The sequence below is a fragment of the Bactrocera dorsalis genome, chromosome 3, assembly GCF_023373825.1.
Source record: "Bactrocera dorsalis isolate Fly_Bdor chromosome 3, ASM2337382v1, whole genome shotgun sequence".
In the NCBI taxonomy this organism is placed as follows: Eukaryota; Metazoa; Arthropoda; class Insecta; order Diptera; family Tephritidae; genus Bactrocera; species Bactrocera dorsalis.
The window spans coordinates 32454774-32526862 of record NC_064305.1 but is presented as its reverse complement, the minus strand read 5'-3'; the positions used below and the strand labels follow the sequence as shown (position 1 = coordinate 32526862).

The 72089-nt window shown below is 38.3% G+C and overlaps 3 pseudogenes; all 3 read right to left on the bottom strand.

Annotated features, from left to right (window-relative positions):
* Positions 1-51660: 51660 nt before the first annotated feature.
* LOC125777951 (small nucleolar RNA U3) lies at positions 51661-51811 on the bottom strand (annotated as a pseudogene).
* Positions 51812-69271: 17460 nt separating this feature from the next.
* LOC125777945 (small nucleolar RNA U3) lies at positions 69272-69429 on the bottom strand (annotated as a pseudogene).
* Positions 69430-69441: 12 nt separating this feature from the next.
* On the bottom strand, positions 69442-69571 carry LOC125777991 (small nucleolar RNA U3; annotated as a pseudogene).
* Positions 69572-72089: the final 2518 nt, after the last annotated feature.

The following is a 72089-nucleotide window of genomic DNA, read 5'->3' as shown; positions in this document are numbered from 1 at the left end:
GACAAGCCTCCTCAGCATCACACATAAGGTTCTTTCGAGCGTATTGTGTGCAAGAATAAAGTCCACCGCGAACAAACTGATTGGATCTTATCAGTATAGCTTTAGACCTGGCAAATCAACAACTGACCAGATATTTACCATGTGCCAAATCATGGAAAAGACCCGTGAAAAGAGGATCGACACACATAACCTATTCGTCGATTTCAAAACAGCTTCTGACATCACGAAAAGGAGCTGCCTTTACGCCGTGATGTCTGAATTTGGTATTCCCGCGAAACTAATACGGCTGTGAACTGACGTTGAGCGAAAAGCTCCGTCAGAATCGGGAAGGACCTCTCCGAGCCGTTCGATACCAAACGAGGTTTCAGACAAGGCGATTCCCTATCGTGCGACTTTTTCAACCTGCTTCTGGAGAAAATAGTTGGAGCTGCAGAACTTAATCGAGCACTTACAATCTTTTATAAGAGTGTACAGCTGCTGGCGTATGCCGATGATATTGATATCATCGGTTTCAACACCCGCGCCGTTAGTTCTGCTTTAGGCAGACGGAATAAGGAAGCAAAACAAATGGGTCTGGCAGTGAACGAGGGCAAGACGAAATATCTCCTGCCATCAAACAAACAGTTGTCGCACTCGTGACTTGGCACTCACGTCACTGTTGACAGTCATAACTTTGAAGTTGTAGATAATTTCGTCTATCTTGGAACCAGCGTAAACACCACCAACCATGTCAGCTTAGAAATCCAACGCAGGATAACTCTAGCCAACAGGTGCTACTTCGGACTGAGTAGGCAATTGAGAAGCAAAATCCTCTCTCGACGAACAAAAACCAAACTCTATAAGTCACTCATAATACCCGTACTGCTGTATGGTGCAGAGGCTTGGACGATGACAACATCTGATGAGTCGACGTTGCGAGTTTTCGAGAGAAAAGTTCTGTGAAAGATTTATGGTCCTTTGCGCGTTGGCCACGGCGAATATCGCATTCGATGGAACGATGAGCTGTACGAGATATACGACGACATTGACTTAGTTCAGCGAATTAAAAGACAGCGGCTACGCTGGCTAGGTCATGTTGTCCGGATGGACGAAAACACTCCAGCTCTAAAAGTATTCGACGCAGTACCCGCCGGGGGAAGCAGAGGAAGAGAGACCTCTACTCCGTTGGAAGGACCAAGTGGAGAAGGACCTAGCTTCGCTTGGAATATCGAATTAGCGCCACGTAGCGAAGAGAAGAAACGACTGGCGCGCTGTTGTTGACTCGGCTATAATTGCGTAAGCGGTGTCTACGCCAGTAAAGCAGAAGAAGAAGGTTTTTTTTACTTACGTCTCTTAATCTTATATATAAAAATATAGTTTAAAGAAACTAAAAAACACGCTTTTAAAGCATATCAAAATAAAAAGTGAAAAATAATTTTTTGTATAAACTAACAATAATAATGAAGGAAAAATTCCTGCATTATTGTGGGAAAAGCGTGGGGTGCTTTGTGACATATTTTTCATATATCGAACATGCCACGCTTTTCTCACAATAATGCAGGAATTTTGCTTTCATTATTATTGTTAGTTTATACAAAGTATTATTTTTCACTTTCTAACGGGTGATTTTTTTGAGGTTAGGATTTTCATGCATTAGTATTTGACAGATCACGTGGGATTTCAGACATGGTGTCAAAGAGAAAGATGCTCAGTATGCTTTGACATTTCATCATGAATAGACTTACTAACGAGCAACGCTTGCAAATCATTGAATTTTATTACCAAAATCAGTGTTCGGTTCGAAATGTGTTTCGCGCTTTATTTTGTTCAGCGATGAGGCTCATTTCTGGTTGAATGGCTACGTAAATAAGCAAAATTGCCGCATTTGGGGTGAAGAGCAACCAGAAGCCGTTCAAGAACTGCCCATGCATCCCGAAAAATGCACTGTTTGGTGTGGTTTGTACGCTGGTGGAATCATTGGACCGTATTTTTTCAAAGATGCTGTTGGACGCAACGTTACGGTGAATGGCGATCGCTATCGTTCGATGCTAACAAACTTTTTGTTGCCAAAAATGGAAGAACTGAACTTGGTTGACATGTGGTTTCAACAAGATGGCGCTACATGCCACACAGCTCGCGATTCTATGGCCATTTTGAGGGAAAACTTCGGACAACAATTCATCTCAAGAAATGGACCCGTAAGTTGGCCACCAAGATCATGCGATTTAACGCCTTTAGACTATTTTTTGTAGGGCTACGTCAAGTCTAAAGTCTACAGAAATAAGCCAGCAACTATTCCAGCTTTGGAAGACAACATTTCCGAAGAAATTCGGGATATTCCGGCCGAAATGCTCGAAAAAGTTGCCCAAAATTGGACTTTCCGAATGGACCACCTAAGACGCAGCCGCGGTCAACATTTAAATGAAATTATCTTCAAAAAGTAAATGTCATGAACCAATCTAACGTTTCAAATAAAGAACCGATGAGATTTTGCAAATTTTATGCGTTTTTTTTTTTAAAAAAGTTATCAAGCTCTTAAAAAATCACCCTTTAGTTTGATATGCTTTAAAAGCGTGTTTTTTAGTTTTTTTAAACTATATTTATTTTTAATTTTTTAGTTTGATGCGAGAAACCCCAAATTTGTTAAAATATGAACTATGGCATGTATAGGGTGGGCCATATAAAATTTTAAATTTAAAAAGTCAATAAAACAAAAACGGCTTGATATTTTTCAAAGGTCTAACATTTATTTAAAAGGTTGTTTTATGAAATTTATTTGTGGAAAACAATTCTGGACAAATGGCCACCACGGCTAAGTTTACAGTAGCTTATCCCATCCACCCAATTTTGGAGTACTTTCTCGATGGTTTCAGGACTTATGGCAGCTACAGCAGCTTGAATCTCGTACTTTAGATCTTGAATTGTTTTTGGATGGTTGGCGTAACATTTATCTTTAACAGCTCCCTACAGAAAATAGTCCAACGGAGTTAAATCGCAGCTTCTGGGAGGCCAATTCACATCACCTCTTTTGCTGATTATGCGATTTTCGAAGATAGGGCGTAAGAGATCGAGTGTAGCGTTTGCTGTATGGCACGTATGTGCCTCAAATGCGAAAATTCTGCTAGTTAACGTTACCATCGAGGTGGAAATGAGCCTCGTCCGAAAAGATGATTTTTCGGTAAAATTGACCAACCTCGGTTTTTTTTCAATATTTCCCAGTTTTCTTCTAGTGAATAGCGACACATTCGTAAATTTTAGACTTTTTACTGAATATCTGTCACTTCCCGAATGGTATTTGGCGTTTTCAATGTCGAAATATAATATAATTCAAATTTAAAACTTTAGATGGCCCACCTTTAGTATTGGTTAAGTAAATCATTTAATATCTACTCGTAACCTTTCATTGACTAATTGTTACATTATTTGCGACCACGTTCTATTGACGACTTTACGAATTATTACTTCTTAATTGAATAATTTCTTCTAAAGCTTTACTGTGACATGGAGTTTTACCTGTCAACTTTGAACAGTCTAGTTCTTCAATTCGAATACCGTCCAAATATCTACAACGACTGACTGCTACATAAGCTTGTCCAGCAGCAAACAGTCGAGAGCCCAGATAAATTACTGCATGCTCTACTGTACAACCTTGCATCTTATGAACGGTCGACGGCCAAATCAGTATGCTATTTAAATGTCACTAAAACTAGTTTTATATATATGTTGCATACTTTTAAGCGCAACTTTTTGGTGAGTGCTTAAACTTACTATCGCCTTCCTACAGTGTCGCTCAAATAATCTAGGTTTCAGTACCACTTAAAAAAGTTACATACATACATACATATAAGTGAAGCTAATAAAAGCGTATTAAAAACGGTAAACTCGCGAGTAAAGAAAACGTCATACGGATCATTCTGAACAACTATGGGTCTAAAACCGGTTACAAGGCGGCGATTTCTAAGCTGAGGTTTTTTAGGGATCCGAATGAAATTCATTACGTAAGTCTATTTTGATTTTCTAGTATTGATCCTTTGTCTGAATTTGTCAGATTGAACAACTACATACATCACATATCTCCCATACAAGGGATTATTTAGATTTTTTAAGATTCACCTTAAAAATTTCCTCGCTCCAAACCGATTTCAGGCTGACAGTCTCTTAGGCAAAATTGTTCATAATTTAACATAGAACATTCCCGTAAATGCGATATTTTAGAAAACGTAATGGTCGGCGTATATGTTATCTATGAAAGTTATTCGTAAGGTATACACATACAATTTGTACGCTAACTATACAAACGGCTTAACTATCTTAAAAACTGAGGGACTAGTTCGCATATATAGAGACAGACGGACAGACCGATAGACAGACAGACAGATGGGCATGGCTAAATCGATTCAGTTCAACATACTGATAATTTATACATATACTGAAAAATTTCAAGCTTTTTTGGGAAAAGTTAGTTACTAGGGAATGCGTGAAAAATAAATTGCCTGCACCGAAAAAATAACGACCGATCGCAATTGCTCTTCTTACTCAATTGAATCCTTTATTTCAGGAATTTTATGACTTAGCCTAAACCTTAACCGAACGGCTTAAACTAACGGGAAGCGTAAGTATGTATTTAAAAATTTCATTACATTATGGAAGAAAATTATGGTGAGTATATAAAACAACATTATTAGGGTGAGTACTTTATATAAAATAAACTTTAATCAAATATTTAAAATAAAACTAATTCATATACATTAGTTTAGTATTATATTAAAAAAAAATTTGACGCAACGTAGACTTCATAAGTTCTCCGACGGTTGTATACATATATGTTGTGACACTCAACACTCAAATTGTAATTAAATTCCTGGGGTAAATGATTTCAAAATCATCTGTTTTGGTAAGTTTGTAGGTCTGCCCTCAATTGCTACGCCAAATATGGGCGCGATCTGTCAAACAAGCCCTCGCCTCAACCTCGCACAGAACCACCATCATCACTACACAAGAGAGACACTCAGACACTGGTTGTCAACTTACACATTCAAACGATTTATAGTTTAAATTCTGATATTGAGATAAAAAATTAAATTTTAAAATTTTTACTAATAAACTAAAAAATAAAGTTTTTGATTTTAAATTTTTACTCCAAACATTTGGATTTAAAAACTTAAAATCTACTTTTAAAAATTAAAAACTTAAAATGTATGTTTTAACTCAAACATCGATATTAAAAAATGAAATTTTAACTTTTAATCGAACGTTTTATCGAAGAATGAATGAAAATCGGTTATGCAATCCAAAATGTTTAAATTAGAAAATTCACAACCCTTATGACAAGCTTTTTTTTCTTTCGCCTATATATATACATTAAGGTGGGCCAAAAATAATTTTTATTTTTATTCTTCTTAGTTACCATGAAAATCTCATCCGACATGACTAAAAACAAATTCTGGTAAGACCTGAGCTCTTAATATTAATATTAAGAGGTGCCTCATCGACATTTTTGATTTCCCATATAAATAACACAGGAAATTTTGTTTATTTTGTTTGGATTTTTAATGTACACAAACAAATAATTGGTAAGCGAGAATCAACACTTATTCTTATAGGAAATTTACCGATCTACAAAAAAGGTCCAGAACATTTTTTGGCTGAGTCAACTCATTCAAAGTTATTCGTTGTTAAAGTCCAACAAAAAATTATAAAAAATGATTTCCACAATTTTTCATCTTATATTACAAATTGATGGCTAATAAACATAACAAATCATATTTTTCGTAAAACTTATCGAGTGTTTAGCGATGTAACCATAGAATTTTCACAAAATATCGATAATCGTTTAATAAAATCAATTTTTTAAGTACTTAATTTAAACAAAAACTTTGAACTCTACTCTGTGTGAGCGATGACTTAGAAACATTAATCGTAATTATTATCTTGGTATTCACCTATATAAGAAGGCTCACTTGGAGAAAACATATATCTAGTAAAATAACATGTATGAAGATTAGAGCTGCAAATTTAAATTGGCTTTTAAATAAAAACTCAAAACTTAACCTAGACAAAAAGTGCTTTTATATAATGCGGTCATAAAGCCGATTTGGATGTATGGCATTCAACTGTGGGGTACGACCTGTGCAACTAATATTGATATACTCGTATCACAAAGGTTTCAATCGAAAATGCTTAGAACAATCACGTGTTCACCATGGTACATGCGTAACGAAAATATCCATAACGACTTTGGTATCCCTATGGTAAAGAAAGAAGTAGAAGACAGCAGAATAAAACAAATATCTAAGCTCTGAGATCACGCAAACTCTTTGGCTAATGCTTTGGTACATTCCGGTGATCAAACACGACTTAAAGCAGAGCCGCTCAAAATAATGCGCAATTTATTTACCAACGCATACAATCACACATTTGATATCTGCTAGCGTGTGATTGTGTGCGCGCGCTTGCTTAGTACACTGAGTGAAATCGTGCTATTTGGTTATTTTGTTATTAAAAATTTAGAAAAAAATAAAAAAATATGGTTTTTGATTAAAAAAGCAATTAAGAACAACAATAAATTTAAGTTAATTTTTTTTAACTTTCCAAAATTTTTTCCATATCGACTTCACGATCGTAAGTTTTGATTCTCATTAAGTCCTCCATATGCTTATTCGAAACTGAATTCCTGTATTTCGAGTGTATTTTTGACGCTGGCAGAATTAGCGTCATAGCGTACATGCTTCGACTGCATTTGCTTGCCTATACTCCGAGTATAGGCATGAAAAATTTTGAGCGGCTCTGACTTAAAAGAAGAGATATGCCCGCGTATTAAAGAGCGACGCATCACCAAAACAGCTCAATCACCTGCTTGAGCCTGACTACTTTTTAAATAGATTCAAGATTTTATAACTTACGAGTATTGTTAGGCTTTAAGAAAAAGCAGATCCAATACATAAAATAATTAAAAACAAGTAAGGAAGGGCTAAGTTCGGGTGTCACCAAACATTTTATACTCTCACATGATAAAGTGATAACCGAGATTCTGAGAGATTTACCGATATTTTCGGTGAAAAATTAGGTTAGGTTAGATTAGGCACTGAGTTCTTCGTGTTTGATATCAGAGACCTTGAAAAGTTATAGTCCGATCACGACAATTTTTCCACACCGTATTTGTGTAAAGTTTTATTCCGCTATCATCATTGGTTCCTAATGTATATATTATACCCAGAAGGCATCAGATGGAATTCAAAATAGCGTTATATTGGAAGAAGGCGTGGTTGTGACCCGATTTCACCCATATTTCGTACATGTCATTAGGGTGTTAAGAAAGTATTATATACCAAATTTCATTGAAATCGGTCTAGTAGTTTCTGAGATATGGTTTTTGGTCCATAAGTGGGCGACGCCACGCCCATTTTCAATTTAAAAAAAAAACTCAGGATGCAGCTTCCTTTTGCCATTTCTTCCGTAAAATTTAGTGTTTCTGACGTTTATTATTAGTCGGTTAACGAATTTTTTTTTATTTTCAACATAACCTTTGTTTGGGTGGTGGGGGTGTTTTTTATCCGATTTCCTCCATATTTGAACTGTATATGGAAATGCCTGAAGGAAACGACTCTATAGAGTTTGGTTGACATAGCTATAGTAGTTTCCGAGATATGTACAAAAAACTTGATAGGGGGCGGGGCCACGCCCACTTTTCCAAAAAATTACTTCCAAATATGCTCCTTTCTATTGCGATCCTTTGTGCCAAATTTCACTTTAATATCTTTATTTATGGCTTAGTTATGACACTTTATAGGTTTACCGTTTCCGCCATTTTGTTGGCGTGGCAGTTGGCCGATTTTGCCCATCTTCGAAATTAACCTTCTTATGGAGCCAAGAAATACGTGTACCAAGTTTCATCATGATATCTCAATTTTTACTCAAGTTACAGCTTGCACGGAGGGACGGACGGACAGACAGACATCCGGGTTTCAACTCTACTCGTCACCCTGATCCCTTTGGTATATATAACCCTATATCTGACTCTTTTAGTTTTAGTTATGTGAACAAAACTATAATACTCTCTTTTTAGCAACTTTGTTTCGAGAGTATAAAAAAAAATATAGGTGTCGCTAAGATCGATAGTTACAATGACATAAGCGGTAAAATACAAAAATAGTAATGAAAATTAACAATTAAGTTCAGCATGACAAGATTGCATTTCTTTTATGAATTAATTGTGATTTGTTATGTTTATTAGCCATCAATTTGCAATATAAGATGAAAAATTGTGGAAATCATCTTATATATAAAAATGAAACCGTTTTCATTGTCACGGCATCACGCGTGAATGGCTGAACCGATTTGGCTGATTTTTTTTTGCTGTATTTGTTATTATTAGGAGAAGGTTCTTATGTAAGAAAAAATTACAAAAGTTTCCGGAAAACCCCTGAAAACAGCCCTTTTCTTTTTCCCATACAAACGTTTTATTTTGTATATACATACATATAATAAGTGGTGATAACTACAAGAATTCTTTGTTGTTTTATAATATGTAGTGATAACTACAAGAATTGTTTTTCTGTAAATAACAAAATTTTTATTATTTTATACAAAATTAATTATACTTAGACTAAAATAACAATATAGAACTTATCCTACCTGTAAATAACAAAAAAACAACATTCAATGTTAATTATCCACTATTGTTTTTTTGTCCCTGTTTTTTTAACAAATTAATTGTGATGTGTCCTGAAAGACTCGCAACGTTACACTGAATTCGCATATGTGGCTCGTGGCTCACATCGGCCAGCGCGCAATGCTTCGTAAGCATTCCGATCCGGACACCGACTTAGTTGCTAATAATTTCTTACATCTCCCCCCTTAAAATAGAAATTTTGGTACAAAATTTCAGTAGTAAATTACATATAAGATCAGGTTAGACGTTGTTTGTATTTGGGATGTTCGGAGTCGGAATAAGTTTAGAGATATGAAATAAGTTTGATTCTGATTTCCTATGTCGATATTTTCTATAAAATTTTGTATGGTCCAATTCTTAATTCATCTAATTTTCTTCGGTTTAATCGGTTTCCATTTTCAACATACACCAAGTCCCCAACATCAAAATTATAATCTTTCCTATTTTTATCATATAAACTTTTATTATAATTGTGGTTCCTTATGCTACTTTCAAGAGCCTTTATTCTATCGTTTTCTAGGGCATTACCGTCTTCTCTAATTCTCAATTCTTTTGGTAATATCGCAGTATTTTCCCCTTGTAATAAATATTTTGGACTGAACTTAGTGACTGTGTGTTCTGTTTCATTATATTTATCTACACAGTTGTGCGCAACAGTTGTCCATGCTAATTTATTATTTTCATCATTGATTGTGCATCTGATTTTATTGACTAAAGTTTGATTAAGTCTTTCATTTAGGCCATTAGAAAACGGTGCATTTACTGCTGTGAAAATCATTGTAATATTATTTTTTTCTAGATAGTTTTTAAATTCTCTAGAATTGATACCTGGGTATTGATCTGTTAGAATCATTTGTATTTCGTGTTCTTTTAGCACGTTTCCTGTCAATTTTATAAAATCATTGGCATTTTGTGTTTTTGACGTTAATATGTAAGCGAATCTTGTAAAATGATCAACAAGAAGATATAGATATTTTTTTGTCGATCGTGAACCACCGAATCCACCTATGGTGTCTATGGAAACTATTTCGAGTGGTTTTTTTGCGGGACCAAGATGAGACATTAATCCAACTTTATCTTGTCCTCTTGACTTGTTTTTTATACAAATTTCGCACTCTTTACATATTTCTTTTATATGTTTTAAAATATTTTTCGCTGTATAATATGGTAAGACTTTGTTTTGCATTTGATTTACACCAATGTGACAGAAAGTTTTATGAATGTCTCTAATAAAGTTTTTACAAAATTCCTCTGACAGTAAAATTTTCTCTTTCTTTCGAGTTTTTTTATAATACACATTATTTCTTATAAGTAATCTATCTTTTTTAGAGATTATATCATGATTTTTCTTTTGATCATCAAGAATGTCTTCTATTCTTATCAAATTCACAATTTTTAATTGTTCATAATCGTTTTCTTGCGGTTCTAACACTGGATTTCTACTCAAACAGTCTGCTTCTAAATTATCTTTGCCTGGGCGGTATATTATTTGAAAATCATATTGTGATAAGTAATAAGTGAGGTCACCTAACTCTTCATCTGTTCTAGCTTTGATATTAATTTTTTCGAGTGGTTTGTGGTCAGAAAATACTTTGAATGATCTGTTTATAAGCCAGTGTTGCCAGTATTTTACTGATTCTTTAATTGCTAAGCATTCTAGATAAATAGCTTTCTTTGTTTTAATACATCTCCTATGCCTTGCAAACTTGCGTCTGTATATATATGTATTGGCAGGTCTGGATCAAAAATAGCTAACACAGGTTGTGTACAAAGGAAATTTTTCATGTAATCAAAAGCTTTTTGACAGTCGTCAGACCAATTGAATTTTTGTCCTTTTCGTAATAAATTAAAGGTTTAAAGGTTCTAGTGTTATTGAGATTTTCGGCACATATTCATTATAAAAATTGATTTTTCCTAGGGATTGCCTAATATTCTTTTGATTTTTCGGAATTGGAAAATTTCGAATTGAAATCAGATTATCTTTTAATGGTGAAATTGAGTTATATTTGATAATATGACCTAAATATTGAACAGAGTCTAATGCAAAAGTACATTTTGAAAGTTTTAATCTAAATCCTTCTTCTAGTATTGCTTCCAATAGTTGTGACAAATGATCTATATGTTCTTTGAATGATTTTGAAAAAATTAATATGTCACCAATGTAGTTTACTGTGAAATTTGATAGATTGTGTTTTCTTATTATATTGCTCAATATTCTTTGAAATATCGCTGGCGAAGTTTCCAACCCGAACGGTAAGCAAGTCCATTGAAATTGCCCCTCTTGGGTTACAAATGCGGTTTTTCTTCTATCTTCGATTCTTAATGGAATAGACCAAAACGCTGAATTTATGTCAAGTTTTGAAAAATATTTGCAGTTTCTTGTTTTTATAACCAAATCATCAATCAATGGGAATGGTTGTGATTGAGGAACTACTATTTTATTCAAATCTCTAAAATCTATGCATAATCTTGATCTTTTATTTTCATCTCTTTTATATGCTAACGTAACTGGAGCAGCAAAAGGAGTATATGATTCTTCTATTAGATTTCTTTTAAGTAAAATGTGATATTTGTTCTTCTATTTCTTTTTTATCTTCAATTGTGCATCGATAAGGCCGTTTGCTACAATATTTATCAATTACCAGATCTATTCTGGCTTCATAATCTTTCACAACGCCTATATCGTACTTATCTTTTGCAAATATATTCTTATATTTATCTGTAAGATTCTATATTATTTTCTCTTCATAATAATTCAAGTGATTTGTTAAAACATTAAAACTGTCCAAATCTATATGTTCATTGAAGTTTATTGGAACGAAGTTCCTTACGGCAGGCTTGCAGAAGGGAGATTTTGCTGCGGGAGCTAACTGAAAAATAAATAAAAACCGTAAGAAATAACCCGTAAGAAATATCCGTAAGAAATAACCCGTAAGAAATAACCTGTAAGATCGCTAGTTATAGCCTACTTTTAGGTTTTGCAAAATAATTAGGCATGAAAATCTGTAACATTATTGTGTATGCAAATTTGTAATAACAATTGATAACTTAAAACAAAAACAAATTTACCAATTTTTACTTATTTTTTGCATAAAAAAAATTTCATTTTGAACAAAATATTAAAATTTCATTGAAGTGAAAGGTATTAGTATGGATGGCCACAACGATATTGTGTACATGCAAAATGGACAGCTGTGTTGTCTTGGTACATGCCGGCCATGCTGCATGTGCTTGCACTAAATACGTTTATGGGGAGTTGAATTGTTGCATATTTTTTGGCGCAGGCTTTGAGGAAATAACCCGTAAGATCGCTAGTTATAGCCTACTTTTAGGTCTTGCAAAATAATTAGGCATGAAAATCTGTAACATTATTGTGTATGCAAATTAGTTTTGAGTGAAGTGCGGAACACATAGAGTGCAACAGACTGCAAACTACATCTGCCAAATATTAAAATACAGACGTTCTTAGGACACTGTTATTTTGACAGCTGCACGAATACACGACTGTAGGCCGACAGTTGTCATTCTCGCTAATTCCTATTTGCCAACGACAGTAGAACGACAGTAGAATGGAAGAAGAGATATGAGGAGAGTGGTGATGCCACTAATATGTAAAATTATTCACAGGTCTAACAAACTTGACGTTATTTTACAAATAAAAGCATAAAATAGCTCTATTATAGCTCTATTATATCCTTTGTAATAACAATAGATATATTAAAACAAAAAAAATATATACCTATTTACTTATTTTTTGCATAAAAAATTTCACTTTGAACAAAATATTAAAATTTCATTGAACTGAAAGGTATTAGTATGGCAACAACGATATTGTGTACATGCAAAATGGACGGCTGTATTGTCTTGTGTACATGCCGGCCATTGTTATGTTGCTGCCTTCTTACGAATGTTCATGTAGTAAGATGCACAAAGCCATTTTTAGTTCACTGTCGTGAGCTTCAGAGCTTTGAATGTGTCATTGTGTTGTCATATTCTTTCAATTCGTTTTCCTTAAAAAACGAGTAGTGCATAATACCTTTTGGAACGAACTTCCTTACGGCAGGCTTGCAGAAAATAGGATTTTGCTGCGGGAGCTAACTGAAAAATAAATAAAAACCGTAAGAAATAACCCGTAAGAAATAACCCGTAAGAAATATCCGTAAGAAATAACCCGTAAGAAATAACCTGTAAGATCGCTAGTTATAGCCTACTTTTAGGTCTTGCAAAATAATTAGGCATGAAAATCTGTAACATTATTGTGTATGCAAATTTGTAATAACAATTGATAACTTAAAACAAAAACAAATTTACCAATTTTTACTTATTTTTTGCATAAAAAAAATTTCACTTTGAACAAAATATTAAAATTTCATTGAAGTGAAAGGTATTAGTATGGATGGCCACAACGATATTGTGTACATGCAAAATGGACAGCTGTGTTGTCTTGGTACATGCCGGCCATGCTGCATGTGCTTGCACTAAATACGTTTATGAGGAGTTGAGTTGTTGCATATTTTTTGGCGCAGGGTTTGAAATAACCCGTAAGAAAAATATTGTAAGATCGCTAGTTATGGCCTACCTTTAGGTTTTGCAAAATAATTAGGCATGAAAATCTGTAACATTATTGTGTATGCAAATTAGTTTTGAGTGAAGTGCGGAACACATAGAGCGGAACAGACTGCAAACTACATCTGCCAAATATTAAAATACAGACGTTCTTATGGACACTGTTATTTTGACAGCTGCACGACTACACGACTGCAGGCCGACAGTTGTCGTTCCCGCTAACTAGAATATTTCCTATATTTGCCAACGGCAGTAGGACGACAGTAGAGTTGACAGTAGAATGGAAGATAGAAAGAGGAGGTAGAGTGGTGATGTCACTAATATGTAAAATGCAAAATGTAAAATTATTCACAGGTCTAACAAACTTGACGTTATTTTACAAATAAAAGCATAAAATAAGTCTATTATAGCTCTATTATATCATTTGTAATAACAATTGATAACTTAAAACAAAAAAAAAATTTACCAATTTTTACTTATTTCTTGCATAAAAAAAAATTCACTTTGAACAAAATATTTAGGGTATTCCATCAAACTCATAAATGCCTCATAAAATTCATAAACTCGTAAAATTCTGTGCCTTATAAATGAGCTGTCAAAATTTGTATGAAAAAGAGTTTACGCGTTTCGTATAAAACTATGAGGCAAAATCGACGCGTATTTGCTTCATAAACTGATATTTTACCTATTACGCGGCTTTTATACGTATGAAAAAAAAGAGCGTTCCAAAAAACTAAAGCGTAAATTTTTAAACTTATAAGTTTCTACAGGGATCCCTACAAAAAGCTGTATATCGAAATTCTTTTCGTACAAAATTCTGTAAACTAACGTCGCGAAATTCTGTAGTGACAAAATTCTGTATTCAAAAAATTCTGTATTGACAAAATTCTGTAAAAGCGAAATTCCGCACTGACAAAATTCTGTATTAAAAAAATTCTGTATTGACAAAATTCTGTATTGAAAAAATGGTGTATTGACTAAAGTCTGTTTTTTATTTGATAATTTCATGTGCCAAGTGATATTTATACAAAGAAAGATAAATGAGAATTTTAAGTCCAAAATAATAATTCAACAAACAAAAGACTTCAATATTAATTCAAACGTTAAGTACATATGTATGCAAAAAATTAGAAATGAGTATTTCAAGTACGGAAAAGTAGTACATATATAATTAGATTAAAAACGGGATACACTTAAAATATCGAAATTCAAAATGCCGACATATTAAAATACCGACAAAATTTAAATATGCAGCTAAATCAAAATATCGACAAATCAAAACACCGACCAATCAGAACACCGAAAAATCAAAATACCGACAAACCAAAATGCCGACATGTGAAAAATATTTTATCTTGCCTGCCCTTATTTCTATCGAAGCACAGAAAGAGAATTCTGCGGACTAAGGGTTATGATCCTGAGCGAACAACGCCACCTTTTCTTGATTTGTCGGTATTGTGATTTGTCGGTGTTTTAATTTGTGGGTCTTTTGATTTGTCTGTGTTGATTTGTCGGTGTTTTGATTTGTCGATATTTTGACTTTCGGGATTCTAAATTTCGAGATTTTGATTGTCGGCATTACGTTATACACCCATTAAAAACAAATATTTTTTGCTATTCTTTTCAAAAAAGATACTTTTATTTACAAAATTACGTAAATACAGAATTTTGTCAATACAGAATTTCGTCAGTACAGAATATTTTTTACAGAATTTTGAAATACATAATTTTAGATACAGAATTTTTAAATACAGAATTTCGCATACAGGATTTTGTAAACAGAATATTGTATAGTACAGCATTTCGTACCCAACCCGTTTCTACATTTACGAGTTTGGTGGAATACCCTAATTAAAATTTCATTGAAGTGAAAGGTATTAGTATGGATGGCCACAACGATATTGTGTACATGCAAAATGGACAGCTGTGTTGCCTTGGTACATGCCGGCCATGCTGCATGTGCTTGCACTAAATACGTTTATGGGGAGTTGAATTGTTGCATATTTTTTGGCGCAGGCTTTGAGGAAATAACCCGTAAGAAATAACCCGTAAGATCGCTAGTTATAGCCTACTTTTAGGTCTTGCAAAATAATTAGGCATGAAAATCTGTAACATTATTGTGTATGCAAATTAGTTTTGAGTGAAGTGCGGAACACATAGAGTGCAACAGACTGCAAACTACATCTGCCAAATATTAAAATACAGACGTTCTTAGGACACTGTTATTTTGACAGCTGCACGAATACACGACTGTAGGCCGACAGTTGTCATTCTCGCTAATTCCTATTTGCCAACGACAGTAGAACGACAGTAGAATGGAAGAAGAGATATGAGGAGAGTGGTGATGCCACTAATATGTAAAATTATTCACAGGTCTAACAAACTTGACGTTATTTTACAAATAAAAGCATAAAATAGCTCTATTATAGCTCTATTATATCCTTTGTAATAACAATAGATATATTAAAACAAAAAAAATATATACCTATTTACTTATTTTTTGCATAAAAAATTTCACTTTGAACAAAATATTAAAATTTCATTGAACTGAAAGGTATTAGTATGGCAACAACGATATTGTGTACATGCAAAATGGACGGCTGTATTGTCTTGTGTACATGCCGGCCATTGTTATGTTGCTGCCTTCTTACGAATGTTCATGTAGTAAGATGCACAAAGCCAATTTTAGTTCACTGTCGTGAGCTTCAGAGCTTTGAATGTGTCATTGTGTTGTCATATTCTTTCAATTCGTTTTCCTTAAAAAACGAGTAGCGCATAATACCTTTTTGGAACGAAGTTCCTTACGGCAGGCTTGCAGAAGATAGGATTTTGCTGCGGGAGCTAACTGAAAAATAAATAAAAACCGTAAGAAATAACCCGTAAGAAATAACCCGTAAGAAATATCCGTAAGAAATAACCCGTAAGAAATAACCTGTAAGATCGCTAGTTATAGCCTACTTTTAGGTCTTGCAAAATAATTAGGCATGAAAATCTGTAACATTATTGTGTATGCAAATTTGTAATAACAATTGATAACTTAAAACAAAAACAAATTTACCAATTTTTACTTATTTTTTGCATAAAAAAAATTTCACTTTGAACAAAATATTAAAATTTCATTGAAGTGAAAGGTATTAGTATGGATGGCCACAACGATATTGTGTACATGCAAAATGGACAGCTGTGTTGTCTTGGTACATGCCGGCCATGCTGCATGTGCTTGCACTAAATACGTTTATGAGGAGTTGAGTTGTTGCATATTTTTTGGCGCAGGGTTTGAAATATCCCGTAAGATAAATATTGTAAGATCGCTAGTTATGGCCTATCTTTAGGTTTTGCAAAATAATTAGGCATGAAAATCTGTAACATTATTGTGTATGCAAATTAGTTTTGAGTGAAGTGCGGAACACATAGAGCGGAACAGACTGCAAACTACATCTGCCAAATATTAAAATACAGACGTTCTTATGGACACTGTTATTTTGACAGCTGCACGACTACACGACTGCAGGCCGACAGTTGTCGTTCCCGCTAACTGGAATATTTCCTATATTTGCCAACGGCAGTAGGACGACAGTAGAGTTGACAGTAGAATGGAAGATAGAAAGAGGAGGTAGAGTGGTGATGTCACTAATATGTAAAATGTAAAATGTAAAATTATTCACAGGTCTAACAAACTTGACGTTATTTTACAAATAAAAGCATAAAATAGCTCTATTATAGCTCTATTATATCATTTGTAATAACAATTGATAATTTAAAAAAAAAAATTTACCAATTTTTACTTATTTTTTGCATAAAAAAAATTTCACTTTGAACAAAATATTAAAATTTCATTGAAGTGAAAGGTATTAGTATGGATGGCCACAACGATATTGTGTACATGCAAAATGGAGAGCTGTGTTATGTTGCTGCCTTCTTACGAATGTTCATGTATTATCATGTTGTATTTTTTTTGCAAATTGTATCGATTCTACATTATCCGAAGGAACTTCGTTCCTGCCTGGTGTCCCACGACAGCGCATTTCTTGTTTCATGTGTATATTTCTTTATGGGGTTAGAGCTTTTCTGTTCTATTTGTAGTTTTTCATTTTGAATCAATTTGAACTTCTGTATGCAATCCAATCCTATCAGAAAATCATATTTAAAGTTTTCACTATCAATTATGAATACATCTTACATACATACATATGTACATACATATGTAAGTAAAAATTATTGTTTGTTTGTTAGTAACGCTAACGCTCGAGAACGGCGGAACCAATCTCCATGAAATCAGAAGTTGTTCGCTGTGGATCTGGAAAGGGTTATATATAAAAAGCCATATACCTTTCCTAAGGAAAAGTCCAAAAATTGGAAATTTCCAAAAAGTGACTTTTCATACAATTCTTTTTTGTTTTGTTTTTCAATATTTTGATTTGTAAATTATTTGAATCGTTCAATTTCGGTCGCTTGCTTTTTTATTCCGGCTATTTAAAAGAAAAATTATTGAAAATTATTCAGTGAAAACTTTATGTGAGTTTCAAACGAAGTGATCAATTACAGATTGAAATTTGTTACGAAGCAACGAAGACATCGCGCTAATATCGGTCGGCGTTCTTTTTGCCATCAACTTATGGCAGCCCAAGACACATGAACTACATGAGACTGGCAGGATGCGATGACATACATATGTGTGGAATTATGGTCGCTGTTAATCAGCAAGCGATCATCACAATAATACAGCAAGACTTTTCAAACAACAGCTACGATGTTTGATGGACTTTATCTTGAAGCAACGTATGTACATAGATACAAGTATGGTGCAGTCAGATGCTGGATGTAGTCTGTTGAGATGCAAAAAAGAGGTTTGCCTTACGCACACATTCTTCTTTGAATGGTGGATGGTGGTTACACCAGATCAAATTGATGAAATCATTTCTGCGGAAGTTCCTCATGCAGAGAAAGATCCATTATTCTACGAAGTGATGAAAACCAATATGGTGCATGGACCTTGCGGGCACCACAATCCCACTTGCAATAAATGCACGAAACACTATCCACGTGCTTTTATTTCGGAAACGCAAACTGGAAATGATGGATATCCACACTATCGTCGTAGCTCATCAGACGACAATGGCAGGACATTTACCATTCAACTTAGAGTAGTGAATATCGAAGTCGACAACATATGGATCGTACCATATTCGCCACTATTGTCTAATTCACATTCAAAACTCATGCCAATGTTTGATATTGTAGTTTGGTGAAATCGACTTTTCCGACTGTTGTGCGTTTCGCAGTTCATTTGGAGAATGGCTAAAGAGTGTTTTTCAACCCAGAGAATACAGTACAGCCAGCGGAAACACTTCCAACAACAAAACTTACATTGATGAGTTTTTTCTCAACTTGCGTCAGTGATTCGTTTGTGAGAACATTGCTCTATTTGGAAATGCCTTGATATTATGCATGGAATGCATCGCCGAAGAAATAGGTACGCAGAAAGCAAGGCCAACCAATAGATTGACATCCAGGTGTGTTCTCAACTAATTCCTTAGGACGAATTTACATAATCCACCCGAAAAACTACGATTGCTAATACCTTCGATTGCTATTAATAAATTTGCGTCTTAGAACATCGAATGCAGATTTGCAAATGAACGAAGAAATTCACAATGAAGCATAAATTTTAATTAAGGACATGTGCTTAATGCTTACCAACTAAGTATTAAGGGGTTATATACACTTGTGTTGGTTGGAAAAATCGATATTTTTTTTATTGCATTTCCTTAAAGTATATCCCTTTAAGATTATTTCTTGTAAATTTCATAGAGATCTGAGCACTAGAACCAAAGTTACAGCTGTCAACAGCGCGCTCCTCCCATATGCCCCCAAGTACGTACCAAAACTTTAAACGCGATTATCTCGAAATGATGTTTTTTAAAAAGTACCGTTGCGGTGAGCAAGGTTTCTAAAGAACCATGCGACCTATCGGTCTAATTTTTTGCTAGCTACTTGAAAACTACAATATCTCGTACTTGAACGAAGGATTTTTTATTTGAAACAAGAGTTTTTTTTTGGGAATGAAAAAAATGAATTTTTAGACACACAAAAATCGATCTTTTCAGTAAAATCATCACCACTTGCGTAAAAATGTTTATTTCGCCAAATCCTTCGTTCAAGTACGGCGTTATAATATAAGCTAAAGAAAACTCTTCTTTTATTTGATTGCAGATGAACCATTACCTACTTATCATGCTCACCGCAAAGCGTCACAGAAAAAAAGTGTATCGACACAACAGCTGTAGTGCCAACAAATGGGCACATTTTTAACTGAAAAATTAAATTAAACAACTTTAAACATATATAAACATATCAACAGTGTTCAATTATTATTAAAAAATCCCGCCTTTGCAAAAAAAAATCTTAGAAAAACCGATTTTTTTTAGAAAATAAGTGTATATAACCCCTTAATACAAATAAGAATGATAGGACCCAATCGCCCAATGTTCGACTCATTTGATCAAGAATTGAGACGCGAAGCCCAATACGATTCCGAAACATTACGAGAAATGGTTAATAGAACAGTTCACCTTTTAAATCAACAACAAAAATATGCTTACAATACGCTCATGAAAGTAGTGAACGATGGAACTGGCGGATTTTATTTTTTAGATGCTCCCGGTGGAACTGGGACAACTTTTTTGTTATCAACGATTTTGGCAACAATTCGGTCGCAAAATGGAATTGCACTAGCTCTAGCTTCATCAGGTATTGCAGCTACGTTGTTGGAAGGCGGGGAATGTAATGTACAGCTCATTCAGCTCTCAAGCTGCCGTTAAACCTTCAAATTAATGAAGCTCCAACTTGCAACCTTTCGAGGAATTCTGCGATGGCCAAAGTGCTGCAGCAAACAAGATTGATCATTTGGGATGAATGTACGATGGCACATAAAAAATCTTTGGAGGCATTAGATCGCTCGATGCAAGATTTACGAAATAACAAAAACGGGTTTGGTAGTGCAATGATACTATTGGCAGGTGATTTTCGACAAATATTGCCAGTTATTCCACGCTCAACGCCAGCTGTTGAACTGAACGCCTGTTTGAAGTCGTCCATTTTATGGAAATACATTAACTTAAATTAAGTATAAAAATGAGAGTCGAATTGCAGGAAGACCAGTCTGGAGAAGTGTTTTCCAAACAACTGCTCGATATTGGTAATGGTATTATTGCTGTTAATACATCATCTGGATACATTACATTCCCTACCAATTTTTGTAACTTTTGTGAATCAAAGACCGAACTCATGGAGATGGTTTTCCCAAACATTGCTCAAAATTACGTAAATCACATTTGGTTAAGCGAACGTGTTATATTGGCCGCAAAAATGTTGATGTGAATGAAATGAATTTTCATATTCAAGAGAAAATAGCTGCCGAATTGAATAATTACAAATCAGTTGATTCCATTACTAATGAAGATGAAGTTGTCAATTATCCAACAGAGTTTTTAAATTCGTTTGAATGGCCCGGCTTACCACCTCATAATCTGCAATTAAAAACCGGATCAGTAATTATTATGTTACGGAACATAAACCCGCCTGTGTAATGGTACGGTGAAGAAATTATTGAACAACGTCATCGAAGCCACAATTTTGAAAGGGAAGTACAAAGGCGAAGATGTTTTAATCCCACGCATCCCTATGATACCGAACGACATACCATTCAGCTTTAAACGTTTACAGTTTCCAGTGCGGCTTGCATTTACAATGTCAATAAATAAATCGCAAGGGCAGTCGCTAAGTGTATGTATGTGGTATCAACCTAGAAAATCCATGTTTTGCACATGGCCAATTATATGTCGCCTGTTCCCGTGTCGGAAAACCATCAACATTAATTATTTATGCGCCAGAACATAAAACTAAAAATATAGTTTATCAAAAAGCATTAGAATAGAGAGAAGCAGTGAAGGGTATAGAGGCTATTAGTTCCTTTCTAGAGCGTGCGTGGTGTTGAGCTCAGTGTTTACTTCAAAATGCCAAGTTGTTCAATAGCGATTTTTAAAAATATAAGTGAAATTATGGAACTCTATGGAATAAACGCTATTATGAAAATATATATTTTGTTTTTCATTTAATAAAATTAATAAAGTCCTCCTCACGTATGACCCAATCCACCCGAAAAACGACGATTGCTAATAACTTCGGTTACTATTGATAAATGTACGTGGTTCAATTTCATTTGAGTCATTGCGCACTGTGAATAGTAGAGTGTGTGTAACTTTTTGAGAAGCATGCAAGCAATTACAATTGCTGGAACATGATAATCAATGGAAACGATGGTCGATTCGATAGCCACTTCGCATGCCACTGAAGTTCGCACACTTTTCGCGATGGTCATTTCTACATATCAGCCTTCAAATTCGCGTCAATTTTGGAATACGAACAAAATTACAAAATTGCCGAAGACATTCTACATCGTATTCGATAAGAATTGGAAATATGTATGTAAATATATATATATCAACGAAATGTGAACTCATCACGAATGTTTATGCTAAATTTGCCAAATTATCGTAACTACGATTGCAGGAGTGCGTGCCAGTTATACGTGGCGTGTTCCCGAATTGGAAAACCATCTTCTCTGTACATTTCCGCTCCGGAATAGAAACTAAAAAATGTTGTTTATCAAACTGCGTTACATTGAAAAAAATTTAGAAAAATCGAAAATAAAAGATTTTTAACACAACGTAAATTTCTTTTCAATTCAAAACACATAATTTCACGCAGGACAACGTATGCGGGGTCAGCTAGTTTTTTATAATTTTTTGTTGGACTTTAACAACGAATAACTTTGAATGAGATGACTCAGCCAAAAAATGTTCTAAACCTTTTTTGTAGATCGGTAAATTTCCTATAAGAATAAGTGTTGATTCTCGCTTACCAATTATTTATTTGTGTACATTAAAAATCCAAACAAAATAAACAAAATTTCCTGTGTTATTTATATGGGAAATCAAAAATGTCGATGAGGCACCTCTTAATATTAATATTAAGAGCTCAGGACTTACCAGAATTTGTTTTTAGTCATGTCGGATGAGATTTTCATGGTAACTAAGAAAAATAAAAATAAAAATTAATTTTGGCCTAGCTTAATATACTGCATATATATTATATATATTCAAAATTTTTTAAATGTAAATCTATGTTGCTAATTCTGAGAAAAGTCATCTAACGATGACTTTCATGCATAGTGAATCATTTACTCTGAATTTTCGCACATACATATGTTGTTTATTTTCATGTTGTTAGGTGCTTTTGTTTTTGACATCACTTCACTTGCAACTTGTTTTCAGATAATCACATTTGCACCCAAACCAGTGCTGGCGCCACTTCGCATTCTTATGAGTTTGTGATTGGCCACTTCCACTGCGTAGCAACAACAACATTACTCTGATAACAGCAGGCAGTTAACTAAATTTTGTTGCTGCCAGTATGCAATTCCTCGAAAATTAAGTTAATGTTTACTTATGAATAAAGAAATAACTAACTTCACCTGCTATCAACCAACTGCCAACGAATATTTCTCACAGATAGTCCGATATTTTCTGCAAAAAGTCAGCCATATTTACTGGAACCCACGTTTTTCCGTCTTCATTATTGAAAAGTTGTAGTGCGATTTCAATAAAGGATTTATCTGGAAAGTAATAGAACCAATTTTCTTCCGCCGCGACTGTACTTCAGAGCGTGCGCAAGTTATTTTTTACCAAAAGTAAAAATGAGTCAAAAGAATATATTTTTGAGCAGCACCGAAATGTTTACTCTTTTTTAATACTCTTAAGACTAACTTAAAACATGGTTTTTACTTCTATTTGTACACTTGTATGTTTACTTATTACTAGTTGATAGTTTGTTTAGATACAGAATATTATAACTTGCATAAATCAAACAACGTGATTTTTGAGTTAATGCTGCAGAATTGTTCGTTATATCATACTTCATGTTGAGCGAAAAATGAATACCTCGTATAAGTTAATGACTTATTAATTACAAAGTCAAAAAAATTAATATTTTGTGGTCCGAAAGACCTTTGTTGGTTGAAATCGACTTAACAACTGACTTACATGTTTTTTCTTAAGCTAAAAGTAACCTTAATCTACCTGTCCCGTAACTTGCAGTTCTGTGGAATTGCACCTTTGCGGCTCGCGGCGGATGTTCGCTTCCTGTTGTTGGCGAAAATATTGCTGTCAGCTATAACTTTATTTCTGCTTGCGAAATATTAGCTCAGCTATATTTGTTATTAAAATATTAGCGTCAGCTATAATTATAAATATGTTTCGTGTTAACTCCTCCGCCGTCAAAAACAAACGTCCCCGTTTGTTCGCTGCATTTGATCTGTCAGAGTTATTGACCCTTCTAGTGTTGGTATTTCAGGTGTTTTGACTTCATTGTGATCGTTCAGATTAACATTTACATGGTAATTTGATAGCTCTGTTATACTTTCTTTGCATTTATTTTTTAGACTCAAAATGGTGATAATTACGATTATGCACATCATGCAGATGATTATGAGCGAAAAAGTGGTAATTAAAGCTGCAGTGTGGGCTATTTTTAATTTTTCCAGATGATGTGTGTTGTTCAGATGAAGCTCCTTCATCATCTCCAAACTTAAAATTTCTTCTTCTTGAAACGATGGTTTATTTGGTTGTAAAATTCCTGCTAACGGTTTGCTGGTAAATTATTCGTTAAATGAGTATGTTTGGTTTTCTATCCACACCGTGGAATTATGGTATTCTACTGCATATGATCCGGAAAGATGTATACTTGGGTTGTCAATTTTTACTGTACCGTTATATTGGTTTAGTAATATAATGCCAGGTGATATATTTTCTACCGATGGTATGTGCTGATTATTTATTAAAATGCATTCTGCCGGTTTGCTCTTTAGTAGACGAGGGACACAGGTAGTGTTGCTTGTGTCTATAATATTTTTGTTATTACATATTTTTATACTATTATATTCTTTACATTTGTTCCTTATACCAAATATTTTATTATTCTTACACGCTATTACATTTTCAAATGGAATCTTATTTATATTCCTTTTTATTTTTATTGGTTTTATCATAATTGATTCACAAAGATCTTTATTAGATGACGGTATTCCAATAATGTATAGTAACATAGTTTCATTTGATGCAAGTTTAACATTTGCTAATTCGATAGATTCTTCAATATTATTTAGTGTAGAGTTATTTTTCCCTAGTGTATATTTTAATATATTTAATTCTTCATTTGACAAAATATAAGAATTAACTATGCCGGCTTTTGCCCAATGTATTGCATAGTCTATATTAATTATCTCATCTTTTATTATATTTAATTTATATTTAATTTCAATAGCAATATTATGTTGTACAACTTCATTTGTTTGTACTTCTTTTAAAATTTTATTTGATATTGTAGAAATATTATTTATTCTGTCGAAAATTACTTTATTGATTGTTATTTGTTCGTTATTATTTTCAATTATATTATTAATATGATTCTCTAGTATTATTAAGTCGTCGTGGTCAGGATTTCCCGCAATCCATTTCCAGACTGTTCGTAATTCGTTTACTGATTTCCTAAATCTCTTTAGTTTTAGTCTATTTAAGTATGTCTGATTCAGTTTTAGTTCATTAATGAGGATAGGAAGGAGTGGGTTTTCTTCTTTAACTTTAGTTCTAATTGAATTACTTAAATTGTTTAGTGCGTTCTGGTATTCGTCTATGTCCACTTTGTGTATCAGTCGGAATGTTCCTGTTTGAATTTTTACTGGTCCTGTACTAAATGTGGCTAGTTGTGAGTTTGTATAGTCTATTATCCTAAAGTCAGCGTACACCAAATGTACGAAAAATTAGATATCAGCTTCCCTTCCATGGCCGGTGACCGTGCAGTTATCCTTTTTCCTCTCGCTACTTGGGCGCACTCTTTCACTCCCTCGATGCCAGAAAGTCAGTTCCGCTGCTTGCTTTCCGTACTGCTTATGGTACTTTTTTGAGTTGTTTGTCACTTTTCAGTACTACATATGGTACTTTTGTTGAGTTGTTTGTCACTTTTCCGTACTGCTTATGGTACTTTTTTGAGTTGCTTGTTTAACATATTGCTCGGGCGCCAGTTAATGACTTATTAATTACAAAGTCAAAAAAATTAATATTTTGTGGTCCGAACGACCTTTATTGGTTGAAATCGACTTAACAACTGACTTACATGTTTTTTCTTAAGCTAAAAGTAACCTTAATCTACCTGTCCCGTAACTTGCAGTTCTGTGGAATTGCACCTTTGAGGCTCGTGGCGGATGTTCGCTTCCTGTTGTTGGCGAAAATATTGCTGTCAGCTATAACTTTATTTCTGCTTGCGAAATATTAGCTCAGCTATATTTGTTATTAAAATATTAGCGTCAGCTATAATTATAAATATGTTTCGTGTTAACTTATATGCTCCGCTTGAGAAGAGGTGTAAGGTTGGAGTCACCGTGTAAGGTTGTAGTCAGTTGAAAACTTTAAACGCGTTTTCTGGAAAATCGATTTTTTTGACTTATGCCGGTCTTGCAGCAAATGAGCGATATATTGCTTGCTTAGATACATTTGCTTTGTTTGTTAATGTGGTATTCAAACTTAACGGGCCGTCTCGACAGGATAAAATCTGTGTCTTACTAACTGGTTTTCCCTGCCTATTGCCTGTGGAGACTCCATATTGCTTATTTCTTACAATATATGGCAAACTAATTAGTTTACCATATATTGTAAGCAATAAGCTGTCACTTCAGCAGTTTGACAGCGCAGTTTTAATTTCTATGAAAATTTCGAAGAGGCAACATATCCCATTTACACATATGTATGCCGACGGCATTTTCATTTCGGTAATATGAAATTTAGAAGATCGAATATTAAAACGATTGTGTTATGTTATAAAAATAAAGTACATGTTCAAAATAACATTTTTTCAAAAAATTAATATTTATTTAATATTGTTAATTTACAGAAAAAATATGAAATGAGCGAAGTCTTAAATTTAATAAACTTATTCAAGCATAAATAATCATTTCTCAATTTAAATTTATTATTTTAATTGGTATATAAAATTTATGCCATCCTTTTCTCATTATCTTATTTTTCCCAGAAATACATTTGTAAAAAAGGATCTTTATCCTTTGTTATTATTGTATTTTTTCAAGAAATACATTTGTAAACAAAAGGATCGTAATCCTTTTTTATTTTCCTCATAAAAGATTTAAACAGTTCAAGAGCTCAAAACATGCGCTACATCAGCTACCTACTCGACGGCATTTCGCAATATGATAAAATAAGTTTTTCAAGAGCTCAAAGCATGCCCTACATCAGCTCGAACCTACCTACCCTGCGCCTTTGCGCAAATGATTATGTTATGATAACAAATGCCCACATACAGATTTGGCAATGGCAATAGCAATAGATTTGACAGTTAGTAAGACATAGATTTTATCCTGTCGAGACGGAGCGTAAGGATCATTTGTTGTAGTAACAGTGCATTTCAATTGTTCCCACTAAAGGTTGTTTTGATGTTTGTTGCTATTATAAGGAATACGCTCCTGGCGCATTGACTGAATTCAGTAGACGGCTAACGAAGCTAGCTAATGAACGAGCGGCTGTGAGTGGTACAAGCCGCAAATGCAGCTTTCGTTAGGGCAGAGGTACGCGATTAAATTCTGTGTGAAACTGCTTAACTCTGCAACAGAGACGTTTAATATGATCAAGCATGCTTACCCAGATGTTGTTTTAGCAAAAAGTGGCACCAGGTCAGCCACCAGCAGCTTTCACCTCGGCTCTCAAGGCGAAGAATGCCGTCCGTGACGCCTTCAATGCTTGGAAATCGCGCTGGAATCGCTTCATCGACGCAGAAGGAGCTTATTTTAAAAGCTTTTAAAGAATTGTAACGATTAGTTAAATACATTTTTTTTAGATCGACTCAATACCATTACTTTCTGGACAAACCCTGTATTTTTTGTGCGTAAGATGAAATAACTTGAGAACACTAATTGTGCAAAGGTTTATGTGGACGCATTGTTTGGTTTTTGATTTATAGACTATAAAGTGAGAGAAATAGATGGAATTTAAAAGTGTGCTATATCGAAAGAAGGCAAGGTTTTTGTCTGATAGTGCCCGCTATTTGGGAATTTTGTTGAAATTGATCTGGATTTTCACTTAAATGTTGGCGGTGCCACCCCTTTGCCCTTATTAGACACACACTCTTATAAAACCATCCTGTACCTACTTGGATGTGAAATTTCTTACTTCTGAAGCATATATTTATTGATTCACCGAGCTTTTAGTAGTTTTTAACAAAACCATTATATAGAAGTTTTAATCCGATTTCATATTTATTCACATTGTCGAACTTACAGTTTTACGATTAATAGGGTTTTGTGGGCATGGCAATGAGCTGATTCGTAACTCGTACTTATAGTTTTACCATGAAACACGATACCCCAATTTTTACTCTAAGTAGTTACACCTTTCATGGAATGACGCACGGACGTACAGTGCGTACGTGCGCTCCGAGGTCCTAGCATCGACTCGGACCACTATCTTGTTGCAGCTCAGATTCGCACCCGCCTCCGTGCAGCAAAAAACGCACGCCAACAAACACAAGGTTCGGCGTCGAGAAGCTACAATCACAACAGACAACCGAACGATTTTCTACTCGGCCTGCACTCCTGCTCTCTGAGAGCACTCGTCAACAACTCGGTATAAGGGAACTGTGGGACGGCATTTCAAACTCCTTACGTACAGCTGCAACCGAAACCATTGGTTTTCGGAAAGTGCAAAAGAACAGCTGGTACGACGAGGAGTGCCGTGTCGCAGCGGAAAGAAAACAAACTGCCTACCTCGCAACGGTACGATCGACCACAACACGTGCGGGATGGGATAGATACCGTGAGTTGAAGAGGGAAGCGAGACGCATTTGCAGAAAGAAAAAGAAAGAGGCCGAAATGCGTGAGTACGAAGAGCTTGATAAGCTGGCCGACAGGGAATGCTCGAAAATTCTACGAAAAAATGCGGCGCCTTACAGAAGGTTTCGAAACCAGAGCATACTGTCTGATTTGTATGTATTATCAAACATTGACCTCAAAAAAGAACTTGTCACACCCACTGGTGGGGGTCTTATCTCGAGGGAGAATATATTCAGTCTGATTTTATTTCGTATTTTTCTTTGTTATATACAAATTTTAAAACTATCTTAAAAAAATAAATATATGTGTATCTGTGTATGTTTGTATGTATTGTTTATTGCTGCTTGACATGGGGTTATTTTCAAATGTACAATTTAATACAGGTGTGTGTGTGTGTGTGTTTAATGTTATCTCTTCTGTAAATTTATGAATTGTGTCCCATGCATTCTTATTATTATTAGATGCACACTGCATTTAAATGTATTAGAGTGTGCCATAGGGATGGTAAACTAGATCCCGATTCTACTCGAGAATCGAGTTTTCTCGTAAAATAATCGATTTTTCGAATGTCAAGAACCGATTCTTAATCCACTTCGACTACTGAAAATCGATTTTTAAAAATCGATTATTTTACGAGAAAACTCGATTTTCGAGTAGAATCGGAATCGAGTTTACCATCCCTACTGGCAGCTATCGGGCACATATAAACCTCCGCACAATAACCACCACAAAAAAAATGATTTTTTTTCCATATAATTTATATGGAAAACAGAAAATTTGATATAGGCATCTTAGTATTAATATTAAGAGCTCATCTTTTGAGTGACTTTTTTTTACACATTTTCGAAAGTTTTGAGCCTGTTTTTCAGTTGAAAAAAAAGGTTGCCTCAGAATGACACACCCTAATATGTATGTATGTATGTTTGAAAATAGATATTTATTTTTAATTGTATTTCGGTTTTGCTGATAAGTACGCATGTTCAATGCTATTTGAACACTTACTCTTGTAGAAACTCCAAAGATGATCTGGTCACCGATGCCCAGAGCATACTTAAATTATGGAATTTCAAAAGGTGCTTTCGACAGTACGAAAAGGAGCTGCCTCTATGCCGCAATGTCTGAATTTGGTATCCCCGCAAAACTAATACGGCTGTGTAAACTGACCTTGAGCGGGACCAAAAGCTCCGTCAGGATCGGGGAAGAACCTCTCCGAGCCGTTCGATACCGAATGAGGTTCAGACAAGGCGATTCCCTATCGTGCGACTTTTTCAACCTGCTTCTGGAGAAAATAGTTCGAGCTGCAGAACTAAAGAGAAGGTACCATCTTCTATAAGAGTGTACAACTGCTGGCGTATGCCGATGATATATATATCATTGGCCTCAACACCCGCGCCGTTCTGCTTTCTCCAGACTGGACAAGGAAGCAAAACAAATGGGTCTGGCAGTGAACGAGGGCAAGACGAAATATCTCCTGTCATCAAACAAACAGTCGTCTCACTCGCGACTTGGCACTCACGTCACTGTTGACAACGTCCGGTGTGTTTTACGTGGGTACCTGCTGACGACAGCCTTACTCCACGGCGCTCAAAAGCACAGCGGATCAAATCAATGCGTTGATCAGCGCCCTGAGAATGCCAAGCATTTTCGGTGACCAATTGGCAGTGTGGAATGGACACACTAACCACCTTGTTAGGGTTCGAGGCCCATCTAAAACCTTTGCCGTGCTTTGGGTCCGGCACCCGGCTGCAATGCAACTCCACATTCAACTGACAAGGTCAGTTCCTCCCGCGATTTGGGTTTCAACCACAACCACCACGATACTCCCCGAGGGGCCAGTCCACATGAGCAGGTTGGAGTTACCTCCAAGGGCTCCTGCTCCCCGTGGTGCCAGAATTAAGTCTCCGTTCACACCTCGTAGCCGAAACTACTACCAGTTTAGCTTCCATACTGCTCTGGACTGGTGGCCAGGGGTTGGTCCCCATACATACATCACTTACACACACCAGTCATACAAAAAACTAAAACCCTAGTTTCCAGCTAACCGCCTTCGCCGCTTAAATAATTCACGCGCAAACGACCCTAACTGTTCGGTATTCCGATTAGTGGAGATCACACCACCGACATCTAATCGTCCATCAGTCCAGCTAATCCCCATATTGCCCAGATTCCTAATGTCCGAGTACATCGGGCACTCCGGAATTAAATGCGACCAGTTTTCCGAAACTGCCCTACAAAAACACCCCGACGTATCCGATAGGTGCCTCTGATGCAAAAATGCATTCAGAGGCCCATGCCCCGTAAGCAGAAAACCAGACTCAGACCAAATCTGAAGTCTGGGTTATCCTCAACGAACCCAACGTCCCGAATGTACTCGTACGTCATACGGCCGTTAGGACTATTGTGCCAACGTTGTTGCGACCTACACCTAACCCTATCATCTAGAAGCCTCTTGGTCCCTAGATATACCTCTCTCGCCACATCATCGTCGGAAATCCAGTCGTACCGCAGCAATGACACACTCAAACCCCTTCTTAACCTGAATGCAACAGCACGCTGTATGACAATCAGGTCAAGAGATGGTGCACCTAACAAAACCTGCATCGCATCCGTTAAGACGGTGCGACATACAGGCAAACAAGCAAGCATCATACAACGCTGGATTGAGAGGAGTTTTTGAGACCCCAAGACAGTCGTGGCTGCCTCCCACCATACAGGGGCTCCATATGTGGCATAGACCATAAACAAGCCATGATATATGGTGCGGACAGCACGAAGTCCGAGACACCAATCGCTCCTCAAAATGCATGGTATTTTGCCTACGGTTGCCTGCAGTCGCTCCTTCACATCCGCCAAGTGTGGAGTAAGACACATCCTTTCACTTATGGTCAACCCCTGATACTTGACTTGCGTTACATATCTGATGCTGACCCCGTTCACACGGACAATCGGTGGACGAACCGGTGACAATCTACCTTTCAGCAGCATTGCCACCGATTTGTCCATCGATATGTCAACCCCCACACCTAAACCCCAAGAATTAACGATCTCTAAGAGATCTCCTCTCGCCGGTTCTAATTCCGACCTCTAGCCACCTTCAATCATAAGAAGAAGGTCGTCCGCATACGCACAACATTTGAAGAGTGGCTCGAACTGCCCAGCCGAGTGTCCATCATAAGGTTCCAAATATATGGACCACAGATGGAACCCTGCGGGCAGCCTCCACTAACTCCAATCTCCACATTCCTATTCATGCCGAAAAGAGAGGCCTTTCTGACCGAAAAATAACTCCGCCAAAGAGTAACATCCGGACAGCCAAGCTCCTCCAGCAGTTGCACCACTCGATCCCAGCTTAGGTAGTCAAATGCACCCTTGAAGTCAACAAATATGTCAAGGACATACTTGTTGACATTCTCCCCAACGACATTCTGTACAGAAAACTACGCATCCTCTATACTGCGTTCCTTCCTGAACCCAAACTGCCTATCCGACCACATACCCCGCGTTAGCTCCTGAAGCCGTTCCACCATCACCCTTTCCAGCACTTGTCCAAGTACTGGAAGGAGACTGATGCCCCGATAAGATCGAGGATCGCTCCTGATCTTATCAGGGGACTTCAGGAGAGGAACAAACCTAGCACTTTTCCACTCGCGAGCAAAGTATCCCTCCCAGACGCACTTATTATAAATGGCCTCCAGGTATTCCGGAATGAACTTCCTTCCATAAGCTTTTACACATCTCTCCGTTCAAACCATCAAAACCAGGGGTCCGTTTAGACCTAACCAGGCCAAAGGCGTACCCCAACTCCCCATTATCTAATGGAGGGACAGGCACCTCTTGTGCGTGAGGTACTTGCACCTCCGACCTAGGAAAGAAGCGGACCTAACAGAACCCCCGCACACTCTCTCCACGACGATAGCAGAGTGTCACCGACGCGAAGAGAGGTGATATCCTCCCTCCTACGACCCCTGCAGATCCTATAGACCTGACCCTAAGGGTCGTTCCTATCCTCTGTAACAAAACCCCTCCACTCTTCCTCTTTAACTTTAATTAACATCTCTTTATACTCCCTATCCGCACAACTAAATACGTACCTAAGCTGGGACAGCCTATGAGAATTGGACCATCGGGCGCGTTGAAACCTTCGCCTCAAATGCCTGACAGTCCTTCTTTTCAAGGTTAACTCACGCGTCCACCATTTAATTTTACTAATCTTATGACTTTCACACCTCCTAAATACCCTATCATTTAACCCCCAAACTACCCCGTATAGACGAGCAATTTGCTCGTCAACCCCCAACTCCTCAAACTCACTAAATGGTATACCGGATACCGCTTCCCTAACCAAGAGTCCATATTGGTTCCAGTCAGTACCAGTGGTACGCCATCGCCGCAATGGACTCTCATAAGGCGAGGGAGGGGACCGAGGGGTAACCACAATTTGAATCAAATTATGGTCACTCAATCCCCACCCTCCCCTAACCTCCCATCTAACACTGAAAGCCCTACTTGCTGCCTCATTCATAAGCGTCACGTCGATGTCGCTCACGCCCCCAGGCCCATCGAACGTATACCATTCGCTCGGCTCATTCAAAATGTGGAGGCTATTAGCCATCACCCATTTCCTTAATGCCTCGCCTCGACTGTGGCTTTGGTATCCAGACGAATGCCAGGATACCTTACTAAACCACATAGAGGAAGAGGCATTCGCATCCAACCCTAGGATAAATGGGCTGCTACTCGCAAGTAGTAGTAGCTTATCGCTATATTTACAATATAAACTTGCGACAATCATCCTACCGAACTTCCCTTCTATCGCTACACATATACCTAGTTGTGAAGAATCCGCAACCACGCAATCGTAGCGTGGATTATTCACAACTATTGCGGCGTTAGCTCTAAGGTCAGTGAAGACCCTAAAACCCCCAGGAAGACCCCAAACCACACCATTGGTGGCGTAGGGCTCCTGGAGTATAGCAATACCGCACCCACCTTTTACCAAACAACCCCCCAACTCACACATCACGGCATAGGAGCCCTGACAGTTAAGCTGGATGTTCCCACCCATCAATGTCTGGCGAGGGCGCGTTCAACAGTGTTAAAATATATAGGGCAGACAGCTGACATCATTAGATGCCCAGCTGGCGTACCCTTAAACGCACAGTTGCGGCAATGGGGTGCATTGACGCAACCGGCTGCTTTGTGGCCTTCCTGACCGTACCTCCTACAGACATCTGCTCTAGCCATACACTCAGCCAACCTATGGTCAAATCCCATGCAACGGAAGCAGCCTGCAACGGGGCTATCCGGTCGCACCCGGAAGGAAAACCACTTTATGTAGCACCGACCTGCCTCCAAGAGGGCGGACATCAATTTGTCCGTACCCTCAAGGACGACATTGGTGCTACCGTCAGCGGCCACCTTCCAGGGACGACTGACCATCCTCACGTCCGACCCCTGGGACGCTGGGCTGAAGTCCTGGAGGTTCAGACGGAGTAGTTCCTCCATGAATTCCTCATGGGGGATCTCCGTATTGACCCCCTGAACCACCACCCGACGACCCGAACTCCGGTTGACAGTCACGTCCAACCCCACCTCCTCGAACTTCTTATCATTCGCCCCACCTCCCTTAATTGGTCGCATCACTCCAAGTTAGGGACCCACCTCTTTGACCACTTTATTAATAACTTCCTTAGAGGAAGTTGCGGGCCCCTTACTCCTGACCACGACCGACCAAGTCTCCACAGGCTTCGGCGTCACCGGTGCGATTGCCTCATGTACAGATGCTGGAGGCGCCGGCATCGGTGCCGTCGGAGCCGGCATTGAACTGCTCGGCGCCGGAGAGGAGAACCTCCCACAACTCCCCCTAATGGCATCTAGCTGACCGCGAAGATGGGCATTCTCGGTTATGACCGTCATCAGCAGCGCCTCATATTTTGAGGCAAGCTCCATCAGCCCCTTCGCGGCCCCAACATCAAAATTTTTGGCACCAGATACCAACTTATTAATTTCCCCGTTATTCGCTTGGCAGCCGCAACATGGCTGACTACCCCGCCCCCAACAGCCACAGCCCCCCTTGAAGGAACTCACGCACCCTCTTTATTGGCACTCGAGACACGAGTGTCCGTTTTAGTAGCGCCCACTTTCGCGACGCCCACTCCCTTGCCCACCGTAGTAGCCGGATGGACCACGCTCCCACTACCGCTCCCTCCCTCATTACGCGACGACCCCGTACGCGCTACCGCCACGATGGCACTCCCGCTTCCTCCCTCTTTTCCCCCTACGTTACGCGGAGGCCACATTGGTACTCACGCCACAACTCCCGCTCCCTCCCTCGCTTCCGTCCTCTTTGCGCGGCGACCCCAAACGCGCCTTGCTCCTCGGTGGAGACCTTACCGTCGCTCCCGTCACTTCCCCCTCACCGCCCGACGTGGAGTCATCCTGTAGAAGCAGCGGATTCTCCGCTTTCAGCGAGGGCCTTCGTCCTCCTCTTCCGTCCCGGAGGCATCTCACTTCCCGACTCACCCTCCAGTCGAATCGTTGGCGTACCACTAGCGTAGAAGGCTCACGGACAAACAAGATTCTGGAGCAGCTGCTCTCTAGGTGCGTTTGTCTGAACGTGCTGGAAAGTGCGACCCACGCAAAGGCCCGCTCAATAGCAGCGACCACCCCAACGGTCGATTATAGCGTGCCCGCAGTGGCACATCCCACAACCCCAACCAGTGTGGTCGGATTAAGGCCACTCAATTGGCCGCCGGCCGGACAAAGTCCCCGAAACGGTCCGGAGCCGACCGATGTGGCGCTGAGCCGAATCACACCGTGGGCTAAACGGTTCGCTGGTATGACCGTTGGTCCTCACAGGAGTCGCAATCTCCAACACTGGACAGACGCTAGCACCCTTTGGGCAAACCTGTGCTGGTCTTTCTGACACTGAGCCAATTAAGCGCCAGATGCTCAGCACAGAACTACTGGCGGGCAGTCCAGTCAGCAAAAGTGCCAACAACACGGAGCTAGACTGGAACCGTGCGAAGCTTCCGCCAATAACAACAACGTGGATGACCACGTTGTCCGTATACAACTTAATAATAATAAAATAACTTACCGCTATATTACTTGCTGACCGTATACAAAAATGCACAAAATTGCAGAAAAATGTGTAACCGCACGAAAACACTCGCGGTCAATAACCCACGCACACGGCAATCGCACAAACAATTCTACGGAAACCGTTACGCACACGCGAGTTAATACATGACTTACACTGAACCCAACTGATAATAGCTACCACACATATACATCTGCCTAGCAATAAGCTGACATCACTTACTATAAGATAACACTATCCAAATAACTAAACTAATTGTCATCCACATCAGTACTTTTCCACAATAGAATAGAAACCACAAAAGTACAACTGATAAATATATTACTTTGAAGCTAAGTTCTTGTATAAATACAACCACTGATAAATATATTACTTTGAAGCTAAGTTTTTTATATAAATACAAGCATATTCATATGTGTACGCATCGTATACAACATCTTTTTCTGTTCATAAAATTCACACTGTTTAAGTGATTAAAGAAAGATTGCTCTACGGAGCTAAAAATATATTTTTTAGAAAATAATAAAGTGTAAACTTTAATTCGCGCCAGGCAATAACGGTGCCAACCAAATCGCGTAAACAAATACCCGCACAAAAGGAAATCGCAAAAAATCACCGAAAATACACTTTAAATATCACAACGATGCGCACTCACGTCTATCCGCGTCGACAGTCAACTAACGAATGACGTCATTGTTGACAGTCATAATTTTGAAGTTGTAGATAATTTCGTCTATCTTTGAACTAGCGTAAACTCCACCTATAATTTCAGCCTAGAAATCCACTGCATAATAACTCTTGCCAATAGGTGCTACTCTGGACTGAGTAGGAAATTGAGAAGCAAATTCCTCTCTCGACAAACAAAAACCAAACTCTATAAGTCGCTGATAATTCCCGTCCTGCTATATGGTGCAGAGGCTTGGACGATGTCCACAACGGATGAGTCGACGTTGTGAGTTTTCGGGAGAAAAGTTCTGCGAAAAATGTATGGTCCTTTGCGCGTTGGTAACGGCAAATATCGCATTCAATGCAACGATAGTTCAGCGAATTGAAAGACAGCGGCTACGTTGGCTAGGTCATGTTGTCCGGATGGACGAAAACACTCCAGCTCTGAAAGTATTCGACGAAGTACCCGCCGGGGAAAGCAGAGGAAGAGGAAGACCTCCACTCCGTTGGAAGGACCAAGTGGAAAAGGACCTGGCTTCGCTTGGAATATCCAATTGGCGCCACGTTGCGAAAAGAAGAAACGACTGGCGCTGTTGTTAACTCGGCTATAATCGCGTAAGCGGTGTCTACGCCGGTTAAGAAGAAGAAGATATAATTTCATCTTCGAAGGGAATTCTTCTTCATTGTCTTAGTATGAAGAAAAACGAAAGAAAACCTCCGCCGAAAGTCATTATTGGTAGAAGTTTATACTGAACATGCCCAATAGGGGTATAACTTTTAACAATTTTTTCAAAAATAAAAATTTACATGGCCATACATGATGAGCAATGGTGAAAAAATATTAACTGCGTTTTTACTTTTTTGTTTTCTTTCAAAAAGTACCCGCACCAACGCAATTGAATTTTTTTTATTTTGATAAAAAAAAAAGGTGCGTGGAGTCCCTACGCGCGGATGAAGTTATACTATATATTCAGAAATGCATATCATTTTATATGAAAGAAAACTAGAAAACTTAAATTCACATTTTATAAATTTATTATGCACATAAAATGAAGAATAAAGCGAAGTCTAAATGAAGGAATTTTGACTCAGAAAGTGGTTCCGTCTCTTCGTTGCGGAAGAGAATATGCAGCGTAATCATCTCTCTTTTGTTCTTCGCCAATTTGGCTGCCGGATTGACTTGTAAAGATCAATTTTTTGTTGGTGACATATTCATATGTGTACTCATATGTATGTTTGTATGCTTGTGATTTATTTTTTCGGCAATGTATGCAAATATTTGTACATATTTTTTTTTTTTTTTTTTTTTTTTTTTTTTAATAGTAGGAGGAAGCCCCGAAAGCCGGAGTGCTGGATTTTATTCCGCTAAACCAAATCTACTCCCATCTCATGTCTCTCCTACGGGACCACTTTACAAAGATTTACTTCATGGGAGAGAAGAAGACATTTAAGTCTCCTCTATTGTACGGACTGACTGACGAATAATCTGTTGCAAATGTCTCAATTTGTCACTCTGGTGACAGCTTTCCACTTTACAGAGGACTCGCACATATGTGCAGTCAAATTTTCCACCGTGATACTACCACCCAGGGTGGTTTTCAACATTTCCCTTATACCTGCAAACCGTGGGCAATAAAAGAACACGTGTTCAGAGTTTTCTATACACTCTCTACACGTCGGACAGTATTGACTAAAGTCATGACGATATTTGAATAGATAGCTTCTGAAGCAACCATGCCCACTGAGTATTTGGGTAAGGTGGAAATCCAGGTATCCATGTTTCCTACCTATCCACGAGTGTATGTCCGAAATCAGTCGGTAGGTCCACCGTCCTTTGCATGAAGTTTGCCACCGTTGCTGCCACATTGCAATGCTTTTTATTCTCTGTTCTCGATTTGCTGTGGTAGACGTCCCTGATAAGTTATACGAGTATATTCGCGCGAATTCGTTTCCCTGGATGTCAATCGGTGCCATACTGGCTAATATTTCAGCAGCGTCATTTGAAATGGTTCGGAAAGCACTTATCGCTCGTATTGCTGAAAGCCTATGCACTGCGTTAATTGGTCTTGCATATGACTTTGTTTCTAACGCCTGTATCCATCTTGGAGCCGCATATAGGATCACTGAACTTATTGCCTTAGCTATTAAACATCGTCGGCTGGAACGCACACAGCCTTTATTTGCCATCATTCTAGACAACGCATTATATATTTTATTTGCCTTACTTGTCGCATTTTCCAGGTGCTCTTTGAACTTGAGCCTTGAGTCCAATGTTACCCCGAGATACTTCAACTGCGGCTGTGAAGTAATCTCACATTCTCCGATGGTCAGCAATATTTTCTCCTCAATTTTCCTTGAGCTTATGAGCAGGACTTCTGTTTTCTGCTCAGCCAGCTCTAGACTCATGGCAGTAAACCATCGGCGCAGACCATTTATGCTGTCATTGCATGTGATCCGGAGGTCATCCAGATGTTTAGCTACAGCTACCACTATGAGGTCATCCGCATAAGCGATTGTTTTTACATTTTTTGATTGCGGTATTCTTAATACCCCGTCGTACATCAGGTTCCATAGCAGCGGGCCTAAAACCGAGCCTTGCGGTACTCCACTGGAGATAGTGTAGCTTTGAGTTCCCTCGTCCGTCTCGTATAGCAATCTCCTATTTTGAAAATAACTCATTATAATATTTCTCAGATACTGAGGAGCGTTTATATCGTGTAGAGCTTTTATTATATTTGCCCACTTTGCGGAGTTGAACGCATTCTTCACATCCAGGGTTATTAGCGCGCAGTATTTTTTCCTACCACCTTTCCATCTTTTTCCGCTTATTGCACATTTTGCAGTACCAACTATTTCTCTTAGTGCGTCAATAGTGGACCTCTTTTTTATGATGTCTCTCTGATAATCCGCCGGCCTTTGGATTGTTAACTCCAAGTGATTTCCTACTATGCTTTCGTACATTTTTCCAATTGTGTCGAGCATGCAAAGAGGTCGATAAGATGAAGGTTCTTCTGGTGGCTTTTTTGGCTTTGGAAGTAGAACCAGACGCTGTATCTTCCACGGATCGGGGAATACCTCTTCTAATATACACGCATTGTACATGTTAACAAATAAACTGGGCCTCAGGGTTATGGCTTCTTTAAGGGCTCTATTTGGTATACCATCTATTCCTGGCGCTTTGGAGTTTTTGATCTTTTTTGCAATAGCCAATAGTTCGTCTTCTGTGACTAGTAGGGGTGGCTCCGTAGCTTCGTTTCGTCTAATATAGGAAATGGGGGCATGTGTCGGGAATAACGCTTCGACAACATTTTTCATAAATAATGCATTCTTGGGTAGCTGAGATTTATTTTTAAACTTCGACATACAAATTTTGTAAGCCGTTCCCCAGGGGTCTATGTTCGCTTCTTCACAGAGCTTTTCGAAACAGGATCTCTTACTACGGATAATGGCTGACTTTAGGAGCTTTTTCTGATATTTAAATGATTCTCTGAGGCTGATTTCGTTATCACCTCCCTGGTTACGCTGGTGGCGGCGTCTAGCTGAGTGACAGAGCTTCCTCAGCTTGGCGATTTCGTCGTTCCACCAGTATACCGGCTTCCTATTTATATTGTATCTCGTCCTGCGCATAGTTGCATCGCATGCTGCAACTAGCTCCTTACGCACAGCGGATACTAAGTGGGCGGCATCTTCGCCTGATGCCTTTGCCGCACTCCAGACGCTCTCAAAAACGTCAGTATCAAATTCCTTTTGCCTCCAACTTCGCCTTCGAGAGGTATTTCTCGGACAGTGTTCCGTTTCTTGGGAGAATGAAACTTCTGCAATTATAGCCATATGGTCACTATTTGTGTACATATCTGACACCTTCCACTTAGTATGCCTGCTAAGTGCGTCGTTAGCAAACATTAAGTCTATTATTGAACCTTTACTTCCCTTTTGAAAGGTATTTTGTGTGCCACTGTTTAAAATTGTAAGGTTTGTTTGACTCAAAAATTCTAGAATGAGGCGACCACGATGATTAGTAATTCTGCTACCCCAAGCAGTAGACCATGCGTTAAAATCTCCCGCTATTATTATTGGGGATTTGCTTCTGATTTCTAGAGATAACTCCAGGAGAAAATCTTCAAACTCGCTAATTGTTGCGCTAGGACGAGCATAACAGCTTACAAAATAAATTCCTTCTATATTCGCCCATGTAAAGCCATTATGGGATTCGTTGGAACGTGATGTGAAGGCTTGACCTTTGCAGGCCCATATTGCCGCCTTGCCATTTATATCTTTACTCCAAGTGCTTTCCGAACGGTGAGAGTATTGTTCGCTTAATAGGGCGACATCTATGTTTTCATCCAGCACCGTCTGTTTTAGAAGGTCTTGTGCTGCAGCGCAATGGTTCAGATTTAGTTGCAATATCTTCATTTTTTCGTTGTCTTCAACATATCTGCGTATTTAGGACAGACCGTACTTAAAACGGAGTGCTCTCCTTTGCATAGCATACAACATGGGGAATTTGTGCATGTCTTTGCCACGTGACCTGGGGTTCCGCAACGTGTACAAAGGGAAGACCTATCAATGGGGCTGCAACATTTGTGCGCTATATGTCCTAGTTGGAAGCACCTAAAACAACGAGTAATAGGTGAAAATTCTCGGAGGCGGCATATAGACCACCCGATCTTTACTTTGCCGCACTTGAGTAAAGGTTTGGCATCCTCAGCTCGTAGGCAAATAAGAGCTATTTGTGTGCCACTTCGAGTTTTCCGCAAATTTTTTATATTTTGCTTCCCCAGGTTTTGGATCCCACATTATTTTTGTAATACCTCACAGATTTCCTCAGGGGTGGTTATCTCATCCAAGTCTTTGCACATAATGGTAATATTATGAGGTTTTGGCTGTATTACGGCCATCTCGCCAATAACTCCTTCTAGGGCGCTTTCGAACGTGTCGGCTCTCTTTTCTGCTTGATTTTTTAGTTGGATTAGTAGGTCTCCTTTGAGAGTTTTTCTAATGTACCTCACGTTTGAACCCAGTTCTTCAAGGCCTCTGTCGCATTTTATTTTTTTCAGAATATCCGCATACGACGCTCCCTCCTTTTTTGTTAAGATTATAGCGTCTGGTTTCGATCTGATTCTCTTCTCGATCGGTTTCTTCCTTCTAACAACGTCTGTCCACTTTTCGACTGCGGGCTTGTCACCCAAACTGTCTTTGTGCATATATTCCGTGACCTCACTGTGTGTTGCTTGCACTTTGTGACTCATGTTTTTGGGCTTCTTCGTTGGTGGCAAATATCCCAATATCTCGCGTGGTCTCTTTGGAGCATTTTTTTCACTTTGAATAGGGGATACCTGCGACGCTTTCCCTACCATGATTCTTTTCGACGGCTTCTCTTGCTTTTCTGCATTATCATACAAGCTTGTGATACAGCTTACAAGATCACGCATAGCTTGATTTATATGTCTTTGACCGGACATCATGCCTTCGAGCTCTCTAATTTTCCTACCCAGTTTGCAGAAAATATTGGGATTTTCTCCATTGTTAAGCTCCTCAAATTTGCCACCTTTGCCTGCTTTTTCGGCATTTTCGCATATTTTTGCTGATCCAGCAGCGGTGGGTTCTTCCGGTTTGCCTTTTGGAGGCGTTCTCAAAATTTTTGAGTTACTCCGAAAAGGATTCTCTGGTGTACATCCCAAACTGTTCTCAGAGGCCATAACTCTGCCAGAGAATAGTTGGGAACACCTGTCAGTGGGTACGTTCAGTCTTTGCCCTACCAAACCTTACTTATATTTTGATGGTTGGCAATGCCGTAACCAAAGCAAAACGAAGAAAGGAGAAAAAGGATAAACAAAACAAAAAACAGCTGACAGACTAAATCAAAACGGCAAAAAAGAAGTGAATGCACGTTTTGATTCGCTGTTACCTGGGGAAATTAATATTTAATTTTTTATTTTGTTTTATGTAAATTTGCCAAAAAGGGGCAGGTAAGTGCCAAACAAATTCTATAAATTCTAATATTTGTACATATAAGTATATATGAATGTATGAACATGCAAGTCAATGCGCACACATGCGTACATACACTCATATGAGCAGGAGTGGAGGATGCGGCATAAAAGCTTGCAGATCCGCTGAAGCTCCTGTGACTGTGGCGAATCGACACCGCCTCACAGAAATACGTGTCCCCCTCATCATCACTCATGTGCATGATGAACAACAGAAATCCAGGCGCGACGGACCCACAATGGGCGGCTTCCTGGTCAGCGTCTGCTCACCATGTTAGGTGCGGCTGTTATTAAAAAATGACCGGTACACACCGCGGCGCACTGGGAGTCCCTCAAAGTGTCAACAGCGATTTCTCAGCTGGCGGGATGGAGAGGGTGATGTGAGCATGCTCTGCCGATGTGTCTGCTGCGGTGTGTATCAGGAACCAGCCCCTTCGGGCCCTGGTCAAGGAGTGTGCATTGGACGCAGGAGTAGTAGCCTACGTTGCCCCGGGCGAGCGCCGGTCCGTCCGTGTTTTCCGGGACTGGTAAAGCGAAGGACAGGCCTCAGGGAACTGGGGTAGGGGCAGTGTCCCCGAGGGTACACCCGTTCCTGTTTATTTCGGCCCGCCCCCCTGCACACGATGCGCTGGTATAATAAATATATGGAGAATAATGCAAGTAACAAAAACACAAACAACAACAGCAGCAACATTTTTGGGATTATAGGAGGTAGCAGCACTGGAAGCCTGAGTGATGGTGGAAATAAAGTGCAGAACTCCCCCCGAAGTGCGAATATTACGGAAGCAGATCCCTTTAAGAGGGCACCAAAATTGGGTAGGTCCCCGATTAAAAACCTTGGTGTTGACAAACCTGTAAGAGCGAGGTCATCACCACCAGCGTTGGGCGAGACCACTCCCCTGGCAAAGGCGATACAACCTCATGGAGACTGTATGGCTGAACTAGGGAACGCGATCAAGAAGCTGATTGCAACAATGCATCCACCGCAGCGGACTATCAACAACGCCATGAGAGATCTTGTTCGTGAGATTGCAAAATTGCATGCAAGTGCTCAGGAAGAGCACATCGCCAATAAAGAAGCCCGACGAAGCTTTCTCGTCATACCAACAGCTGGAGAGAATACGCCAAAGAGGCCTCGCGACGAAGTTCAACCAAAGCGAAGAACACCACCGAAGAAGAACAAAACCACCCATAGGGAATGGCCGAGCAAACCTGAAGTTCCCCTGAAAGAAACAAAGAGTGATAACCCCATAAAAGACAATAATAAAGACATGGGAAAACAAGATGGTTGGATCGCAGTCAAACGGAAGCAACAAAAGAAGGCACCATATAAGCCGCCACCTCGACCTGATGCAATAGTCATTGAAAAAACAGGTGACATGTCATATAGCGACATCCTAAGGACTGTTAGGAAAAATGACACACTGCAGAAGCTAGGGGAAAATGTGACAAAAATCAGAAAGACGGCCAAAGGACAAATCTTGCTAGAGTTGAAAGAGGCACAGATGAGGAGCACAGGCATCTTCAAAACCGAAATAAGCAAAGTACTGGGAGAAAATGCGCAGATAAAAGCATTAACTCACGAGGTCATGCTAGAAATACGTGATCTCGACGAAATCACGACTAAAGAGGACATTGCCGAGGCTATACGACGACAAATAAATGGGCTGAGTAAATTTGATGAAAGCGCAATTAAGAGTATCAGAGCAGCGTATTTAGGAACCCAAACTGCAGTGGTAAGCCTACCCGCGCTGGAGGCAAGAATACTTGAAGAAGCACACAAAATCAAAATAGGTTGGGTAGTGTGCAGAATTAGGGCGAAACAAAATCTCAAGAGGTGTTTCAGATGTCTGGAGTACGGTCATCTGGCAAAAACTTGCAACAATCCTGATGATAGGAGCCAGTGCTGTGCCAAGTGTGGCGAAACTGGACACTTTGCGAAGTCGTGCGATAAAAACCCGTCGTGTAGTGCATGCAAAAAAAAGGGCAAAGAAAACACCGACCACCAAATTGGTAGTAAAAAGTGTCCGCTCTACCAAGAAGCATGTAGAAATAGCAAAAAATGAGAGTCATGCAACTCAACCTCAATCACTGTGAGGCTGCACAAGAACTTCTGAAGCAGACTGTTTATGAGGAAAAGGTCGATGTAGCTATACTCAGTGAACAGTATAAAAATAAAACCGACGCAACATGGATCTCTGACGACACGAAAAAAGCTGCCATATGGGCATGTGGAGGGAAAGTGATTCAAGATAAACCGCTATTGGGGAAATCTTTCTACACTCGAGCGGAAGTCTCTGGGATCAACTTCTACAGTTGCTACATACCACCAAGCATATCGCAGAGTGACTTTGAGAAAATTCTTGACGAACTGGTCACAGAAGTTTTGTCAACTACGAGGAACGTGGTCGCGGGCGATTTTAATGCTTGGGCGATGGAGTGGGGTAGTATCTGTACAAATAGGCGTGGAGATGCCCTACTAAAGGCTTTCTCGTCGCTAGACATGGTGTTACTGAACACCGGCAATCAGAACACCTTCGAGAAGAACGGCCGGGGCTCCGTTATCGACATAACCTTCGCTAGCAGCTCCTTGGCGCGGAGAACAAATTGGCAAGTGTGCGACCTTTATACACACAGTGACCACTATGCAATTATGTTTGAAATCCAAGACTCAGGGAACAATCAAAGGAGTATGCTCACTAAGACAGGACAAAGCAAAGGATGGAAAATTGAAACTCTTGACGTCGAACTGTTCAAGCTCACGTTAGATGATAATCTAACATTCCAGGAAGACATAGATCGACAGACGGAGATGTTAGTGAGGCACGTTTGTAAAGCATGTGACGCTTCTATGAGTAGAAAGAAAAATGGCACCCATAGAAAGCCTGTTTACTGGTGGAGTGAGGAGATCGACACATTAAGAAAGGAATGCCATAAAGCGAGAAGGAGGTGTCAACGGAGTCGGGGACTCACGGAGCAAACACAATTACGCGCATGCTTTAAAAGAAAACGAAGCGATCTTAAAAAAGCAATTAAAAAAAGTAAATCTTGCTGCTTTAAAGAACTTTGCGGAAAAATCGATGAAAACCCATGGGGCGATGCTTACAAGTTGGTAATGAAGAAAATAAGAGGTAGCAAAGGACAAGCACCAACGTGCCCAGCACTACTGAAAACCGTTGTGCAGACCTTATTCCCCGCACAGCCCCCAGAGAACCGAACGCTTAGCGTGCAAGAACCTGCTGAAGCAGAAGAAACAATAGTCACTGATGTAGAGGCTATAGAAACAGCAGAGAGATTTGGCAATGCCAAAGCGCCAGGCGTGGATGGTATTCCTAATAAGGCATTAAAGATTGCTATTAAACACAATGCGAAACCCTTTGCTGAATTGTATACGCGGTGCTTACAAAAAGGTGTCTTCCCAAAAATCTGGAAAAAGCAAAGACTGGTCTTGTTGCAGAAGCCAAATAAACCAGCAGGAGAGCCCAATTCATATCGACCGCTCTGCATGCTGGATACGGCCGGCAAGATACTAGAGCGGATAATCTGTGAACGATTAGAGCTGCATCTAGAAATGGAAGGAGAAAAAGGTCTGTCTGACAACCAATATGGATTCCGCAAACAGAGATCCACCACTGATGCGATTAAAAAACTTACTGACATAGCCAACAAGGCAATAGAGGGTAAAAGATGGCTGTATGGCACTAAAGAATACTGCGCAGTAGTCACGTTTGACGTTAAAAACGCGTTCAACTCGGCGTACTGGCCACATATTATAAGAGCACTAGAGCGTAACAAAACCCCGGCTTATCTGGTTAGGATCATATCCAGCTACTTGTCTGACCGGTTGTTACTGTACGATACGGATGACGGACAAAAAACATATAGGGTAACGGGCGGAGTTCCACAAGGTTCCGTGCTTGGCCCATTGTTGTGGAACGTTTTGTACGACGGGGTGCTGCGTCTCCCTCTCCCGAAGCAGGTACAGATAATCGGGTACGCGGATGATATTGCCATAACAGTGGTAGGAAAAGAACTGGGACAACTTGAGTACCTCTGCAATCAAGCGGCGTTAACGATCAAAGAGTGGCTCACGGCAACAAAACTTCAACTCGCTGGGCAAAAAACGGAAGCTGTCCTGATCACAAGCAGGAAAAAGCTCGAAGACATAAAATTAAATATTGACGGCCACAGTATAATGACCCAGAAGGCACTAAAGTACCTAGGAGTGCTTATCGACAATAGACTTAGCTACAAGACGCACATCGAAAAGGTATGTGAGAAAGCAGCACGTGTAACGGCCGCCCTATCAAGAATGATGGCCAATATTGGTGGACCAAGCCAAAATAGACGAGCACTATTGGCCAAGGTGAGCCAATCAATTCTGATGTACGCAGCGCCCATATGGGGACCAGCACTACAGCAAAAGACGTATGCTAAGAAAGCGAAATTTTCAATGCGGCTCAGTGCCATAAGGGTCACGTGTGCATTTCGTACCGTATCCCACGAAGCGGTTGGGGTTTTAGCAGGCATCATGCCGCCAGAGATAATGGCCATGGAACTCAAAAGAGTATATGACAGGGCTACAAGACTGGGTAGGCGACTAACAGCTGAAGAGCGGAAGGAAGAGAGGCAAACAAGCCTCAATGAATGGCAAAGACGGTGGGATGCAGCCACGACGGGGAGATGGACCCACATGCTAATAAGAAATGTACAAGCATGGGTAGAAAGGAAACACGGGGAAACAGATTTTTACTTGACTCAATTTTTGACGGGACACGGGTGTTTTAGAGAGTATCTCTATAAATATGGACACGACGACGGGACGAATTGTTCCTTCTGCGGCAGCAGCGGAGAAAACGCACTGCACATCTTCTTTTTCTGCCGACGCTATGAAAAGGAGAGAGTCGATCTACAGAAACTGACAACGGAACAAGTGACACCGGATAATATAGTGCGGTTTATGACTGAGTCAAAACAAGTGTGGGATAGTGTGAGAGCGTGGTGTGCTATAGTTCTGAAAGAATTAAGAAGGAAAGAGTGGCAACGCAGTGAAAGCAGAAGGATGAATGAGGAGTAGGTTTGAATGACGTGACTGACGAGCCGAATGGCTAAGCTTGGCCCCACGATGTAATGCTTAACGGCAGTTCCGTGGGGCAAATAAACAAGCAAAGACAATGGAGTTAAGGGTTTAGTACGTAGGCGTATTGGCCAATGGTTTCAGCGGTCAATACGAATCGTGCATACCGTCCGGAAAAATGACGGTATCTTTTGAAGATTCCCCCTCCAAAATCAAAAAAAAAAAAAAAAAAAAAAAAACTATATGAGCTGGGTTGTGTGCAGAATACGGGAAGCTGCGATCCTTAAAAAATGCTATAGATGCCTCGAATATGGCCAAATAGCAAGCAAGTGCACAAACCCAGAAGACAGGAGCAAATGCTGCATGAAGTGTGGAGAAAAGGGACACTTTGCTAAGGCATGTGTGAAGGAACCATTTTGTGTATCCTGCAAAATAATTGGAAGGCCGAATACAAACCATCAAATTGACAGCAAAATATGCCCAGTTTACCTAGCAGCAAGCAGCAATAGGAAATGAAAATCTGCCAAGTAAATTTAAACCACTCCGAAGCAGCGCAAGAACTGCTAAAACAAACAGTGTACGAAAAGAAAATAGATGTTGCAATAATATGCGAGCAATACAAAAGTTTAAGCGCAGGAACATGGGTCTCAGATAGAACGGGTAAAGCGGCAATATGGGTCTGCGGCGATAAGGCGGTGCAAGAAAGAACACTGACTAGCCGATCGTTCTATGCCAGAGCAAAAGTTTGTGGTACCCATATCTATAGTTGCTACTTGCCACCAAGTTTATCGCTAGAAGCGTACGAGAAAATTCTAGACGAACTTGTTAGAGATGCCCAAACAACAACTCCGAACCTAATTGCAGGAGACTTAAACGCCTGGGCCTTGGAATGGGGAAGCAGAAAAACTAATCAACGTGGGAATGCCTTGCTCAAAGCATTCTCAGTACTTGATGCGGTGCTGCTAAACACGGGAACCAAGAATACATTTGAAAAAAATGGATATGGTTCCATAATCGACATTGCGTTTGTGAGTAGATCCCTAGCAGGAAAGACGAAGTGGCAAATATGTGATATATACACACATAGTGACCACCAAGCGATAATGATAGACACTTGCAATAGTAATAAATGCCAAAAGGGAACTGGGTGGCCAAAAAAAGCTCAAAGTATAGGATGGAAAGACGAATCAATAGATGAAGACTTATTTAAAATAATGATGGACGAGAAATTAAGCAGTTCAAATGACGCGCATAAATAAACAAAATTATTGACTGAGCTTGCGATGCTGCTATGGTAAGGAAAAATACAACCACCGCCGAAAGCCAGTATATTGGTGGAATGGCGAAATTGCTGTTTTAAAAAGTAACTGCAACAAAATCCGGCGGAAATACCAAAGAAGTAGAGGAACTCTGGAATTTGAGCGACTGCGCGAAACGTTTAAAGCAAGACGGAAAGAACTTAGAGCAGCAATCAAGAAAAGCAAAGCTGCGTGCTTTAAAGAACTCTGCGATAAAGCGGAAGAAAATCCATGGGACGGAGCGTATAAAGCGGTAATGACTAAAATTAGAGGTGACAAAGGACAAATGCCGACCTGCCCTATACTACTTAAGGAGATAGTAGAGACTCTGTTTCCAAAACAACAAACGCAAACAGTAGACCTAGATAGCGTAGAGCTTCCAGTTTTTCTGCCAGTGGATGACAATGAAGTCATGAAAGCTTCAGAACGTTTTGGTAACACAAAAGCACCTGGTTTGGATGGCATTCCAAATAGGGCATTAAAAACTGCCATCAAAGTCAAACCCAAATATTTTACGGAGCTATTTAATAAGTGCCTGAGGGATGGAGTTTTCCCTAGTAAATGGAAAGTACAGCGTTTGGTTCTGCTACCCAAACCAAATAAGCCGCCGGGAGACCCAAGCTCATACAGGCCCCTCTGTATGATCGATACTATGGGTAAAATCCTCGAACGGATAATAAGTGATCGGCTAGAAAAACACCTGGAGGAAGTAAAGGGCTTATCTGACAAGCAGTACGGCTTTCGCAGAAGACGCTCGACAATTGACGCAATCAAAAAGGTTACCGAAATTGCAGACAAGGCCATCGAGGGAACCAGGTGGATGTACGGCTCCAAAAAGTACTGTGCAGTTGTTACGTTGGACGTTAAAAATGCATTCAACTCCGCAAGTTGGGCCCACATAATGAAAGCACTAGAGGCACTTAAAACGCCAACGTTCCTTCTGCGTATCATAAGTAGCTACCTTTCGAATCGAGTACTGCTGTATGATACGGATGAGGGGGTAAAGCGGTATGCAGTTACTGGTGGAGTTCCGCAAGGATCGGTGCTAGGACCACTCCTATGGAACATCCTCTACGATGGAATCCTTCGACTTCCAACACCGAAGGAAGTGGAAATATTAGGATATGCGGATGATATAGCGGTGACAATCGTGGCAAAGGAACTGCACCAAATCGAGGATTTATGCAGCAATATTGCACAAAAAATAAAGAGATGGCTAACATCAGCAAATCTTCAACTGGCAGGACAGAAAACTGAAGCAGTGCTCATATCTAGCAGGAAGAAAGTGGAAGTCGTCACCTTGGACATTGACGGGCATAAAATAACGTCACAGCCTTTCTTAAAATACTTAGGCGTAATAATTGACACGAGGATGAATTACAAAACAAATATAGAGAAGGCTTGCGAAAAAGCGGCGCGAGTTAACACGGCTTTGAGTCGAATAATGGCTAATACAGGCGGGCCAAGTCAGAGCCGAAGGCTATTATTGGCAAAAGTGACTCAGTCAATAGTCATGTATGCAGCACCAGTGTGGGCTAATGCCCTAAAACAAAAAACGTATGCGAAACCGGTAAGGTCCTTATTTCGGTTAAGTACACTTCGAGTTGCCAGCGCTTTCCGTACGGTGTCTCACGAAGCCGCAGGAGTGATTGCGGGCATAATGCCACCTGAAATAATGGCTAGTGAGCTAAAGAGGGTGTACAATAAAAGCAAAAGTAACGGCAAGCCTCTAACAGCTAGAGAGCGCGAGGAAGAAAGACAGCAGAGTCTGAAAGAATGGCAATGTATGTGGGACTCAACGTCCAAAGGACGATGGACGTACAGGTTGATTGAAAATGTGGAAACCTGGGTTAGCAGAAAGCATGGCGACGTTGATTTTTACTTGACGCAGCTATTAAGTGGTCATGGCTGTTTTAGGGAATACCTCCACAAATATGGCCATGATGAGGTAGAAATATGCTCATCCTGTGGTTATGGAAAAGAAAATGCCGATCATATCTTTTTCCATTGCCCAAAATATGAGGAGGATAGGACATTTATAGAAACGGAAATCTCGGAAAGAATAACGCCAGATAACATAGTGCCACACATGCTGCGGTCAAAGCATGTGTGGAACCATGTTAAGCACTGGGCCGCCAAGGTTATTCAAGAGCAGCGAAGGCTAGAGCGACTGCGATATAGCGAGGCAAACAGCCAAAACCAGTTCGAAAATCCCTGAGACGTTATAGTCAATAGGCTTAGCTTGCTCTGCGATGTAATACTTAATCGGTAGTTCCGCAGGGCAATTTCATCAAAGCTATGTGTAGTTATTGAGATGTTTTTTTTAGTGGGTTAAAGTCCCACACTACTGTTGTAAGGGCAACAGTGTCTTTTGATGATTTTTTTACACCTCGCCATAAAAAAAAAAAACAAAAAAAAAAAAAAAAAAAAACACTCATATGAGCATGTACAGACACACAAGATAGGATAGAAGATGTATGCCTTTTAACATCGTATACTATACAAATAAATATTTTTCTTACTAATAGAAATTAAAATAAAGAAAAATACTTATTTTTATAGTATACGATGTTAAAAGCAAAAAATTAAAAATTTATTTTGTCGGGATTCGAACCTAGGACCTGTGTTAGCATCTTGACCTTCCAAGCGCTTACCACCAACACCACCATTGACAATTAAGTTGCGCTGACTTAAGTATGATTTGGTTATGCATGTAAGAAACATTCGATGGTTCTAATAATTTTGTTTAAGTATAGAAAATAAATTTATCACAGCAATATACATATACATAATATGTATATACATATACATAATATTGCTGAGATAAATTTAATTTCTATTAGTAAGAAAAATATTAATTTGTATAGTATACGATGTTAAAAGCCAAAAATTAAAAATTTATTCTGTCCAGATTCGAACCTAGGACCTGTGTTAGCATCTTGACCTTCCAAGCGCTTACCACCAACACCACCATTGACAATTAAGTTGCGCTGACTTAAGTATGATTTGGTTATGCATGTAAGAAACATTCGATGGTTCTAATAATTTTGTTTAAGTATAGAATATACATATACATTTGTAGAACATTTGCTTTCGCAATAAATTTATCACAGCAATATACATAATATGTATAAACATATACATAACATTGCTGTGATGCCCTGAGAAGTATAGTCTTAATAAATTTATTATTAATTTTTTGCTTACTAATAGAAATTAAATTTATCACAGCAATATTATGTATATGTTTATGTATATTGCTGTGATAAATTTATTTTCTATTAGTAAGAAAAAAATATTTATTAGTATAGATTTCCAAAAGCACAGAAATGATTCTGTGAATTTATTCATTAAAATCGCCACTCAGAAGTCGTTTTATCCCTTGTAAGCGAGCGATTTTCTTAAATCTCACGCTCCCAGATAAAACCATATACCTCGTCCTCGTGGGTCGTTTTCAAAAACCACAGAAATGATTGTGTGTGATGAAAGGCCAACGCAGAGTATTTCAATTAAAAGTCACACAAAATAGTTGAGAATTCGCAGAAATGAAAGACAAACGAAAGAAAAAGAAGTATAACTTCAATAATGCACAAGCATACAAACATATTTATGCGCACACATGTGAATATGTCACCAACCAAAAATTGAAACATTTTTCTACGAAAACAAAAACAACAACAGCATAAGCATGGAACATTGTGTTGTGTTGTTGTGTCGGCCGAGCTGTGCCGAAAGAAACGAACAAACGATCGCCGATTGTCACCGCTTCGCTTTCTGCTCGCACATCTTCGCAGACAAGGTTGCGTTACATATAGCGGCCTTTACACGGTCACACATGTTTGCAAGCATGGTATGATGCAAAAAAAAATGGTTTTCGTTTAAACGGTCGAACATGCAATCATACATTATTCCTCTATTATTTGTGAACGAAGCAACATGGCACGTGCATTAGTTGCAGCACTTGTAATTGATATTGTAGAAGAAGACGAAGTAGAACAAAAAAAGCAAAAAAGACAGAGGAAAACTTGGGTAAAGGAATGGCGATCAAGAAGACCAGTTTTTTCACATATAAGTTTATTAAAGGAACTTGAACAGTCCAGCCCGGCGGACTACAAAAATTTTCTCCGAATGGATCCTTCTGTATATAGGGAACTTTTGGAAAAAGTAACACCTTATATTGAAAAACAAAATACTAACGGGTGATTTTTTTGAGGTTAGGATTTTCATGCATTAGTATTTGACAGATCACGTGGGATTTCAGACATGGTGTCAAAGAGAAAGATGCTCAGTATGCTTTGACATTTCATCATGAATAGACTTACTAACGAGCAACGCTTGCAAATCATTGAATTTTATTACCAAAATCAGTGTTCGGTTCGAAATGTGTTTCGCGCGCGTGTTTTGTTCAGCGATGAGGCTCATTTCTGGTTGAATGGCTACGTAAATAAGCAAAATTGCCGCATTTGGGGTGAAGAGCAACCAGAAGCCGTTCAAGAACTGCCCATGCATCCCGAAAAATGCACTGTTTGGTGTGGTTTGTACGCTGGTGGAATCATTGGACCGTATTTTTTCAAAGATGCTGTTGGACGCAACGTTACGGTGAATGGCGATCGCTATCGTTCGATGCTAACAAACTTTTTGTTCCCAAAAATGGAAGAACTGAACTTGGTTGACATGTGGTTTCAACAAGATGGCGCTACATGCCACACAGCTCGCGATTCTATGGCCATTTTGAGGGAAAACTTCGGACAACAATTCATCTCAAGAAATGGACCCGTAAGTTGGCCACCAAGATCATGCGATTTAACGCCTTTAGACTATTTTTTGTGGGGCTACGTCAAGTCTAAAGTCTACAGAAATAAGCCAGCAACTATTCCAGCTTTGGAAGACAACATTTCCGAAGAAATTCGGGCTATTCCGGCCGAAATGCTCGAAAAAGTTGCCCAAAATTGGACTTTCCGAATGGACCACCTAAGACGCAGCCGCGGTCAACATTTAAATGAAATTATCTTCAAAAAGTAAATGTCATGAACCAATCTAACGTTTCAAATAAAGAACCGATGAGATTTTGCAAATTTTATGCGTTTTTTTTTTTTTAAAAAAGTTATCAAGCTCTTAAAAAATCACCCTTTATTATGCGAGACGCAATTTCGCCAAATGAAAGTCTTTCTGTAACATTGAGGTATTTGGCAACTGGAGAGAGCTACGAAAGTTTGAAATTCCAGTCGTATATTTCAACTGCAAGTTCAAGCAACATAATTATTGAGACATGTGAAGCATTGATTAAAGTTCTTAAAGATTTTATTTCAGTAAGTATATAATGTATGTATATTAAAGATTTTATTTCAGTAAGCATATAATGTACATATGTATTACATGAAAATGGAAAACGAAACAAAAATATAATATTTCTTCAAATCAATAAAAATAACAAAAATAAAAAGAAAAAGAAAAGTTTGCTTATGAATAGCCAGAGTCGTTCAACAAGTCCGTAAATGTCTGATATTCCGTGTTGTTTCCGTATTGTTGAGTATTTATGGTTTCCTGTGGTTGTATGTTGACGCTGGAAATTTTTTGATATTGCTGTGGCTGAACTGTTCTATGAAGTCTGATGTGCTGAACTTCAGGTTGAGGAGTAGATATAATTTGCGTTGGACTCAGAAGCGGCGGTGAAATTAAGTATTCCGGACGACTTTGCAATGTTCTTGAATCAAAACATGTTGACGAGTTGTCACTATAAGAAAAATGTGTTGATGAGCATCTTGTGTTAGGTACGTTGAACATCTGATGGGAATTTTCGTTCAACCGTCCCAAAGCTCCTTGGTACAACACCTCCATAATGGTTTTATTGGCAAATAATTGTTGATTAGGGTCAAGTTTCCTGAAGAGGACTTCCCAAGTCGAACTGAAGGTACTTGCATCATCATTGGGCCGCGTCGAATCTTCTAAAGCTTTGACTGCTTTAATAAGCAACTGTTGTTTTTCTTTTTTACCAAATTCTTCTTTGTCTTTTTTTGCGCAAGGTGCATTCTGAAAATAATAAATAAAAATAAAAACTGTTATCTTTCCAGTTGCCGAAAAGTGAAGAAGAATGGAAAACGATAGCTTCTGAATTTTATGAACTGTGGAATTTCCCGAATTGCCTTGGCGCTATCGATGGAAAACATGTAAACATTACGAAACCACCGCATTCTGGCGCATACTATTTCAACTATAAGAAGACTTACAGTATTGTTTTGATGGCCATAGTCAATGCAAAATATCAATTTATAATGGTGGAAGCTGGAGCAAACGGAAGAGTTTCCGATGGTGGTGTTTTCGGAAATACTATATTTTCGGCTATGCATGATGACGGAAAATTGAAAATACCTTCCCCCACAAAACCGTCTAGTTTTGAAAAAGAGCTGCCGTTTGTTTTTGTAGCAGATGACGCTTTTGCACTAAGTGAACAAAGCACTAAGTGCCAAAGTGGTCTAACTCAGCATCAACAACAATATAACTATCGTCTGTCACGGGCAAGAAGGGATGCAGAAAATGCGTTTGGAATTATATCTTCCAGTTTCAGAATACTGCTGACTACAATACTTTTATCTCCAAAAGGCAATTTGCTATTTAAACAACTTCTTAAGCACAAAAAGCAATGAATATTATCTTCGAATGATAAATGATGTAAGTGAAAAGTCGGTACCTACTTTGATGCAAATAGAAAAAACCACAAGTCGGAAGAGTACTACCAACGCCAAGGAAATTCGAAACTCATTTTGTGAATACTTTAATGGTGTCGGATCAATGTAATTTTGCATTTCGTTTTATAAATGAAAATATATAAAATATATACATAAATAAATAAAAATGTCGTTTTACTCACGTCTTCCACAGTCGGGTCCCCATTTTCTTCAATCTCTATTGATGACATGCCCGTCATCTGTGTTTCTTGCTCTTCCAAGAATGCCAGGTCATGAAAGTACCACAAAGACGGTACATATATTTCCTCTATTCCTGCTCCAGATTTCTCACTTCGCTTTATTTTTTTTAACTCACGCCGATAACATCCTCGAAGTGAGTTTATTTTGTATTTTAACGTTTCTAAATTAGCTTTTGGATCTATATCCTTATATTTTTTTAGCAGTGCTTCATAAGCAGCATTCTTCTTTGATTTGTTTTTATACTCCTCACTTTTCACCTTCCATACTTCTGGATGGCTTCGATAAATTTCGAAGAAGTCCTTCCACAGTTCTTCATTTACCCGTGACGCCATTACGCTTTGATGTTTGCTTACGACTGAAAAAATATACTGCGTGTATGATGCAAGCGTTTACACCATAAAACAAGTTCATAACAACATCATGTTTTTAAAAATTTTTAAAAACCATCGCACATGTATGACGAACACGAATTTATTATGTTTACACGCTCATTCTTCTCATCACGCCGCACATGCTTGCAAACATGAATGACCGTGTAAAGGCCGCTATTCGTATGGATGGAGCGAGGTTGCGCAACTTTGCGTTACTTTTATATGGAAGGTTGCGCAACCAGAATCTATCGCAACCTTTTCCGGCGTCGTATAAGAAGTATAACTTCAAAAAAATTGAAAAAAACACGTTTAAAGTTTTCAAATCCCATAAGCCTCAATGTAAAAATGTGCACTATTTTGTGGATATCTCAGAAACCATGCATGATATTGTATAAAATTTTGATACGATATAAAACACTATAAAATCTACGTTTCGGCATCATTAACACAAAAAACGTTTTTTTTTTTTTGAGTAGGTATGATTTCTTTATTGGGAGCAATATTCCGATAAGAAAACGCGCAAATAGAAGAAATATTTTTACATTTTATGAAAAAAAAATACACCCATAAATAGAAAAAAAAGCATCACCGAATATTATCAAATACGTAAAAGAACGCAAAACCACACAACAAAACTTTACGATATGCGTCGACTAACTGTAATATTTTCCCAGTAATTCAATTGCTTTTGTATTCATTGTCGTTGCTTCTCTTCCTCACGTAACGTAAATATGCGATAAGCGTCGACTAACTGTAACATTTTACAATTAATTCAATTCGTTTTGTATTCATTGTCTTTATATTGCTACCCTTTGCCAGTCTTGGTTTAGCCAGCATCGCGAAAGCTATTGAATGTGGACAAATAACTATTTAACATCAAAAACATGCCTTTTAAAAAGAGTGAAAAAGATGTTCTTAAAAATTCAAAAGTGTGGACAAATAACTTAGTTAAAATATGTTATGGATGAGTCACTGGATGGAAAATCAATATCACCAAATATTCCGTTCGATATATTTTCAGAAATGATCAATAATTTCGATGCTCTAAAACAAAGTTTCGCTCAAGGCAAAGAAAAATTGAAAGTAAAATGCATCAAATGGCGCGATGACATGCAGTATTAGTATGAGCTGGGACAAGCGTTCAAATATTATGAAAAAAATAAAATCTTTCCTTATATAAAATTTAAGACTCTACCATCGCTAAGCAACGCCCGTTGGAACTCAAGGGCTATACTCTGCATTTTGACATTCATACTCATTGCCAAACACCGAACAAAACTGTTGCCTATTTGTCAATTGATATGCGGCTCTTGGTATGACGTATGGTTTTCGGACCACCGTTTTCATGTAAATGACTTCACAAAATTAGAAACATCGGTAAAGCCTTTTAAAGTAGCGCACAAATGTTTTTTAAAACACTGGGTGAAGGAAGACTCATTTATTGCAAACCAACAGCGCTCAACGAACGAACGAGCCATCAAATTGATACAAGACATTTATCCGAAATGTAAATCTAAGCGCAGTTTAAATATTAAGTTTATTGCTTCTAACTCTAAATAAAATATATGTGTAATTAAAAAAAAAAAGAAAATGAATTAACAAAAACTATATTTTTCTTATATATAAATAATAATAAATAATATTTGATGCAAAATAATCAAAAAAATACTTTTTTTGAGTTAATGATGCCGAAACGTAGATTTTATAGTATTTTATATCGTATCAAAATTTTATATCAGTATCATGCATGGTTTCTGAGATATCCACAAAATAGTGCACATTTTTACATTGAGGCTTATGGGATTTGAAAACTTTAAACGCGTTTTTTGCAATTTTTTTTTTTATCAAAATAAAAAAAATCCAATTGCGTTGGTGCGGGAACTTTTTGAACGAAAACAAAAAAGTAAAAATGCAGTTAATATTTTTTCACCATTGCTCATCATGTACGGCCATGTAAATATTATGTTGCAAAAAAGTTATACCCCTAATGCCTAAGCAGAGCGCACCTGCCAAAGTGATTTAACCTTCTTAAAAGTGTTGATATGCGAGGAGCTGATCTTGAAGAATCTTTAGGAGACACTCAAGTAGTCACTTCAAGACGTTTAAAAGCAGAAGGATATATTCAAAGGCGAGAAAAGTGCCATATAAATTAAATCTAAAGGACTTTGAAAGATAATTTGGTATGTACAGAAAAAAAATCAACGGCAAAGACGAATAGCCACGACGCAAAGGTAATGCCTTGTATTTTGATAATATAATGGAACAAATCGGATAATAACCACGCCCACCTCCCACAGAAAGGTTATGTTGAAAATCACTAATAGTGCGTTAACCGACTAACAAAAAACGTCAGAAACACTAAATTTTACGGAAGAAATGGCAGAAGGAAGCTGCACCCAGGCATTTTTATACTCTCGCAACAAAGTTGCTAAAGAGAGTATTATAGTTTTGTTCACATAACGGTTGTTTGTAAGTCCTAAAACTAAAAGAGTCAGATATAGGGTTATATATACCAAAGTGATCAGGGTGACGAGTAGAGTTGAAATCCGGATATCTGTCTGTCCGTCCGTCCGTCCGTGCAAGCTGTAACTTGAGTAAAAATTGAGATATCATGATGAAACTTGGTACACGTATTTCTTGGCTCCATAAGAAGGTTAAGTTCGAAGATGGGCAAAATCGGCCCACTGCCACGCCCACAAAATAGCGAAAACCGAAAACCTATAAAGTGTCATAACTAAGCCATAAATAAAGATATTAAAGTGAAATTTGGCACAAAGGATCGCATTAGGGAGGGGCATATTTGGACGTAATTTATTTGGAAAAGTAGACGTGACCCCGCCCCCTACTAAGTTTTATGTATATATCTCGGAAACTGCTATAGCTATGTCAACCAAACTCTATAGAATTGTTTCCTTCAGGCATTTCCATACACAGTTCAAAAATAGAAGAAATCGGATAATAACCACGCCCACCTCCCATACAAAGGTTATGTTGAAAATCACTAAAAGTGCGTTTACCGACTTACAAAAAACGTCAGAAACAGTAAATTTTGCGGAAGAAATGGCAGAAGGAAGTTGCACCCAGGCGTTTTTTAATTATTGAAAACGGGCGTGGCGTCGCACACTTATGGACCAAAAACCATATCTCAGGAACTACTGGACCGATTTCAATGAAATTCGGTATATAATATTTTCTTTACACCCTGATATCACGTACGAAATATGGGTGAAATCGTTTCACAACCACGCCTTCTTCCAATATAACGCTATTTTGAATTCCATCTGATGCCTTCTCTGTAAAATATATACATTAGGAACCAATGATGATAGGTAAATGACGGATAATTAAATCTCGATTATCACTTTATCATGCGAGAGTATAAAATGTTCGGTTACACCCGAACTTACCGCTTCCTTACTTGTTAAAAATTGAAAATGGGCGTGGCGTCGCCCACTTATGGATCAAAAACCATATCTCAGGAAATACTAATCTAATTAATTTTACAGCAAAATAAAAAAATATGTAAATGACGGATAATGAAATCTCGATTATCACTTTATCATGCGAGAGTATAAAATGTTCGGTGACACCCGAACTTCGCGCTTCCTTACTTGTTTTATTTTGCTGTAAAATTAATTAGATTAGTAGTTCCTGAGATATGGTTTTTGGTCCATAAGTGGGCGACGCCACGCCCATTTTCAATTTTTAAAAAAAGCCTGGGTGCAGGTTCCTTCTGCCATTTCTTCCGTAAAATTTAGTGTTTTTGACGTTTTTTGTTAGTCGGTTAACGCATTTTTTGTGATTTTCAACATAACTTTTGTATGGGAGGTGGGCGTGATTATTATCCGATTTCTTCCATCGTTGAACTGTGTATGGAAATGCCTAAAGGAAACGACGCTATAGAGTTTGGTTGACATAGATATAGTAGTTTCCGAGATATGTACAAAAAACTTAGTAGGGAACGGGGCCACGCCCACTTTTCCAAAAAAAAACGTCAAAATATGCCCCTCCCTAATGCGATCCTTTGTGCCAAATTTCACTTTAATATCTTTATTTATGGCTTAGTTTTGACACTTTAGAGGTTTTCGGTTTTCGCTATTTTGTGGGCGTGGCAGTGGGCCTATTTTTCCCATCTTCGAACTTAACCTTCTTATGGAGCCAAGAAGTATGTGTACCAAGTTTCATCATGATATCTCAATTTTTACTCAAGTTACAGCTTGCACGGAGGGACGGACGGACAGACAGACATCCGGATTTCAACTCTACTCGTCACCCTGATCACTTTGGTATATGTAACCATATATCTGACTCTTTTAGTTTTAAGACTTACAAACAACCGTTATGTGAACAAAACTATAATACTCTCCTTAGGAGAGTATAAAAATTCCGAATAATTCCTATGTGTACACAAATTATAAAAGAGAAACTTACTTTTAGGCGCAATATATTTTAATTCTTTATAGCTTAGAGCGCATGTATGCGTGCATGGGTGTCTGGCTCTGTGCTTGGATTTGTGCAAATATATAGTTAATCAGCTCTTGCTTGCAATCCATTGTTGAAAGTGTCATTGTCGTAGTGTACGAGTACTATTATATGGGTTCTAATGCAACGGCAACAATAACTACAATGGCGATAAGCCTTAAATAGACTTCATCCATATTGGCCAATAAATTGATCACAGTCGCATGCAGATTCATGACAATATTAAGATTTCTTTCGGATTCGGAGTAGAATCACAACAGAATCAACAACAAAGGGGAACAAAAAGTGAACGTTAGAGGAGAAGAAGGACAAAAAGAGAAAGTATGGACTGCAGTTTTCAACTGCCAGCGACTTAAGTGAATTGCCACGTTCAGCCATACTCTAACAATGGGCGGCATGTTGCATGCAACGTATGCGACAAGTGGCAAATGCAATGTAAACAGTTTATAGCTTAGGTGCGTTGGCATCGACTGTGCGCCGGACGGAAAAACAACAAAAATGGTAATAATAACAACAACCGAAAATAAAGGAACAACAACTAAAAAAATTTCCATAACAAAAACATCAGCAGCTATATGCATGTGTGCCCGTTTGTTTATTTGTATGTATATGTGGCAGCAATGCTTTTGTTGTTGTGGAATTCTTACCACGTTTACGTAATTTAACGCAATAAATCTTTTTATTTTTCACACCTAAAACCGAGATTTCTCGGCAGCTTACCAAAGCTCTCTCGCTTACAAGTATACAAGTGCAAAAACACACACGCACACATAACGATAGGTTTAAATGCATGCCAAAGTGCAGCAAATGCTCGCTTATAAAACGTCTTGGCAACAACGTTGGAGATGCCTTTGTGTGAACACAAACACCTGACCAAGGATACCGAAACAATAGTTGTTGCAATACCGAACGGTAACGGCAAATGCATTGTGCCTGCAAGTGTATATGTTTGTGTGTTTGTATAATGCTATCAACAAAATTCCACTAAATCCTAAATGGTCATAAATTCCAAAATAGTTAAGTCGCTCACGTTGTTTGTTGCCCACTTGCCATTTTATGGGTGTATGTGTGTATGCACGAGCACAAAGGCCAACACACATCTGCGCTATTAACATGCATATGTAAAATGTGTAAAATTCCTTCGCAGCAAACAATCGTTTGATTCCATATGCACATGAAGCACAAAAATATATTCGCAAACAAATGTGTGGTTGAGGCCAAGAAGAATAGTAAACAAATAAGAATTCAAACAACACCTAGAGCCATAAAAGCCACCAACGTGCGTTTTTTATGCAGAAAACTTTAAATATTTTTGTGAGCAAAAAAGCTTAGAAAAGCAAGAAAAGGTATACAAAAAATGTAAAGTAGTTCTTGTTACTAGTGTATATAAAATACTGTTAATATGGAGAGCACATGACGAAATTTTAACAAATTTAGTAAAACTAAAATTGCTGAAAATCGTTAAAATATAAAAAAATCAGAGTCGAGTTAACACCACCGATCTTGGGACCCAGCATTAATTTTGAATAATATTCGAACGAATTAATCATATCCAGCACGCAGTGAAGAAAACAGAGCAACTATAGCTGAAAGTGTACACGAAGACCGTGGACAGTCGATTCGGTTCCGTTCGCAACAACTCAGACTGACGTATGGAACGACTTGGCTCATTTTACGTCGAGATCTTCAACTGAAAGCGTAGAAAATACAGCTTGTGTAGCAACTGAAGTCGTTCGACCTTCCCAAGCGACGTTGCTTTGCTCTATGGTCTCTTGAAAAAAATCCAAGAAGATCCGAGGTTTTCGAGCCAAATTTTGTTCAGCGATGACGCCCATTTCTGGCTCAAAGGATATATAAAGAAGCAAAATTGCTGTATTTGGAAGTAATCTGAAGAGATTCAAGAGCTGCCATTTTTTGTAGAAAAAAAGGTTTTCGATAGATTCATTTATATTTCTTCAACAATGATGCCGATGAGAGCGTAACTGACAATGGCCACCGTTATCACGCCATGATAACCCACTATTTGATGCCTGAAATCGCCGAGGACACCGGCGACATTTGGCTTCAGCAAAACGGCGCTACTTCCAACATATCGTATCAGTCAATGGATTTATTGAGATAACACTGTGGTTAGCAGATAGTTTCACGTTTTGTCATCAAAAATTGGACTCAACGGATGGACCATCTGAGACGTAGCCGCGGTCAACATTTGAAAGAGATAATCTTCAAAAATAAATGCTAAAGAATGTTCTTTCCAATGAAAATAAACATTCCCAATTAAATTTGAAGATTCTGTGCTTTTTCTTTACAAAAGTAGAAACCCTGGAAATGGATTACCCTGTACCAGGAAAAGATTTATTGTTTGGTAGCAGTTCAGGATTTTTCGTGTTCGTGCATTTTAAAGCAGTTGGAAGCACAGCAGCGCTGGATAAACAAAAAACTTTAACATTTGGCAGCAGAAACAGTTTTAAAACTATTATATTGGTTGTCAAAAAAGTCTTGCGGTATTTTCGCTGGTTGGCGCTGAAAGCGCGTAGTTCTAGTTTTATTCGTCGCATCGGGTCATGCTATACCTTTTAGGAAAGCTCATTTCACGCGCTAACAGGTGTTTGATTGATTGTCGTTTCTTCTAAGTCGTTTGTGAGTTATAGCGTCGCAAACATGAAGCAAAATAAAGAGAAAATACGGCATATTTTACAGTACTACTACGATAAAGGCATAAATGCATCTCAAGCCGTTAATAAAATTTGTACAGTTTATAGACCCGATACAGTTTCCATTTCCATCGCACAACGATGGTTTCAACGTTTTCGTTCTGGTGTAGAGGTGGTCGAAGATGCGCCACGCTCCGGAAGGCCTGTCGTCGAAAATTGCAATAAAATCGCTGAATTGGTCGAAAGAGACCGGCATAGTAGTCATCAAACCGTTATAAACCATTTGAAGAAGCTTGGAGTCACTAAAAAGCTCGATGTATGGGTGCCACACGAATTGATTCAATAAAAATACCGCAAGACTTCTTTGACAACCTAATATTTCGAGCAGTTTCTGTAGAAACCAGTAAACAATATTCAGAGTAATTTCAACATACATAATTTTTAACAAGAATTAATAAACTCGTTATAATTACGAAAATGTCAACTAAAAGTGCAAGTTGCGAAATAAAAATATTAAGATTTTAGTATGACGATATGAGAATTTTGTTTTAATTATATATTCATAACTTTCACTTATTAAAAATTAACATTATTACAATAAAACTATTTTTAACTCAATCTACACCCTTATAATTTATTTTTAAAACAAATAAAGGAAGTATAATGTAACTAGGACTGTTTTGAGACTTCTTATAATTAAATTAAGTTCCTTCCTTATGCTCTAAAAACATACGATATTTTTTACCCAGGGCAAAACCCTTTGTACGTACCGGAAGCACATTAGAACAATGAAAAGCAGCAAAGACACACAAGTGAAATATATGAAAGAGAAGTGTAGCTTGAGCAGATTTATGTAGGATCTCGTTTGGGGTAAAAAAGTACTTACTAAACTTGCAGAGCAATACAAACCGAAGCTATATACTCGTATAATACCGTCCTCAGGTGCATTACATATGGTATAAGAGAATTTAAAAAGAATTTTTCTTGACTTTGATCGGCCAGTTTGAATACCAGCTATATGTTATAGTAATCAGATCAGCTTCACGTCATGTTAATTACACCCTGTTCATAGTGTAAAAACCAAACACCAATCACAACAGAGGGTTAAACAAAAGTATATGAGTTGCAAACGAAATATAAAAGTAATGATTTAAAAATGTATTAATACACACACGTAAATTATAATTGTTGTTTAGCGGTGAGAGCTTTAGAGAGAAATTTTAAAATATATGCTTTAAAGCAGAAAATATAGTAAAAAATTTCAAGAAACAATTTTCTCTTATATTTCACTCCTGACATTTTTTTACTGATTGATTTTACAATTTCTACGGTGTAGACGACTTGTCAATATTTACCAAATCTATTTGAAATATTTCACAAACTCACATTTTTTACAAGAGTTCTTCATACAAACAAACATTAAAATATCAAGCGCGATAGACTCCAAAAATATTCTCTGCATCTTTCAGGAAGTGTGTTGTTGCAGAATGTGTGATAAAAACTCCAACAATTTCGCATGAACAACGCATTTTTTTACGCCAGGTAAAGTGTTTGCGTCATACTTTTTCAAGCATCCACCCCATGCATACAGAATAAATACTTCAAAACATGCTTGAAGCTGTTGATATTGAAAAATTTAGACGGAAAGATCCCTGGTAAAAAATTTCCAACGCAAATTTTAACTAAAAAACTCGTGATAACAGTGTTATAGTTAAAAAGTTTCACCAATTAAAAATATCGAAAATATTATACCATGAACTAGTTCTCTACTAGCACTCGCCTAACTAGTCTTCAGCAAACGATCTACGAATCACTAGTTTTTATTAACGACTTGGCAATTTAAATCTTATTTACCCTTCTCCATGAAAACTAGTTATCAACTTAGTTAGCGACGTAATATATAACTGAACTTAAGAACAAACTATTGATTCTTGCAAAAAGGGTTTTAAAATAATTCATTAAAAAAATAATAAAATTAATACTTAAATTAAAAATTTATTTTTATATTGTGATCAGAAGCCCTTAAATTTATAACAAACTTAATTCTAAAATACCGGATTGAAAAAATGTTAATACCAAAAATCGCAGAAATACTTGTTAAAGTATATAAAAAATAAAAAAGAAAACAAAATGAATTAAAATATATCGTTTAATGATTATTTTTGAATTGAAAAATTAAAATTAAAAACTTAATTCTTAGCCACAATTTTTTTTTCAAAAACTCGCAATCCCTCTTACAAACGGTCTCCATAGTTGTTTTCTTCCTTACCCTTAAGAATTTTTCTATACTAACTTAACCCGTTTTAGCAAGTCAATTCCCAACAATTTATCCGTAAGGTAATACCTAGACAAAACTTCTTTAAATTATGGGGAAGAAAAACGAGAGGCAAGGAAGTAAAAATAGTTCGATTAATAACCATTCTCCTAGTCTTCTAAACCTTTAGCTGTTTAAACAGATGGAGCTCTCTTCGCTCACCGGCTTCCGCCACGACGTGGGGAGCTTCTGCGCGAAGCTTCTTCGAAAATCTAAAACGTGTATGAACACATTTTTACAGTCATAAGAGGACCTCCTTTACACTCAACCTACTAACCACCAAAAATATTATATACCATAAATAGTTATACGAGTATAATATTATTATTAAGCTAGTTTCCTAGAGGGCAGCTGTGCCCTCTGACTATATGTGTAGGTGTGTGTTTACATTTGATCCGTCGAGTTTCCACGGTATATTTGCTTATGGGGGATCCGATACTTATGCCTTTTTAAGAGAGTCCTTATTTTCGAACCTCACACTTACAGCAATGAGGTTGAAATGAAGTTGCTTTGTGGCCAATAAAAAAAGTGGAAAGCATTGATGTGATGCATGAATATAGTGAAAAAGGCGCTCCATTCGATTCCGTAGCGCGTAGTAAACTATTGTCAACTTTCTGCATTCCTGCGTCCACTTACAATCTTCATGCACATAACTACTATTGCTCTAGTTGCTCGTGCCCCTTTATTTAACTTCCCACTTTTTCACGCGAAATGCTCTAGCTCAGCGCGATATTATTTTAGTAACGTCGGCACGGCGTTCTAAAATAGATAAATGAGTTCGACAGACATGTTAAGTAGTTTTTCTGACGTTTTTCTGAAAGTCTGTTAAGCTTTTCATTAGCGAAAACTCCTAAAACAATTTTTTAAAAGCTTTTTGTAGGTATTACTTTTCAAAAATTTTGTTTGTGAAAGATTTTTACGCTTTGTGAAAGCCTTTGATTGAAACATCACTTTTAAACCTTTTTTTATTTATCTGAAAAATATTAATTGGTAGGAAAGTTTTAAAAAACCAAGTAAGGAAGGGCTAAGTTCGGTTGCAACAGAACATTTTATACTCTTGCATCTTGCAGGAATCAAAACCAAGAAAATATGTTAAGGCGTAAAACGTAGCCCAGAGGATCGGAAACCAAACAATTACATATATACACACTACATATTACTCATACACTGACAGACACAAAAGGTTTATTAGAAAAACAAATTATGTGTAGTATATGGAAGATGAGGTAGTATCGACCCGATTTTGTCTATTTTTGCCAATAGCTCATATTAATAAGATACTAAAAAATGTTCCTGATTTTCATTCACCTCACATAGAACCACCAATCAAATGGAGTAAATTCAGCCGGATATTCGAAAATTCTGATATTAGATATGTATGGGTTAAGTCATTTTTTTTTGCCCGATTTTATCTATTTAAGGCTACAAGATACACTCTTTTCTCTCATTTTCAGAGATTGCTCACATGTTGGCTGATATAGTTTAAGAGTTCGAAATTTGTATATTAGGTACTTGGGCGTCCGCAGAAAATGACTAAAAGGGGGGCAAATCTATTTTATTTTTATTATTTTAATTTAATAAAAGGCTTCTATTTTCTTCCGCGAATTTCGTGAGAACCTTATCAATAAATTGCTTGTCGTCATTTACGGCTCTTCTGTGTATGCTCAACATGCAAAGACCTTCAAATAGAAAAAGAGTAATTAAAAAATAAAAAAAAATCATACAGAACAAACCATTTAAACGATTTTAGCCATTATTGACCTTAACCATGTCTTTCTATGGTGGCAGTTGTATATGGAAGAGCTAAAAATATCTTCAAAGCTTTGTATATGCATGGATAAAAGAATTTAGACTCCTCCAATAGCTTAGCCATGTCATCAAATTCCGTTTTATCTTTCCACAAGGCAATCCATAGATCTAATTCATATTTCAAGTCATTTAAGTTATAAAAAGAAGCTGCAGACAATATTTGAAGGTCGATCTCTGATTAAGTTTTTGTTTTAAATACAGCTGGGTGAAGGTATGACAAAGCAAAAGCAGTATTATTTTGATCGGAAAAGTGATTTTCAAAAGCCATTATTAACGAGTCCAAATACGGAATGTAAATTGAAATCTTAAAAAATTCAACTACAGTCGTTGCTGGTTGATTGGCACGATAAACTTGACGGGCAACAATCCTTGCAAAGCTAATTTCAAAATCAAGTTGCAGGGCAATATTTGTAGATTCGTCAAAAATGGATTTCAAAGTGCTGTCTGCTGTTTTTCTATCAGACTTGATTAATTGCACGATCCGTTTTATATGGTTAGCAATGGCAAGTATATCCAACTGTTTACTCTGGAATTTGCTGTTGACTCCAAGATTGCTGAATAGTGCGAAATTATGCACAGACAGACAACGAATGTATTTTAGCTGCACAACTTATCAGCTGGAAAGCAGTTTTCCTTGTTGCTGGGTTTCCTTCAAGTGAAAGTTTTTCTAAACCTTCTGTTATGGCCACAAAGTTATTTTTGAAAACACCTATGCTTTTATACTTTTGTGACCAACGAGTTTCACATAAAAGTGGAAAATTTGGGACATGTTTTCTCCTAAGTGGCGATTCCCGAAAAAATGTAATTACCTCCTTAATAGTAGTTGTCGTGTTCCGAATTTCTGCAACGCTGTTCAAATCATTGATCACTAAATTTAGCTTATGAGAAGCACAATGGAAAAACAAAGCTTTTTTATAAACAATCTTTCATAATTTTTTGCACGCCACCATTTTGCCAGCCATCATAACCCTATCCTATGCATTTATTAGGATCCAAACCATAGTTTGTAATGAAATGATGTATTGCACTTGCAATTGATTTTGCGTCCATATTGTCTAGCTCAACAAAGCCTAGGGAATCTTCACGTAACTCTGAAATTCACTGCAGAAATATCGCACTCCAACAGACACTTGTTCTTTCCCAGCAATATCACAGCTTTCATCTGCTAAAATGCTAAACCCTTCAGCTTTATCAATGGAACGACAAATTGTTTCTTTGAGCAAGTCACCACAAATATTAATAATTTCGTTCCGAATACGAACAGAAATGTATGTACTTCGCATTGCCCTTAGCGTTTTCCAAAATTAATTTCAAATCTGCGTCCGCTGAATTTAATTGCAATTTAAGCAAATCCCTAAAATTGCCTAGTAGTACAAAACAGTTAAATTATTATCTTAAATAAAAAAAAAGGTGCGTGGAGTCCCTACGCGCGGAAGAAGTTATACTTTTGGCGGTGTTCAGAAATGCATAACATTTTCTATGAAAGAAAACTTAAATTCATATTTTATAATTTTATTATGCACATTTTATAAAGCAAAGTCTAAATGAAGGAATTTTAATTCGGAAAGAAGTTCTGTCTCTTCGTTGCGGAAGGGAATATGCAGCGTAACCATATATCTTTTGTAATCCATCAACACGCGTTGAAAGCCCAGCAGTTATCGGTGAATTGACGATCGTTGATTCATCAGTAGTTATAGATGTTCCCGCAGAGATTGATGAAACAGCAGACGTTGAATCTTTTTACGCGCTCTCTGATATTCCTCAGCTGTTTTCCTCTTCCTCGGTTGGCTGCCAGCTATCATTTCCAATTTTTCCTTTTCCCGCTCTGCTTTCCTTCGTGCTCGGTATTCACGATAATATTGTACTGTTTTCTCTCCTTTTAAAACACGGGCTACAATCTCAACAGAATTTATTTTTAATTTTTTGCGTACTAATAGAAATTAAATTTATCACAGCAATATTATGTATATGTATATACATATTATGTATATGTATATTGCTGTGATAAAATTATTTTCTATTAGTAAAAAAAAAAATATTTATTAGTATACTAACGATGTTAAACTGCAAAAATTTAAAAATAAATTCTGTTGAGATTCGAACCAGTGTTTACATCGTGACATTCTAGGCGCTTACCACCAACACCACCATTGACCCTTAGGTTGCGCTGACTTAAGTATGATTTGGTTATGCATGCAAGAAACATACGATAGTTCTAATAATTTTGTTTAAGTATAGAATATACATATACATACATTTGTAGAACACTTGCTTTCGCAATAAATTTATCACAGCAATATACATATACATAATACATACATAATATTGCCGTGATCCCTTAGAAGTATAGTCTTAACTTCTTAACGGCCAACGCAGAGTATTTTCAACCAAAAGAAATTTATTCATTAAAGTCACCACTCAGAAGTCGTTTTATTTTCGAAGAAACATTTCTAATATGCCAAAAGACAAAATTAGAAATGAATTTCTTAAATCTCACGCTCCCAGATAAAATGATATACCTCGTCCACGTGGGTCGATTTCCAAAAGCACAGAAATTATTCTGTGAATTTATTCATTAAAATCGCCACTCAGAAGTCGTTTTATCCCTTGTAAGCGAGCGATTTTCTTAAATCTCACGCTCCCAGATAAAACGATATACCTCGTCCTCGTGGGTCGATTTCAAAAACCACAGAAATGATTCTGTGTGATTCTGAAAGGCCAATGCAGAGTATTTCAATTAAAAGTCACAAAAAATAGTTGAGAATTCGCAGAAATGAAAGACAAACGAAAGAAAAAGAAGTATAACTTCAATAATGCACAAGCATACAAACATATTTATGCGCACACATGTGAATATGTCACCAACCAAAAATTGAAACATTTTTCTACGAAAACAAAAACAACAACAGCATAAGCATGGCAGCATTGTGTTGTTGGTAGAAAAGCCGAGCTGTGCCGAAAGAAACGAACAAACGATCTTCGCAGACAAGGTTGCGTTACATTCATATGGATGGAGCGAGGTTGCGCAACCTTGCGTTACTTTTATATGAAAGGTTGCGCAACCACAATCTCTCGCAACCTTTTCCGGCGTCGTATAAGAAGTATAACTTCAAAAATTATTCCACTAAAATGCTCACCTTCATCATTTTTTTTTTTGCCACGAAGAGCAATGGAGACATGTGTAGAAGTTCACGCAAGTGAGGAAAGTTCTCTGATCGCCATTCACTTGGTAGTGGCCAGAAACGATTCTTTTACATATGACTCAAGCAGCGCACGACTTCCGGTCTTTGACCAAGTCTCCTCTGGGTAGCCTAAGAACATACGTTTGAAGGCGAGCTAAAGTGAGAAGGCGAAACATCCCCTGCATAGGGTTGTGCGCTGGGTTTAGGACCCGCCACGTAAAAAACACCTCCAATGAAAAGGAAAAAACAGCGTCGGATGAGAGACCCCCCTTTTGATGACGACCATGGCAAACGAAATAAGGACTATGATAAAGATAAAGGCTGACATCACCGCCGTCCACGAAATGCGATGGACGGGACAAGGACAGAGACGAGTAGGTCCTTGCGACGTTTACTACAGTGGCCATATAAAGGAGCGCAAGTTTGGTGTTGGATTCGTGGTGGGAGAGAGACTCCGTCGCCGAGTACTATCATTCACTGCGGTGAATGAACGTCTAGCCACAATCCGCATCAAAGCGAGGTTCTTCAACATATCGCTGGTTTGGGCCCACGCCCCGACGGAAGAGAAGGACGATGTGACCAAAAATGCCTTTAATGAGTGCCTGGAGCGCACTTGTGAGAGATGCCCCCGCCACGATGTCTAAATCGTGCTTGGCGACTTTAACGCCAAGGTAGGCAAAGAAGGTATCTTTGGCACTACGGTCAGTAAATTCAGCCTCCACGAGGAATCATCCCCAAATGGGTTGAGGCTGATCGACTTCGCCGGGGCCCGAAATATGGTTATCTGTAGTACTAGATTCCAGCATAAGAAGATAAATCAAGCTACCTGGCTGTCTCCGGATCGAAAAATCACCAACCAGATCGATAATGTTGTGATAGACGGAAGACACGTCTTCAGTGTTTTAGATGTGCGTGCGCTCCGAGGTCCTAACATCGACTCGGACCACTATGTTGTTGCAGCCAAAATTCGCACCCGCCTCTGTGCAGCAAAAAACGCACGCCAACAAACACAAGGAAGGTTCGACGTCGAGAAGCTGCAATCACAACAGACAGCCGAAAGATTTTCCACTCGGCTTGCACTCCTGCTCTCTGAGAGCACTCGTCAACAACTCGGTATAAGGGAACTGTGGGACGGCATTTCAAACTCCTTACGTACAGCTGCTACCAAAACCATTGGTTTTCGGAAAGTGCAAAAGAACAGCTGGTACGACGAGGAGTGCCGTGTCGCAGCGGAGAGAAAACAGGCTGCCTACCTCGCAACGATGCGATCGACCACAACACGTGCGGGATGGGATAGAACCGAGAGTTGAAGAGAGAAGCGAGACGCACCTGCAGACGGAAGAAGAAAGAGGCCGAAATGCGTGAGTACGAAGAGCTTGATAAGCTGGCCGACAAGGGTAACGCTCGAAAATTCTACGAGAAGATGCGGATCACCCCAAGGTGATCTAGCCACCGATGCCCAGAGCATACTAAAATTATGGAAGGAACACTTCTCCAGCCTGCTGAATGGCAGTGAACGCACAACACCAGGAGAAGGCGAACTCGGTACCACAATCGATGACGATGGAGCAGACGTTCCATTGCCCGACCATGAAGTAGTTCGAATAGCAACTGCCCGCCTGAAAAACAACAAAGCAGCAGGGGCCGATGGATTGCCGGCCGAGCTATTTAAACACGGCGGCGAAGAGCTGATAAGGTGCATGCATCAGCTTCTTTGCAAAATATGGTCGGACGAAAGTATGCCCAACGATTGGAATTTAAGTGTGCTATGCCCAATCCATAAAAAAGGAGACCCCACAATCTGCGCCAACTACTGTGGGATTAGCCTCCTCAACATCGCATATAAGGTTCTGTCAAGCGTATTGTGTGAAAGATTAAAGCCCACCGTCAACAAACTGATTGGACCTTATCAGTGTGGCTTTAGACCTGGTAAATCAATAACCGACCAGATATTCACCATGCGCCAAATCTTGGAAATGACCCGTGAAAGGAGAATCGACGCACACCACCTCTTCGTCGATTTCAAAGCTGCTTTCGACAGCACGAAAA